Raw genomic sequence first — 72089 nt, forward strand, 5'->3', positions numbered from 1 at the left:
TACCGCAACTTTTAAAAAAAAAAAATCTGACAATGTCATGTATAGGAAAGATAAAGTTTCGGAAAGGAAGACACGCCAGGTCCTGAACCTTCATTTTCTACCTATAATTAGGGACGCTGTAGCCCATATCCTTAGCGAGTAGGAAAATTTTTTAAACTATTTTTTTTCTGTTTTTGTTGTTGTTGTTGTTGTTTGAGACAGGGTTTCTTTTTTTTTAATATTTATTTATTTATTATGTATACAATATTCTGCCTGTATGCCTGAAGGCCAGAAGAGGGTGCCAGACCTCTTTACAGATGGTTGTGAGCCACCATGTGGTTGCTGGGAATTGAACTCAGGACCTTTGGAAGAGCAGGCAATGCTCTTAACCACTGAGCCATCTCTCCAGCCCGAGACTATTTTTTTTTTAATTAAAACTTGGAAAAGTATTTTGCAAACCATAAAACACTGCACACTCAAAGTAGCTAAAGGACTACAGAAACTTAGACAGTTCGATTTCTACTATGAACATTTTATTTTGACAAAACTTACAGATTCTGAAACTCACAAGCTTTGACCTACTTAAAAAGCAAAAGACAAAACATCACATTACAATATCTCAGGTGTGAATGAACTAGTACCACATTACCTGCATTTTATATACTATACAAGCGTACCTGGAAGACACAAGAACAAACTCGTTTTTAAAGTACAGTCTCTGGTTAATAGATGCCTGTATTTCAATGTATTGCCACTATTGGGAGACACAACTTCATGATAATTATCAAATTCTACAAATCATTTTTTTCTACTTTTGATTTGGAAATTAAAAAGTAAGAGGAATGAAGTAGCTTAAAATGTTACTGTACAAAGTACATCATGACAAGGAATCCTAGGAGTTCCCTCTGTTTTGTGTTTTTAAAGTTTAAATTTATTTTGTGTTTGTGCATATAACAGTTACTTGAGTACGGGAATGTATATGCCATGACACACAACTGGAGGTTGGAGGACAATTTTCAGGACTGAGTTCTCTCCTTCCATTGTGGATTCTAGGGTCAAACTCAGGTCTTCAAGCTTGTAAGACAACCACTTTTATCTGCTGAGTTTTCAGGCCAGCCTAGGAATGACTCCAGGAAATTTAAATGCTTTATAGCTTTAAACTTTTAGTGTGAAAAGAAAGTTAACACATGTGGAGGGATTAATAATGACTGTTCAATAGAACCTTCGTGTAGTTCTGAAACATCTACTTGTATAGCTGCCTTAAATGGAAATTAAAAGTCCACGATGGGAATTGTAAGCTTATTCTGCACTAGATATAGTGAATGTTTATACATGAACACGTGACTGCTTTTTACACTGACTTTTCACTCATATATACAGAAAGTGCTTATCAATGTATAGAACTACTTCTTAAATCCTAAAACAAAGATAAAGGCACATAAGTGGATAACAACTTATGTGTGTGTGTAGTGTAGGCACAAGAGTGTTTGGGAGCACCCATGTGTGCTTATTCTGAGGCCAGAGTGGACTGTCAGGAGACTTCCTCTATGCCTTCCTTATTTTCTTGAGACGTTCTTTCCCTGAACCAGAAGTCACTGTTTCGGGTAAGCTGGCTGGCCCCTGGGCTCTCAGGATCTGCCTGTCTCACCTCCCCATGCTGGCTTACAGGCACCCTCAACCCTATACCTAGCCTTTTATATGGGTGCTGGGGATCCAAACACATGCCCTTATGCTTGCCGGACACGTGCTCATACCCACTGAGCATCCGTCTCCTTAGCCACAACTTACACATTTCATGTGAGCATCTTCAACTCATATTTAAGCAGCTTTAGCTGCTATCTTGAGAGAGAGGTGACAAACCTGTTAGGAATTTCTATGACTTTGAAAAGTTAGTTAATAACAAAATGTTGCAGCTCTGTACACTGAGTAGTCTCCTTCACTCTGTGGGCCTGGCTGCTCACTCCCTCTTCTATCCTGTAGACTGTAACAACTTAGGTCTCAGCAATCAGACCAGAAAGACTAAGAGAGAAGGACGGCCAAATCCGTCTCCAACAGAAATTTCTAATCCTGTTACAAGATTTAATACATTTGTGAGTTAAATTTTAAAGTAATTATAAAGCCATTTACTCTAACACAAATGAATGGAATGTAATTAAGGATCACAGTTATAAAAGTGTTTAATTTTAAGGAATAGCATTTTTTCATTTATATAAGGAAATGTAATAGCTAGCAGCATCGAAATACAGAAATGGTTCCATTTCTTTTTCCTTTTATAAAGTATACTAAACTTGCCCATTTCTAAATGGGCAAACTATTTAGCTTTTCAGTAATTACACCATACCTCTTTGAGTAGATAAAAAAAAAAATCAAGTGAAAGAATTTGAACATTTGTAAAATATTGCTACGAAGCATAGAGATTATGAATGTACTAATAAAATTAAATGTCTCTTATATGAGAACCGTATTAAGTTGATTTAATAACTACTTCACAGAAGCATAGGCTATTAATACTTACGCTGATTTCTGCTACTTTCTAAACAAGAAAAGCCTTGTTAAGTAATAAGTAAATCAGTCTAAGTATTGTAAGCTTCATCAAAAAGAAACCCTAGAGTACAAACCTCAGAACGGGTAGAATTTCAGAGAAGCAAAACAAGTTAGTGATAATTAAGACACATATTTAAAAAAAAGTACCATAGGCTGTTAAGTGTTCTTCTATTTATGTAAAAAAATGCGATTAATAATGTACCGTATACTGAATAGTGTTATATAGGGACAATCCTATATAGGCACAAACCAGATTACAGTAACTCAAAAGCAAATGCTGCTTATTTCTTCAGTTCAGTGATTAAAACTGAAATTGCTTGTTTCAAAAAAAAAAATGGGAACTGCTACTTACAAGTTTCCCATCTCGATTCACATAGTTCTCATTTGTATTTCACATTTCCACTCTGACCTGGGCCTTTGCTAGCACCGTAAGGAGCAAGTGCAAACAGCAGAAAACCAGGGCAGCCTGCAGGTTTGTTCACTTACAACCATGACCAGGTTCGCACACAGTTTGCCTTTTCTGACGTCCTACGAGTCACTCAGGAAAACATACTTGATAGTCCTTACTGTGCATGGTGTCTAGTAATGGTGACAGCAAGGGGCTCTTAGTCACCAATCAATCCCAGTTCTCACACGTTCCTGGTTACAAGGGTGGGGTGGGGGAAGAGGCACAAATCATTGCATCATGAATCATTCCAGACGTTCTCTTGCCCCAGAATGCTATCCGGGAAGGATTACTACAGATCCACCCCAAGTCTGCAAGTTACAATGCTAATTTATGCTGTCTTTTCGGGTTCCACTTTCTTATTCACTGCCAGTATTAGTCTACCTGGAAGAAAACTAAACCTTAGCATTTCTAGCAGGAATTATTTTGTTTTTTTTTTTTTTACCCAAATACATTGGACTTCGGTCTCAGTTTGAAGGAAGATGAGTGGCCCTTAAGGGACCTTTCCTCTTCCTCCTCTTCGCCCTCCTCCAGTGGTTGCTCGGTGTCCTTGAATGAGGGAGTGGTGTGAATGATCTGGGTTCGGAATCGGATTTTGTTGAGCCGTGGTTTTAACCGTCCGCTGGAGCTCCCCAAGGCTTTGCGACCTGAATCTTTCGCCTTGCTCCCGGCCTCGGCGACGTGGTGGTGGTGGTGGTGGTGGTGATGTTCGGTGCCATCTTCCACGCCCTGGGAGAGTTTGTAAGTGATGAGGTGTGACGGGAGCACCTTTGAAAGTCTCCAGCGCCCACTCCCGCGGCCGGTAGTACTGTCCCCATCATCTTCGTCCATGACGCCTACCAGGTTCTTGATCTCTTCTGCGATGCTCTCACTCAGGTACTGAGAGGCCTTTCTCCCGCTGTAGTCCCTGATGTCCACATCTGCGTCGTAGGCCCCCACGAGTAACTTCACCACCTCTACGTGCCCGTGCATGGCTGCCAAATGCAGGGCCGTGTAGCCTCCGCTCGACCTGGCATTAATGTTCACTGGCAGCTGGTGTTTGCTGGCAAAGTTGACCAACATGGCCAGGAGCTCCTGCCTGCCGTGCTTGGCGGCCCAGTGGAGACAGGTGAAACCGGTGATGAAGTCTCGCTTCGACAGCAGGCCAGGCTCACAAGTGAGCAGCCCTTCTAGGCTGTCCCACTTGCCCTCCGAAGCCGAGAGCATCCAGGCGTGCTCCAGAGGATCCAGCGTCACCGAGCCCCCACCGCTGCTCTCCTCTTCGGCGGATGACGAAGCCAAGGATGCGCTATCGGAGTCGCCCCCTCCTCTGCTGCGACCTCCTACGGAGTTACCGTCCCCGGGACACACGCTCCTCTTGAGTTGAGGGGAGCTGCCCATCAACAGGTCCCGAAAGTTCTGACGGGCCGACCTCGGTGTATTTGGCGCACTAAGGGAACTGCCCCCTTCAGCTTCCTCACCGCCGTGTGCAGGGAGTTTCAGGTTCTCTCCAGGCCCGGGGACTGACGCCCAGGACACGGCCTGGACCTCCTGTGGCAAGTCCTTAGACGGGGCCCCACTTTGAGCAGGGATCGGAAGCTCCTGGTCGCTGAGTTCGCCTCCCGGGCCGAGAGACAACTGTGGATCCGCCCCCACTTGGAGCTGGCTGCCCTCGCATGGCTCGGCTGGAAAGTCCGGGACTTCAGGCTCTTCAGTCACCTCGATACGCGGTGGATCACGGGGGAGTGAGGCCTCAAGCGGAGGGGACCCCCCTGCACAGAACCTCTTCTTGAGATGCACGTACTTGGTCCCATCCGCGGGATCGGTGCGCACGGTGGCCACCGCGTTGACCAGATCCTTGAAGTGTTCGCGGGCGCGGGTGCGCTGCTCCCGGGGGCCGCCCAGGGCGTCCCTGAAGTGTTGCACCAATTCTGAGTGTCGGGCCCGGCCCCCGCGCTCGGTGAGAAAGCGCACGATCGCCTCAGAGCTCGGCTCCATCCCGCAGCTCAGCTCCTCGGCCCCGGGACGGGTTCAGCCCGACAGCATAGCCGCGCGTCCGGAGAACCGGGAGAGAGAGCGACTGGGTGCACGCGAAGCCAGCTTTAGAGCCCGTCCCGCGAGCGCTGACACCGCCTTACTGGGGCTGTGTCCCAGTAGACACGCCCCACCACGCCCACTTCCGTTTGGGCCGCAATCTCTGCGCCAGTCTGCGGCCCCGGGCCACGCCCACTTCCGGGCTCCGCGCGGGCCGGCAATCACTGGTTCCGCCTGTGGCGGGGCGTCGAGGCGCCTAGCGTTTTCTCCAAGTGCCATATTTCTGGTCACCCTCTTCCCCCGCCCGGTGGCTTTTTCGCCTAAAACGTCCCGGGGGAGCACGCCCGGGAGAGCCTCGCCCGGAGCGCGGGAAAACTCCTGGCAGTCATGGGCGAGTCCCCACCCCCGCCGGCCTTGGCCCCGCCCCAGCCGCCTCTCGGTAGCGGCTGCCCCGCCCATTAACGGCTGCGGGTCGTCCCGCCCGCCCCGCGCCCCGCCGGTAACGCCCAGCGGGTCCTCTCTCCGCAGCCGCCCGGGACGCGCGTTTGGGTCCGGCCTGAGACCACCGTTTCGTGACGTCTCACCAGGGCTATGGCCGCTTTCGACGAGGTGCGGCAGCTGGTGAGCCCCGCGCCCTTGTGTTCCCCGGTCCCGGCGGCACTCCCCTGAGTCCCCGCCCCGCCCGATCGCCTCGGGACCAGCGGGATTGTGACTCCCGCGTGCCGTGGAGAGTGGGCTCCCTGCTGCCCCAGGGCGAGGGCTGAGGAGCTCTGGCGAGCGACTGTGGATGTGGGGGAAGTTAGATTCGCCAGGCTTCCTGATCCTGACCGAAAGGGGGGGGGTCTTAATTAAATCCGGGATGATGACTGATGGCTGTCACTTTGTAACGGTTTTTGTGAGCAGGCCTTGTCATCCGCCTAGTTTTGAGCAGTTGTGTACACGTCCCGGCTGGTAACTGGGAAGTCGGCTTTCCTGGCTTTTCCAAAACTTGGCAGTTTTACCGTTTTGCGTGGTGGTTCTGTTTTGCTTTCCCCTCTCCTTGTAATTAAAAGAACGTATGACCGATCCTGTATTTTGTGCGTTTCAAATAACTTTTGCATAACATGTTGATACTGGATACTAAGTCATAGTTATCCGGATAGCCATACTATTTTCATAATACCAATCTCTTGTAATCTTGCCTTTGTTCCCATCATTTTATAACTGTTCTTGGAGTTTTCTAGATGCTGCATGGGTAGAATGGCCTCTCTATGTTTACTTCCCTAACAGCTACATGCAGTAGATAATTTTTTGTTTTGCTACCTTAAAAACTCCAATTTTGCCTTTATTTAGTATTAATGAAAATAATCCTCTTAACCTTAAATACCTTGATATTGGTAGCATTTTCGCAGGATTCTTAATCTCAAGCAATATTACTCTATTAAAAATTTTCCAAATAACTTCCTGCTTACCTGAAACTAGTGGCTTTTATTGTGTTTCTATACTTCATTTTAGTTGTAGAGATTATTTCTGTAGCCTAAAATAAAAATAAATCAAAATAGTTAAATGCTATAATTTCCATGTGAACTTGAACTATGGCCATTTACATGAAAAAAAAAATCATATATTTTAGCTACAAAAACCTTAATGGCTCTCCAGTAAAACCATCCTGTCATGAAAAGTATTGTCACCGTGTAGTGACTTACCATCTAAGTCTTCAGCACCATGAAACCCTGATTTCTTCTTAGGTCTGCTCACTATCACAAGGTCTTATTCTGGAAACAAACATTGGACACACTAACTGCATTTTCATCCATCATCACATTTGCTATAATACTGTCTGCTGTGGGTGAATTATTTGATATCTGCATGCAAATGAAGTTCTACCATATTTTAAATCTGTTTATTGCTTCTTGTAGGGAGAGGTTTATATTATGGCTCATATACTTTTATAGAAAGCTGAAAACAGGGCTGGGCGGTGGTGGCGCACGCCTTTAATCCCAGCACTCGGGAGGCAGAGGCAGGCGGATCTCTGTGAGTTCGAGGCCAGCCTGGTCTACAAGAGCTAGTTCCAGGACAGGAACCAAAAGCTATGGAGAAACCCTGTCTCGAAAAATCAAAAAAAAAAAAAAAGAAAAAGAAAAAAAAAGAAAGCTGAAAACATTGTAATTATTATTTGCAGTTAATAGTGGTAGCATTTATGGGTAAAATTCTGCGAGGATACAACAGTCATAATTTTAGGGAGCAACAGTCATAATTTTAGCAGCTGGTTTTTTGTTTTTGTTTTTCGAGACAGGGTTTCTCTGTAGCTTTGGAGCCTGACCATCCTGGAACTAGCTTTTGTAGAACGGGCTGGCCTCGAACTCACAGGATCTGCCTGCTTCTGCCTCCCGAGTGCCGGGATTAAAGGCGTGTGCACCACTGCCTGCCTAGCAGCTGTTCTTTATGTTGCTTTTGATTTAGTTAAATGAATCTTGAAAGTCTAGATATGGTGGGTTCCCCAGCCCCTCCAGGGTCCTTTAGGCAGTCATGGGTCGTAAGGCTAAGGGGCTTAGCAAAGGTACAGTAGGAGAATTGAAGGCATCTCCTCTGACTTCTTTACTGTCTCCTCTTTACCATCAGGTCAGGTTTTTGCTCCAGCAGAACATATACTGAAACTGGAATGCAGATTTGGAGACTACTTCATATTTTTCTATTTTGAGGGGCAGAGGAACCAGTGGGATTCAATAGAAGGTCAAGGGAAGCTAAAGGGGGGGGGCTGTGAATAGTATAAAAGAATATTGTGAAATTGTCGTATTGAAAACCATTATTTTATATAAATGATATATGTTAATGATAATACAGAGAGCAGATTAAGTTTACCATGATACCTTCCTATAAAGCACTTGGAGTGGGATGGGGGTGTGGGGTGTGTGTGTGAAGGATGAGGCAGGAGAATCTTAAAGTCAACCTAGGCTACATAATGACTTCAAGACTGGCCTGGATTAGGTAGAGAGACATTATCTAAAGAAACAAAAAAAGCTGGGCAGTGGTGGTGCACGCCTTTAGTTCTAGAACTTGGAAAGAAGAGGCAGGTGGATCTCAGTGATTTCGAGGCCAGCCTGGTCTTCAAAGCAAGTTCCAGGATAGCCAGGACTGTTGCACAGAGAAACACCAAAACCAAAAACCAAAAAGAAAACAAAAACAAAACAGCAATAAAAAAGCAAAACAAGAATAAGAGTCCCAGTTCATTTTATCCTCCATGTTGGCCATATTTATGGAGACTGTGAGAAATCCTTTATATATATATATATATATATATATATATATATATATATATATATATAGAGAGAGAGAGAGAGAGAGAGAGAGAGAGAGTTCATACACGGTGAAATAAGTATAGTATCTATTCACAGATACCTAATATGTTGTGAGTTGTCTACACTTGTTTTTTTCAAGACAAATGACCATTATACACAGTAATACTTTGTTTGACTGCATGTGTATGGCTTAGCAAGAATTACTTGAACACTTGAAAATGCAGATAGATATCTTACTGAGGGAGACTGTTAGTAAGGTAGTACTGTATGTAGAGATGAGAACCATTACTCACATATGTCTTGCTTAGCTTAAGCTGTCAACTTGATGTAGTACAGAGTCATCTGTGGCGGTCGTCATGGATGGATTGCCCAGATCAGATCGTCTGTGGCTGTGTCTGTGAGGATTGTCTTGATAGTTGATGTGAGAATACCCAGCCCACTATTGGCAGTGCCTTCCCTGGCAGGAGGTTCTGAGCTGTGTAAGAAATCCAGGAGAAAGAAAAAAAAATGGATCTTTTTCTCTAAAGTACAGTTGCCAGTTTATGTCTTTTACTGGGGAATGAGAATACTCATATTTATAGTTATTAGTGAAAGGCATGTATTAGTACTGTTTTCCTAAATCTCTTTTGATTTGTTGGTCTCATATTTATTTTTCCCCTGTGACCTTTTAGGTATGTTCCCTTCAATATTCCTTCCATTATCTTCCTTTTATTTGGCTTATTGACCATAAATTCCACTAGTTTGTTTTAATCCTTTAAGATTTTAATTCTTCCTTCAAATTAGGATAGGTAGTTTTGCTGACTATAAAAGTCTAGATTGACAGTTTTTGGTCTTTCAGAACTCAGAATACAAATATAAGCCCTTCTTGACTTAAAAATTTGTATCAAATCATCAGCTTTTATTATGCCTGGTGTACTTGCTTGCTGTAATTAATTAAACATGCCAACCAAAAGAAACTTGGGGGAGGAATAGATTTATTTGGCTTACGCTCTCAAGTCACAGTGCATCACTGAAACAAGTGGGGTTGGGGACCATGTAGGACCACTGCTGGCTGGCTCACATTTAGACTTGCTCCTTGGCTCCTGCTCAGCCAGTTTTCTTATACAGCCCAGAACTACCTACCCAGGGGATGGCATGATCCACAGTGGACTGGGCCTCCAATTAACCAATCAAGGCAGCATCTCACAGACATGAGACTCCCTCAGATGACTAGACGACAGCTGGGGTTAACTAAGAAAACCACCCTTTCTCTGTTTGCCTTTAGAATTTTAACTATAATAAGACATGGCGAATTTTTTTAATTAATTTATTTATTAAAGATTTCTGTCTCTTCCCCACCACCACTTCCCATTTCCCTCCCCATCCCCCAATCAAGTCCCCCTCCCTCATCAGCCCAAAGAGCAATCAGGGTTCCCTGCCTTGTGGGAAGTCCAAGGACCACCCACCTCCATCCAGGTCTAGTAAGGTGAGCATCCAAACTGCCTAGGCTTCCACAAAGCCAGTACGTACAGTAGGATCAAAAACCCTTTGCCATTGATCTTGAGTTCTCATTAGTCCTCATTGTCCGCTATGTTCAGCGAGTCCGGTTTTATTCCAGGCTTTTTCAGACCCAGGCCAGAGAATTTTGTCTTTTCTATTTAGAGTTGTTAGACCTCTTTTATCTGGATGAGTACCACTTTCTCTAGAACGGGAAATTTTCTTGTAAATACCTTACTTGCCTATGGCAAGGAATTCTTCTGTATCCATAATTCATAGATTTGGACTTTTTATGGTGGCCCAAAGCTACTTTGTCTTCAAGCCCTGATACTTTATTTTCTGCATTATCTACACGGCTGATGAAGTTTGCCACTGGGCTCTTCATTTGGCTTATTGCATTTTTTTTCTTTTCAGCATCATTTCTTTTTTCTTTTTGTTTTTTTGAGGCAGGGTTTCTTTGTAGTTTGGAGCCTGTCCTGGAACTAGCTCTTATAGATCAGGCTGGCCTTGAACTCACAGAGATCTGCCTACTTCTGCCTCCTGAGTGCTGGGATCAAAGGTGTGTGCCACCACCACCTGGCTTCAGAGTCATTTCAATTTGGCTTTTCATCAGTTTTTTCATTATTGAGTCTGTTTTCATATCTTGAATTCACTTCTTTATTGTTTTTATTTTCTCTTGGGTGCATTCTTATCTTTGAGTTTTTGAACATTTTCTTCCTTCCTTCCTTCCTTCCTTCCACTTTTCTTGGCTTCCATTTTTGTAGTTCAGATTATCCTCTCCCCACTTTATTTCTTTTGCTCTAGGATTGGCACTCGGAGCTATGGTCACTGTCCCTGCCCTTCCCCTGAGAGTCAGCAATTATCAGTGATAGCAATCGCTATCCAGTGTCAACATACCCTTGGCTGGGCTCTGCTTCTGCTGTCACATGCTATGACTTTTCATGTCCGGGTGCTCTACTCTAGGTCATCTCTAACTTGCTTCCCACTTCCAGCCCTTCTCTGCATGTTTGAGACCCTGGGTGTTGGGTACCCTACTCTGGTCACACCCTGCCTGCTTCCCACTTCTTATACGTATTGTGGCCCTCACACACCTGATGTCCTTCCCTGAGTCAGCTACAGCCTCCTCCCTTCTTCTGAAACCTCGGCCACTGTATTTTTGTGGATCCCACATACCTGGGTGTCCTACTCTGCCCATTTCTCACCTGTGCTGTATGGCTGTGGGTCCTTGGATACCTGGGCCCCCTACTTACTCCAGTCCGTGTCCCATTTCTGCCACCTATGCTGACTGAAGTGTTTTGTTGTTGTTTGAAAATTTCCCAGAGAAGATGTAGGGGATGTAGGGGAGCTGTGTTTCGAAGCTTGCTCCCTTTACTAGGCTCCTGAGCATGAGCATGAGGAGTTCACCACTTACTCCCCACTGCTGTTGTAGCACTCAGTTGTTGGACTGCCTATTGATCTCTCTGGCTAGCAGGCATCTCTGCAGCCCTGCCTTCCCCAGTGCTTCCTGAGTAGCTCCCTGCAATTTTCATGCATTAGGCCTGTTGAAATTCTGAGTGGTTTCAGTGTCTGTTTAGATGATCCTCTTAGACTTTGCCTTTACAGTATTTGACCTCCTTTCCTTAGGTATTCTTTTAGATTTTATGCTATGTTAGCCTCTCTTCCTAATGGATAATGCCTTGATTTTCTCATTGCACAAAACTAAAAATCTCAGTTTCAGATACTTCACTCTGTATGCCTTCTACCTTGCTTGTTTACTCCCTAACTATCCCAGCTCCCTCAAATCTTTGCTCTAATTTATTATTTCTGCTTGCTTTCTGGTTCCCTTTTAGTCCCCTTTGAGTTCATTATTACCACCGTTTAGAATCATTCCCTTGCACATCTGCTCCTTCTGCTTCAAAATCCTTTCCTGGCACAATTCCACACTTAATACCAACCAGATTGTCTCTAGGATCCACTCTTGTGCCAGATGGAGGAAAAGCACATCAACACTCTCACTAAATGTTTTTGACCTTAAATTATTTTTTGGTCTCCTATGATAACTAATTTTCATTATCCCATGATAGGATTTATAATCACCACACATTTATGAGGGTGTTTGCAGAAAGATCTAAATGAACAAGAAACACATCCTGAGTGTGTAGGGCACCATCCCATGGGCTGGGGACCCATAGTGAGTATAAAGGAGAAAGCAAGCTAAGGGCCAGCATTCATCTCTTCCTGCTTCATGACTGCACATACTGCCTTAGCCACCCTGCCACCGTGATTTCCCCTCATGACTGACTACGCTGAAACTGTGAGCCTAAACAAACCCATCCTTAAGTTGCTTTTGCTAGGTATTTTATTACTGCAAGGAGAAAAGTAACAAATCCATCACCTTTCTATTTTACGGGATTACCTGTGACAAGTAATTGGATAGGACTTTCGGTTGCTTATCTCTTTCAGATTTTTGCATTGTGCCTTCTGGTACCACGAAAGTTAGTCCTCAGGGAGGAGGCTTTCATGTCAGATCTAGCTCAGGTCTCCTAGACCTGTGTATGAAGTGCATGCTGTCTTCAGCAATAGGAACTTACCATTCACCTTTGGGGAGCAACCTAGGACAATAGACAAAAGCCTGTAATTTTGGGGGGGGGGGTCTCTTGACAACTCTGACCTCTGACCAACCACTCAAACGAGTGCTTCATATGCCTGGTGCTGGGTTTTTATTAGATGACCTGTGACTCTTGAGTGAACTGTAACTCAGTGCTAACACATTACCCATGTGATACTTAATAGATCTTTGTTATTGACTGTGAAAAGTATTGGTGGTTGTCCACAAGAAACTCTTACTTACTTACTAATCCCAAAGTGCAAAAGTAATAATGCTGGTCCTGGAGAGATGTCAGTGGTTAATATGGTTTCTCTTTCAGAGGACCTAGGTTCGTTTCTGAGCACATCCATGGCTCACAAGCACCTGTAAATCCAGTTCCAGTGTGTCCTGTGCCCTCTTCTAATCCCAGTGGGTACCAGACAGACACATGGTGTATAGATGTACATGCAGACAGCACACCATTACACATAAAAATAAAATAAAACATAGTGACATGTTTGGATATGCCAAGGAGAGGCAGCTATAAAGGGCTTCCTTTAAGTGAAAAAGTAGACTTTTCTTAAATACTTAGAACGGGAAGAACATAAAATCATATGCTAGGATTGTAAAGATAAATATGGGAAGGAAAAAATTTATTTATGAAATTGTGAGAAAAGAATGAAATGTGGTAATTTTATTACAAACTACAAAAGTTATAGTCACAATGCATGCTTAATTAAGATAGAAAAGGTGTTTATGGTTGTGCAACACTTGCCTGTAGTTTTATTCACCTGCCTAGGCTCTTGGGATATTTTTCTCCCCTACCTCCCCTAAAATTGCATCAAACTGTGCCAATTCATACCCTATTTTCTTTCCTGCTTATCGTAACATCCACGCAGTGACCTTAGTTTGTGACTCATGGAAGCACTTGTCAAATTCCTGTAGCACTTTTCAGCTTCACCTCCTCTGTGGTCGTCATGGGGATTCCTGAGGCCTGAGTGACAGTTCTTCACAACTTTGTTGCCATACATCTATGTTTACAATTTTGTTTGTCACTTCTTCTCCCCTCTGTGCTTTATTTGCTGCTGGAGTGGGGAGGAGCTTTTTCTTCCACAGTTCTTTCTCTGACACTACAGCGCTCATCGTATTATATGCATATGTCCCAGCTGTACTAAAATCTATATTCCAAGAATACCGACTGACTTAGCTTTGATCCACATTGCCTGGTGTCTGTTACACTTTCTTTAAAATATATGGCTTTTTAAAAATTAATATTTAGTTCATTCTGGGAATAAGTGAAAAGTGTGTTATTGGTAGACTTTATTCTGTTTCCTTGGTATCACCTCCCCTCCTTGCCCCCAAAAGGTCCATTTTAAGATGTTTCTGTGAATAATTATTTCTTCTTCCTTACCCTTCTCTGGCTTCTCTTTTATTTTCTTTCCCTGGCCTTGGTAAAACCAGCAACTTCTCAATGCCTAGTTTTTCTATCATTTGGCCTGCATGGAACAGGGCCCAAATAAATCTGATTTAATTCCCACAACAACAAAATACAGTTTTAGTGTGTCTCTCCTTATTAATCCATCAAGCTTCTACATGCGGTTTCAGTGACTTATTCTTCATTTTCACTACATCATACTTTCATGATGCTTTGCTAGAACTTATAGTCAGAATTGAAAGGAACCCAAGAAAAATCAATATTTTCATATCCCGTTGAGTTTCCAAAACAAGTTTTGCCTTTTCACGTGCTAAGATTAACAAAATGCATCTGAATTTTCTCCAGTTTCTTTATGCATTACCTACAGAATTGAAATGTTCTGGAAATTACTTTGTCATACTGTGAGTTAGGGAGACCTGGCTTCCCTGATATTAGCCTATTATATCATCAAAGAATGACGGGGAAGGAGTGTTTTCAAACATCTGTAGTCTGTTTTATGGAGAAGAGACTCCTTAGGAGCTGGAGAGAGTGGATTAGAGAGGCAGATTTTTAACAGAGTCGGGAAGAGATTCCCAAGGACTAGAGAGACTAACCAAAGGGTGGTGGAGCTTACCCATAAGCTCCGGACTTGGGCCCTGGAGAGGTTAGACAGTATTATAAATCATATCCTTGCCCTCCAACAGGGAGGCAGAACTTTGTATCTGGAGAAAGTAAGCCGGTGAGAAATAAAAGATTTATTTATCGGTCTCGAGCTGCTCAAGTATGCCAGAGATTAAAAGTACCAGATTTGGGATAATATTTGAGTGCCGGGCTGAACAAATCTGAAATTGTCTCTCATTTTGTGTCAAATAAAATATTTGTCCCTTCGTTAGATTAGATAGTATGGATAAATCAGTAGGATACTCAGTGCTCAGTGTCACTTCCTGAGTACCACCCATCACATTCTCTGAACTGTACTAGAACAATGCCACTTAAGCCTTTTTAAAAAAATGCTAACAAGAAAGTGGTTTTCAGTTTTTAATCAGCAATGAATTGTGATTAGATTTTGTGACAAGTAGTTTAGCAGGTAGTTGAGTTAGTAGAAATTTCTTAGATATAGCAGAAGGTTCCTCTTTTGTAAGACATAGAGCCAAAGGTATTTGTTTATAGCGTAGTTCATTTGTAGTAATAGCAAAGGGTGCTATCTCAATAAAGAGAAGCATCCACTACAGTACAGAATAGAACATTATGTCATAGAATCAGATAATGTTACATGAAACAATCTCTTGAGGACACTCAGAAAACAACAGCAACAAACAGTGTTGTGTTGAAGAATTGGCGGCTATTGTTAGATACACAAAGGAGTCCAGCACAGACACATACTTAGATTAGAGGGATTAATGAGAGACTGGTGACCTTACAGGAAGATACCTGCGATGCTAAGAAGTCAGGAGTGGAAGCATCAGAGCTGCTTTTGTAATACTCCTTTATTGTTGTTATTATTATTTTTGACAATTTTACATAACAGTACTGTGAAGGCATAAGTCACAAACAATCCCACACCAGTTTGGAATTAGATTATTAGAGAGGTTATTTATTTTAAGGGGGAAAAAAACCTTACAGATCAGCGTCCCAGACAACAGCCCTCTGCGCAATCAGGAATGGAGCCTACTCGCCGGAAGTGGATTAGTACAGTGTGGCATATATAATAGATCTTCTGTACACACACACACACACACACACACACACACATTTTAATAGGTTGACTAAACAGCTTGTTTCCGTGTAACTATCTCTGCCTTCCCAGCTATGCTGGTACAGGAATATTCATAATATTTCTGTTTTCCCCTGTCATGCTATAGGGGATGTACCTAATTCTGAGCACTGCTTTGGCTTATTAGAGTATTTCCTAAAACAAGCTAGTTAATTTCTTTGTATTCCTATAATGACTTCTAAATAAAAATAGTGTTCTTGCCTTTCCTTGCAAGTGAGATCTTACAATTTATTATTTGTGTATGTGTATATTAATGCATTAAGGAAGAGGCCTGGTCAATCGTCCTCATCAACTTAGACCATGAAATCCAATATGGGCAAGTTCAACAGAACTGCCATATACGGAACTGTCCATGTATGCTTCAGCAAAAAAAAAAAAAAAATGCAGTAGTCTATATGTTGAATAAATATACTGTTATACAAGAAAGTCACAATATTTTTCCTTTTAAAATTTCAAGTCGTCATACAAAGAAATGGTTTCATCATGATAATTTCATGCATATGTGTCAATATACTCCATTCTTATTCATTGCCCTGCCCTACTGCACTCTCCCATCACCCTACCCCTTCCTGCTGATTCTTTCCCCTCTAATTCTGTCACATGTATTCCATTGCCCATCATTCCTGCACCTTACGTTAAGATTTCTTCCTCCTGCTGGGCGGTGGTGGCGCACGCCTTTAATCCCAGCACTTGGGAGGCAGAGGCAGGCGGATCTCTGTGAGTTCAAGGCCAGCCTGGTCTACAAGAGTTCCAGGACAGGCTCCAAAGCTACAGAGAAACCCTGTCTCGAAAAATCAAAAAAAAAAAAAAGATTTCTTCCTCCTGTCTCATGATGATCCTTTTCCTAAACACACACACACACACACACACACACACACACACACACACACACCCCTCCTTAGATTCATACAAGAAATGGTATTTTTCTGAGTTTAGCTTATTTACTGATTTCCTGTTCCATCCATTTTCCTGGAAATGTTTCCTATTTCTTTATGTCTGAATAAAATCCTACTTACATTGCATGGATTAATTGCATTAGTAACTTTGAGTTAATTAACGAGTCATCAGTATTGCATCATTGTCACATTAAATAAAGAAATAAGAGCATTTTCCTTTGGATTCATTTAATCCACATTGAGGCCCGATTTGAATTCTCCACTTTATGTTCCCAGTGTCTCCATCCTTCTAACAGAGAATCAGCTTTTTTGTGCTGGGTTTATTGAGCTGCATAGAAAGCATCACATGGGGTAGGAGTGGAATACTTTACAGAAATCTGTCTTACAAGGGATGACGTCACTGGCTTCAACCTACCCATTTAACAAACAGTATTATGACATCCATCAGTATCTGTATCTGAATGTTGTGTTGAGCATTTATGGTGGCTATTCACTTGGAAGATTGCTTTCATCTTCTATATTTGCTGATTTCATAAAATGATACACATGCATTGTTCTGGGTTGGGGTGTGGAAGGGCACATAATTTAAGATTACAGCTATGCTTAGTTTAGGTTGTAAAAGTTAATTACACGGGGAATCCAAGGGAAGTAAGGTTGATTGCTGCGCTGTTCTCTTAAAAGCAGATTAAAGGAACAGGCTGAGTACTCGTTTGGAAAGCAGTTTTAAGGCTTAAATGACCTCAAGATATATTATTAACTCAGCAAAAGTTCCAGTCTTAGAATGTAGGAAATATTTTCATCATAATGCATTGTTACAATATATGTCTGTGTGTATTTAACACATTGTCCATCTATCAATGGATGCCTGGCCTGCTTCATTTTTCTGCCTATTACAGGAATAGGTGAAGGAATAGGCATGGGCATGCATTATCTCAGTGGTTTGTTGACTAGAGTCCTTTGGGTATATAATGCAAGAGTGGTGTAGTTGGGTCACATAGTTGTGTTTTTTTAGTATTTTGGAGGAAATTCCATGTTAATGTACATAATGTTGTGTCCCAGCAGCAATATGAGGGTTCCTCATTCCCCAAGTCATTACTGGAATTTTTAGTTTTTTGATGACAGCCTTTCTGACTGGGTTGAGACAGAATCTGAAAGCAGTTTAGTTTGAATTTCTGGAAGTATTTATTGCCCGTTATCTATATTCTTTTTGAGAATCATCTGTTCAGTTCCCAAGCCTGTTTATTGATTTAAAAGCCTTTATATATTTTTTGATTTTATTTTGTATTTTTTTTATATTTCATTTTTGCAGTTCTTTATGTTAAAAGTAAGTTTGGAGATCACAAAGACTACTACTCCAATCGAAGTGTCTCTGTTTACTCTTGGTCATTATTGCCTCAGCAGAATAAATCGAGGGAAACAGAAAGTGCACTTGACTTTTTATTCTAATGTGGATAGTGGTAACTGTTGGTGACCCCCCTCCCCATTAGCGTCCAGCCTCAGTCTCTCATGATGGCTAGTCTTAAAGGAATGGACACACAGAAAATGACGGGGAAAGAAGTCAGCCACTTTAATCCCACAAAATAGCAGAGCCTTAGTATAAAAAGGGTTTACTGTATTTGGGTGTGTGCGCTAAAACATTTGCTTTAAAGTCTTACAAGGTGGGAAGATTAAAAAAAATTTAATTCCTTGTCATAAACATAGTTTTATAGCATTTGATAAGTTAAAAACTCATATTTAATGTTTTTTACATTTATATATATTCTAGATAGTAATAATTAATAATATACTTATTAATACCTATTATTCTAACAACTTATAGAAAGAAGGGTGTATTTGACTTATGGTTCCAGAGTAAAAAGGGTCCATCACTGCCAGGAGGCCAGCATTATGGCTGAACAGGAAGCTGAGAGCTCAAATACAAGCACAAAGAGAACTAAACAGGAATTAGGTGGTACTCAGAGCCCACCTCCAGTGACATACACTTCCTCTGGCAAGGCTGCACCATCTAAACCAACCCCAAAGCTCCACCTGCCAGGAATCAAGTACTCAAGTATACACCTGAGCCTATGGGGACTTTTCTCATTCAAGCCATCCCAGATACCATGACTGATTTGTAGAGGGCAGACTCTCCCCTCCCCCTGTCTATTTTCTCTGGTAGCTGTTTCCTTTGCTTTGCCCAAGTTTTTAAATTTCCCATCTGTCAATTCTTTTTTTTTCCGATTAATTATGCAAGCAGACGTCACTCACACAGCACACAGACACAGACAGCACAGAGACATTCATACACAGACACATTACATCACAACACACACAGTACAGACTTACCTGGGACTCGAACCGGCGACCTCGGGCTCTGCGGGCAGCGCTCCAGTCCTCTCAGCCAGCTCTCCGACCGTTCCATCTGTCAGTTTTGCGTTATTTTCTATGCTGGTTGGACCCTTCTCAGAAAGTCATTGCCTATGCCTATTGCTTGAAGTAATCGCCTCATTTTCCTTTCACAGTGTCAAAGTTTCAGGCTTTTCTTTAAGGTCTTTGGCCATTTTGAGTAGGGTTTTGTGCAAGTCTACATGGAACTATATCCATTTTTTCCTAGTATCATTTGTAGAAGAGGCTATCTGTCTTTTATTAAAAGGAAAATGTGTTTCTGATACTTATATAAAATTAGGTGACTGTTTGCCGTTAATCCAAGCACTGGGGAGACAGAGTGGACCTCTGTGAGTTTGAGGCCAGTGTGGTCTACAGAGCGAGTTCCTGGACAAGACCCCAAAGCTAGAGAGAAACCCTGTCTTGAACAACAAAACAAACAAAAAATTAGGTGACTGTAACTGTGTTCTCTCACGTCTAGGTTCTCTGTACTGTTCTGTTGGTCTGCCTGTCTGTGTTTGTTCAGTATTGTATGGTTTCTTTTACTATTTTTACGTAGTGTAATTTGAGACAAGCACTGTGATACTTGTAACTTAGAATCACTTTGACTGTTTGGGGTCTTTTATGCTTCAAATAAATTTTATGATTTTTGTTCTAATTTTGTGAAGAATATCATTGGATTTTTGATGGAACTGCAGTGAATCTGTAGATTGCTTTAGGGAATGTAACTATTTTTTGGTATTGATTTTGCCAATTCATAAGTGAGTAGAGTGAAGGCTGCTAGGCTCTGAAATGAAAAGGAATTAGTTATTATTCATTGATACTGATGTTTCTGTTTAAGACTTGTGTTTGTGTGTGTGTGTGTGTATGTGTGTGTGTGGGAGAGAGAGAGAGAGAGAGAGAGAGAGAGAGAGAGAGAGAGAGAGAGAGAGAGGAGAAAGAGAGCGCGCTCTAGAGAGATCTGTCCCTCAGTTCTGTCCTTCTACCATGTGGGTTCTGGTATCAGGCTCTGGTCTTTAGGCTTGCTGCTTCCCTCCACCTTTTTGTTATGTTAGGACTCAGTTTTATGGAAGAGTTTCTCAGTTTGAGACCATCAACATGCTTGTAAGAACATTTTCTCTGCTGTGTTGAATATTATTGTGCTCGGCATTCAGTGTTTTTGAGTCCAAGACTGAGGTGGTATGGAAGTCACAATGGTGCTTTTGTTTAACTTTTCGTAGCCTTTTCTTTTCTTGCCTGATTCCAGAGATTTTATTCTTTGTGTGTGTGTGGGGGGGGGAGGGGGGTGGTTGTTAGTTTTTTTCTTATGGTCCATAGTTTTTGCCTAAGCTTATTTGCATCCATTGGTGAGCCTTTGCCAGGTTCCCCACACCTCTCTTGTTCCCGTGTTGCTGCTCTCCTATATTTGGACTAGCTGTTCCGTGCTCTCATGGAGAATTTCTGATTCAAAGTGTGCTATACTCTCATGCTATACTTCCTTGACAAGCTATACAGCCAGGGCTGCTCCAGTCTTCTCTGAGTTCCCTTAATATTTTAGGATCTTATCTCAGGTAAAACTAAATCCTTGCTTTGACCTGAATTTCAGGATGAGTCAGCATGAAGACAAGTTGGAGTTTATTTAAAATAGAAAAAAAGTTGCTCAGGAAAGACTAAAGCACCCCGGGCGCATTTTCAGAAGTTTGAGAGCAAACACAATCAAAGGAAACAAAGTGAATACCTTAAACAAATGATAAGAAAGCAGACAAAAAAGGCATTCAACAAATAGGATCAGAGTAAACTATCAACTAAAGTTCAGGAAACCTGGATTCCCCTGAATTAACTCATCAGTATATATCACTAGATGGCTCAGTATAGGAGGCCATTGCTGGTACCTGGTCTGGATGGGGGTGGGGTTAATCTAATACTGTCTTTTATTCCCACAACTGATGACATAAATTCTTCATTTTTGTCAGTGAATATGCATAGTTTACTTGGATGTTTTCTTGGAATTGGAGGTCATATGTTTTCATGTCAGAATTTGTGCTAGACTTCTGTCACATAAAAGAAATGAGAAATGAGTGTTTTGGGAGGCTCAGCACTGGTGTCCGTTTTCTCCATTTTACCCAACCACTTTTCAGTGAGAAGTAGAAGTCGTGAAATCTTCAGTTGCTTTGTTAAATTATATTTTCTTTCAAGTGTGCCTATATTGTACATTAATTAAATAAAATACTAAATATAAAAAATAATAAAATCAAAGTTACTTGTTTGATTTTTCTTCAGAAAAAAGACCATCCCCGTTCCTTGACTATGTGTGGCCATGTTGGCTTTGAAAGTTTACCTGATCAGCTGGTTGATAGATCCATTCAGCAAGGCTTCTGTTTCAACATTCTCTGTGTGGGTGAGTGCCAGTAACTCCTCCAGTTTTTCAGAATTCATACGCTTAGGCTCGCTTCCTTCTTTATATAAGCAGGATGATTCTTGTGTCTAAGATTAATGGCTCTGTGGATTTTATGAGTCGTTTAAATTCTACTAGTTTTGTTTTGCTTAGCTTCAACCTTTTTTTTTTTTTAAAAAAAAAATTTTTAGTGCTCTCTTCAGAGGTCAGAGAAGGGTAGCATGTGTAGTCATTGTTCCCCTAGCGATTTAGACCAGCTTCAGCCATGCTGCCCACTAGAGTTTAGATGTGTGATTGTTCTCAGTGACTCTCTGTTTCTTTCAGGGGAGACTGGAATTGGAAAGTCCACACTGATTAACACACTGTTCAATACTAATTTTGAAGAGCTTGAATCCTCACACTTTTGTTCGTGCGTTAGACTTAGAGCTCAGACGTACGAACTCCAGGAAAGTAATGTTCGCTTGAAACTGACCGTTGTGAATACAGTGGGGTTTGGCGACCAGATCAATAAAGAAGAGAGGTATGTGGGGTTTTCTGTTTGTCTGATTCCTTTCTTGTATAAGACAAGCTTTATTTCAGGGTGAAACCTGCATTTAGTCCTTTCTCATCTCCTTTAATGTAGATAGTTTCTAAAAAGTAACTGATTTTGAGCCACCAATTTTATCTTGTTTTCTGCCTTTAGATGCTTTAAGTTTTCAGTTACAGCAAGCTTCCTTATGCCTAGGACTTGAATTTAGTGTGTGAGGAAAACCCCAAACAGTATACAATATTAAATGTTTATTTTTACTTAAGTTTTCTCATTTTTCCTCAAATACTTGCAAGGTCAACACAAATTACCAAGCATAAAGCCAACTGGATTACCACATGGCTGTTTTCCTCCAAATATTTCCTCTTTCCTGAATTAAATAATAGAGGAATGCAAGAAGAACAGGCTGCCTGTGTCAAATAAGCTGAACATTCTGCTAACAAACAAAAAAAAAAAAAGCCAAATGCTCTGAAACAACATGAAAGATATCTAAATAAACGGCGTCCTAACACCCAGCTCTGAACAAACAGTGGACGGTTGACCAAACCGAGCGAAGTCTGAGCCCTAGAAAGAACACATGTTGGAGGAGGCAGTCCCAGGTAGTTGGCACAAGGGGCTGTGACAACTGATCTGCGTGACTCCTCCAGCAAATATGGATCGTGCTTTGGCCATATCGAGTACCTAAAACCACTGTTGCAAAAACAGTTCTCACCTCTGAGTGAATGGTAGATAGTTTCTTTTGGAGCCAAAGGCGAATGACTTTGGTCCCGAAATGCAGATTCAGTTTGTCCAAGATAACATATTTCCATGTGGCCAATCATTTGAAGTTTTTCAAAAGGAACAGATGAAAGTCACAAATCAAAATACTTTTCAGATGCTCTGGTGGGAATATCAGTTAAGTTGGTTTCAGTCAATGAGTGAAGTCAGTTGACGGCCTCTGCTGCTCTGATGTCATTCTTGGCCTTCATCCCTTGACTTGACTGTCTTGAGGATGGTAGGGCAGACAGACAGACAGGCAAGTAGTAAATAGCTCTTTAGGGAGTCTAAAAATAATTGGATTCTGGAACTTTAACATTTCAGCTAATCAGTCATGCAGCCTGTAGAATGTGGCTTTTTCTGGGGATGTCAGTTTATATCTGCTTAACTTTCTAGTTTTCCTTTTTTTCTTCAGTTTTGGCCTTGATTTCTTAACACCTGTTGAGCCATTTGGTATTTTTTAAGGATATGAGTTAAGTCACTGTCTTCTCATTGAAATGGTGTTTTTTATTTATTGGAATTAGAAACAGGATAAATTACTATAGAAGAAATTCTGTTTATTTGTCCAACAGTATCTATGGTTTCATTTTTTGAAAAATCTTAAGACAGTCATCTGCATGAATATTTCTGGTTATTTGGACTGTGTAATAAGTCATTACTGACCTATTTTAAGTAATTAACAAATGCTTCTTTGAAATTTTTATGTGAAATATGTACTTAAAGATTTTTACTGTTCAGGTTTTTTGAAAGGGAATATTACTGAGTCATATTTAGACCAGTATTCTAAGGAACCTTTCTTAGTGTTGTTAGTAATCATTCTGATGATGAACTTAGTTCTTATAATGTTGAAGGTATTATGCTAATTCTTATAGAAAACAGAATTATGAAGATACTGGCTTTCTCCCCAACTGTTTGCTGTCTATAGTGGGGGAATACACTATTCTGTGTTTTAGGTTCTGGTCTCTAAGGACTAGAATTACCAGACAATTATAAAATAATTCAGTTCTATCTACGTTCTATAAGGTTACTTTCACAGCTCTTCTGTACAATTACAAGGATGTCCATGGAGTGTCCAGAGCCCAGGCAGCAAGGAGTGCTAGGAAAGAAACTGTTTTTGAACTATTAAAATATCTTCATGATAGATAGGTGTTTCTATGGTAGCTTTTATTTTGTAAATCTTCATAATGCTTGACTTGCTATTCTTTTATTTATGGTCTTGGATTATTCAGTGCAGTTAGTTAACAGCAGAAAGGTAGAAGGGTTGGGGAGATAGCCTACCCAGTGAAGTCCTGAAGTATGATGACCTGAGTTTATTTCTAGATCCCATATTAATTTTTTTTTTGATTTTTCGAGACAGGGTTTCTCCGTAGCTTTTGGTTCCTGTCCTGGAACTAGCTCTTGTAGACCAGGCTGGCCTCGAACTCCCAGAGATCCGCCTGCCTCTGCCTCCCAAGTGCTGGGATTAAAGGCGTGCGCCACCACCGCCCGGCCCCATATTAATTTTTAAAAAGTGGACACAGTGACACATGTTTGTAATCTCAGGGCTGGGGAGTTGGAGACTGAGGAGCTTTGGGGCCTGCAGGTCAGCCAGTATTGCACAATCTGCAAGCCCCACACCAATGAGATGCCCTTTTGAATAAACAAGGCATTTGACTCCTGAGGTTGTCCTCTGGTTCCATACATAGGGACCTGCACACATGAACACATACAAACACGTTGCATAAACAGTGCTTTATCATATCAACATGAAGTAGAAAGTTGACAAAGTCATCATAAGCTGAGATTAAGTATACTGTTTTTTGAGTACACTGATTTGATTTGTATTTCAAAGGATGAATAATAGACTGAAACAGCTAAAGGGAATGTGAGAGTTATCTGGGCTAGAAATAGAGCCCAAGATATAATTGACCTGCTTCTAATTCACTGAAAATAAAACCATGCCAGCATTACCAGTTAGATATTTTCAGCTGATACTGGCCTTTCCTCTTTTGTGGGCTAAGCTTTTCATGACTTATAGATGTACTGAAAACAGGAAGTCAATCACCTTGACTTGCATATTTTAATTGATATCCTTTACTCTTCTCAACCAATTAAACAACATGCCATGCATTATTTTAATTATATGTTAAGCTCTTAACTGCTTGGGGCAGTTGTAAGTCTTAAAAGAACTGAACCTAGTATGTGAACAGATGTAGAAATGAATCTTTATGAACTTAATACGATTTCTAACTAGATCAATGGTTCTCAATCTGTGGATCCTGACCACTTTGCACTCATATCAGATATCATGCATATCAAATATCTACATTATGATTCATAACAGTAGTAAAATTACACTTATAAAGTAGCAATGAAATACATTTATAGTTGAGGGTCATCACAACACTAGGGAACTGTATTAAAGGGTTTCAGCATCAGGAAGGTTGAGAACCACTGAGCTAGATTATCCTAATGTTTTGACAGAATTACCTTCATGTGTGTATATTGTACATATCGTGTGTTAGTACTGTAGTTAACTCTTTGGTTGGTTTAGATATTAACTGATTTTACTGGAAGATACAGACCTCAGACTTGGTAATTGTACAGGTTCCTTATTAAGATAGCATGGGTATGTGCATTAAATATTTAAATGCTTATTTTTTTCAGCTACCAACCAATAATTGATTACATAGATGATCAATTTGAGGCCTATCTCCAAGAAGAACTGAAGATCAAGCGCGCTCTTTTTAACTACCATGACTCGCGTATCCACGTGTGCCTCTACTTCATTGCTCCAACAGGCCATTCTCTAAGGACACTTGACCTCCTAACCATGAAGAGCCTGGACAGCAAGGTGGATTAGGGAAGCAACCAACTTCTCGAATTTTAGTATACTTGAAATATTAAAGTATTTTTATTATAATAAGCACATGCTTTGCAGCTTTTATTCTGTATGTCTTTGAAACATTTTTTTTTTCCTGGGGAAATTCAATCTGGAAAATAAGATACAAAGACTAAACAAGTTCTCTTTTTAGTGATTGCATTTGTTACAATTGTTCTCTAAATTTTCATATAGAGTTTCTTTGACATAATTTTATTTCAGACATAGTGAAAGGAATAACTTCTTTGACAAAGATTATAAAGCATAATATTTCATCTTGGTGAAATACGTTTTTGTTTGGAACAAAACAAGAAAATTTGTTCCTGAATTTTTGAAGCAAGTAACTATTTATAAATTTAGGAGGTTATAAAAACAGTTCCATAATTAACCTGCGGAAGACTTTTATGTTTATTTAAAAGTTGAAAAAGACTAGTTTCTTCCCTAATCCAAAGGAAATCTGTTCATATACAAATCTGTGCTTTTAAAGGAATAAAATAAAAAGTGAAATTCTGTGTTATACAAAAGATCACTATGATACAGTATTATAAAGGTCATAGAATTTGCTATTAGTGGGGAGGTGATTTTAAATATTGGTTGTATCCCTTATTAGCTGTTTCATCTGTGGCAAATACCTTTAGTGCTCTGAGCCTCAGTTTCCTCACTCCCTAATATACAAAGCAGGTGAAGCCCTGCCTTGAAGTATAGATGTGAAAATTAATCTGTAAAAATAAAGAGCTTAGCTATAAGACATTCCCAGTAAAAGATAGCTATTATTATTACCTTGTGAGAACTAAATGAGATAATGGATATAGCCCCTGTTAAATTATGCATTTAGTATATATAATATTTAGGCATGTAAACGTGTTATTTTACCTTTCTTCTAAGCTGCCAGAATATATTTGTATGGCACAGAGAGAGAATTGTTTTATTATAGTCTGTAAGCACATACTACCTAATCTTCAGGTTTGATGATTTTAAATAATTTTTTTTTTTTTTTGGTCTTTCTGAGATAGGGTTTCTCTGTGAAGCCCTGGAACTCACTCTGTAGACCAGGCTGGCCTTGAACTCACAGAGATCTGCCCACCTCTGCCTCCCAAGTGGTGGGATTAAAGGCATGCACCACTACCACCTGGCACATTCTTTTTTTTTTTTTAATTTCAAAGTGTAAGTTTTCTTATAAAATTAAGTACCCTCTTTTTTTTCTGTATTTTATATAAGAAGGTTGTAGCCATGGCCTGCTGAACTACTTAATATAACATTCTATTGTGAGATAGGCAGTAGAAGCTAGGATGTGGTGGTATACCTGCAATCCCAGCTGCTTGGGAAGGCTGATGCAGGAGAATTGCTTTAGACAGGAGTTTGAAGCCAGCCTGACAATAGAGTGAGATCTTGTCTCAAAACTAAATCAAAACCAACCTAATATTAGTATTTTATTTAAAAAGGTAAAAATAATAATGTCACATTTCACTGATATGTACTTTCCTAGCATGTTTGAGGCTCTGCCCTTAACACTCAATACATTTATAAAATTAAATAAATAAATAGCTTGGCCACTTACCAGCTTGTTGCAGCACTGAGTGACCTAGCCAGGCTTTCGTGTTTTCACTGACGTGAGGATAGTGAGCTCACATTAAGACTCCTATGGAGATATATGAGATATCTTGCAAAATAGTTACCTTTGTACATAGGAAACAACTGTGTTACTCATTCTATTAACTTTTTATTAATAGCCAAAAAGTCTTATTTAGAATGTTCTTGTACTGGCCAAGCAGCCACCTCAGCTCTGTTAGGAGCAGTTTGTGTTAGTAAGCTCTGTTAGTGAATTTTCAGAAGCGACTCTGAGCGCTTTTTCAGCAGTCCAGCCCCTGACCTCCTGAGAGTCACGCATCCTACACACCACCTGTCATTTTGCAAGGAAGTGGTTTCTGGTGACAGTAGAAGTTCGTCAGCAGTGGCCATTCATGGGAAGACTGGCACCCTCTTCTGTTTTATTCAAGTGTTGGGGACAAATTCTGAAGCTGGTAGGCATCTGATGACTAGGCCTTGACAGAGGTAAAAAAAAGAAGAGGCAAAAAGAGAAGCATCACCTGTTCTCTTAGTGTTCTTGGGGGATCAATTACCTAATTACCGTAATGCTTAGATTATAAAGAAATAAAAGTGAATTAAGCAGGTGTTTTTTGCTTATAGTTTATTATGTTCTACTTCCCTTGTGTGGAGTGGAAAAAGACTTGGAGTGGAGAGAAAATAATGAGATTCCAAACCTAAATACAAATGCAAATTTAATTTTACAAGAGCCCTTTTAAAAATGTTTATAACCTACCATCGATGGGAATGGGTGTATAAGAATATTACATATGCGCATATATGAGAGTGGCAACTAGTAACTGTTGTGGTTAGGGAAATCTACACACAGGCAGGTCGTAAAATGTGTCAGTTTCCTGTGCTCCTTATGGCAACTCCTTGAGCTGTTGTAGCAGGAAGGTAGAATAAGTGAATAAATGTGCTGTTTCAATTTGCCAACTCCTTTATCCTTTGCCAACTCCTGGTCAGAGAAAGTTAGTGTCAGAGACTGGTTTTATACAGAAAAGCTATGACTGCGGGATTAAAAACAAATTTTCCATGATGAGATTGTGGATTTTTTTTTTCTTAATAGGTGAACATTATACCATTAATTGCCAAGGCAGATACAATTTCTAAAAGTGAATTACAGAAGTTTAAGATGAAGCTCATGAATGAACTGGTCATCAATGGTGTTCAGATATATCAGTTCCCAACAGATGACGAGACTACTGCCAAGATCAATGGTGCAATGAATGTGAGCCCCCCATTGAGTATACATTTGTTCTGTTTGTAAAAGGAAAGCTGAGTTCTGAGTAACACTGTTCCCACAATAGCCCTACCCACCTGAGGCTTCGCTTTCTGAGGCTTTAGTTTTTATTGTGAAAATGGAAAATTGCAGAAATTGCTAGTTTTCAGTTGTGTGCCAATCTGTATAGCATGATAAAATCTTACCATAGGCATTGTACCAACTAATGTCATTAAAACAATGGTGATTCTAATACAATAGTATTTTTAAAGAGACACAGTCATGTATTGTGCTTTAAGTGTTTATTGTCCCACTTGGCCATAAGTTATTAATCTCTATGGTACCTAATTTATAAATGTCCATAGGCATCAGAATAGAAGAAAGCATACTATCTGTGGGCTGTGCACAGGGTGTACTTTCAGACATCTGCTGGGTTCTTGGAATGTGCCACCCATAAACAAAGGGAGACCCGTGGGATCTGTTTTACCTTGTGTTCCCCAAAAAGACTTCAGTCAAAAAGCCCAGTAGAATAAATGTTTGCTGTTGTTGAAAAACAGATACTGAGTGCTTTATGCATGTTTTCCTTTTTCTTACTTCCACCTGAATAAAGTAATTCATTGTAAGACTTGGGTTTACCTTTGTTGAACCATATTTAATTACCTCGGAATGGTTCCTTTCTGTCCTGTTTTAAAAACACGAAAGGACCATGCAGCTTCCCTTGGCTGCTTTAAAATCTGAGTTTTTAAGAACTCCTGAAGCTGATGTTCTCCCTTCTAGTGTCTCCTGTACAAATGAAATGCTTGTTAAATTTAATGTACCCAAGATGACTCATTATTTTTCTTGCTGTTTCTCATTTCTTAAATGCTTTGTTGTATTTTGAAGGATTGTAAGTTTGAGGCTGATGCTTTTTGTGACAGTAACATCTGGAGACTTAACTTGTCTGTAAAATGTGGTTAGTAGTCTTCATCCAGACTGACTGAGGATTAGTGGATGCACTCCTAACTAAATGCCTAACAATAGCGTTCTCTAACTGCCATTCTTTTTCTCCCCTTTCCTTTTCTATTTATCATACGCTACTGTATTGGATACTTTTCTGTGACACAAGTTCTGACAAAGCCACTTAAATTTCTTTTAGCTTGTAGTTTGACATTGCAATCTGTCACGGTATAGGGGTCCTGGCAGTGGGGATGGACGGCAGCTGTTCACAGTACACCTGCTGTCAGGAAACAAAATAAACACTGCCGCTTAGTCTGGTCTCCTTGTATTACGTATGGATCCCCAGCCCATGGTGGTGCTGCCCATGTTCGGGATGGGTCTCCATGCTCAGCTAAACCTTTCTGAGACACACACAGGTGGTCCCAAATATAGTTACATTGACAGTGAAGATTAACCGTTACAGTCATGATAACTAGAAACCCTAAACTAAATCTCTAAAATCCTGATAATGTAAATGAGGTGATCGTGATTCCCGGGTGTAAATTGCCTTTATATTTAATTTTATTCATAAGCTCATTAGTAATTTATCAGACAGTTAAAACTTCATTCAGTTGTTAAATATTAAGCTTTATTTCTTTGTGCATGAATCTTCCCCCTATTTCAGGCCTCAGCATTAGACAGACTCCTACACTCCTAGTCCCCGGCTGAGCTGCGCATGTTACTGGAAGGCCCTATGCTAGACCTTCCTACTCTTAGATCTATAACCCCCATGTTCCCAGCCCAGCTTGGATTGCATCTCTCTTCTCAGTAATCTCTTGTTCCTCTTGCTTCCTGTAGCTCTTGTCCACTAGCATCATTTTATATTAATAGTACATGTGATATACTAAGTGTAGATACGATATTATTTTGCATATTATATAATGTACATAGTTTCTAAAATACCTTTTTTGGGGGGAAAATGTTGATGGCAGTGTCACATGTATCAAAATTTTCCTTCTGCTTCTCCTTTTCTTCTTTTTAAAATTCCAAATAACATTGTGCTTTGCATGTGGAAATGTGCATTAAATAATTTTCTTTGTAGTGTCCAAAATTAACTTGTAGGATAATTAGTACATATCCCAAGTAAAATCGCTGTTTAATTGTTCTCTACTATTTCCATCACTGATATTTTAGTCACTGATATTGTGGCGTAAGATAATGAGATTGATGTTTGGTTCCTTCCCAGGGACATTTGCCATTTGCTGTTGTGGGAAGTATGGATGAGATACAAGTTGGAAATAAGATGGTCAAAGCTCGCCAGTATCCTTGGGGTATTGTTCAAGGTAAATGGATAAACGGTGACAGAAAATGTATGTGTTGCTCTGGTATGCTCTGTGCAACTCCATCCCTAGTGCTTGATTAGAACTGAAATCTAAAGCAGTGCCTAAACATGATATTACTGTGTAGACGGGGCAGAGTATACCATCTTGAAAATATTTATATGTTTTCTCATCACGGTATTGCTAAACTATTTTCAAAAGGAACTAGTAAACCAGCTTTAAAGGGTAATCCACTTAATCTGGCATTATAGTAAGCAAGTAAGATCATCGACTTTTTACTTGTTTTTTGTTTTATTTTGTTTTGAAGTTTTGAGATTCTGCTTTGCTTTGTAGCCCAGGCTGGCCTGGAATTCAGTTCTTCTTGCTTAACTTCCCTGAGTTTGAGCAGCCTGTACCACTCCATATATCCTTAATCATAATGGCAGTTAATAATATGCCTTAATATAATGGCAGAAATATATTACTTGTACGGTCACTAGCTTCAGAGAATTTTTTTTATATTTTAATTGAATTTGGGGGAGTGTTGATTTTGATTTTATGAAATGGTCTTGCTGTGTAGCCTAGCAGGTTTGGAAATTATGATACTCTTGTACTTATGAACCTCTGGAGTACTGGGATTATAGGAATGTACCACAATTTCCAGGTGGTAATAATTTTTTTTTTATTGAGAAAAGGAGAAAAAAAAAACAAGTTTCCACCTTCTCCCAGCCTCCCATTTCCCTCCCCCTCCTCCCACCCTTCTCCCCTTCCTCCCACCCTTCTCCTCCTCCTCCCACCCTTCTCCCCCTCCCCCCACTCCTCTCCCCCTCCCTCTCCAGTCCAAAGAGCAATCAGGGATCCCTGCCCTGTGGTAAGTCCTAGGTCCTCCCCCCTCCGTCCATATCTAGGAAGGTGAACATCCAAACTGGCTAGGCTCCCACAAAGCCAGCACATTACGTAGGATCAAAACCCCATGCCATTGTCCTTGGCTTCCCATCAGCCCTCATTGTTCGCCATGTTCAGAGAGTCCAGTTTTATCCCATGCTTTTTCAGTCACAGTCCAGCTGGCCTTGGTGAGCTCCCAATAGATCAGTCCCACTGTCTCAGTGGGTGGGTGCACCTCTCGTGGTCCCGACTTCTTTGGTCATGTTCTCCCTCCTTCTGCTCCTCATTGGGACCTTGGGAGCTCAGTCCAGTGCTCCAGTGTGGGTCTCTGTCTCTATCTCCATCCATCACCAGATGAAGGTTCTATGATGATATGCAAGATATTCGTCAGTATTGCTATAGGATAGGGTCATTTCAGGTTCCCTATCCTCAGCTGCCCAAGGAACTAACTGGGGACCTCGGCTTGGGCACCTGGGAGCCACTCTAGGTTCAAGTCTCTTGCCAACCCTAAGGTGGCTCCCTTAACTAAGAATTGTGCTTCTGTGCTCCCCTATCCAACCTTCCTTTATCCCAATCCTCCTTTTTCCCCAAGTTCCTCCCATCCTCCCCTTCTCCCTTTTCTCTCCCCATCTCCCCTTACCCCCATCCCACCCCACCCCCAAGATCCCAATTTTTTCCCCGGCAATTTTGTCTACTTCCCATAGCCAAGAGGACAACTATATGTTTTTCCTTTGGTTCACCTTCTTACTTAGCTTCTTTAGGATCACCAATTGTAGACTCCGTGGCCCTTATTTATGGCTAGAAACCAATTATGAGTGAGTACATCCCATATTCATCTTTTTGGGTCTGGGTTACCTCACTCAGGATAGTGTTTTCTATTTCCATCCATTTGCATGCAAAATTCGAGAAGTCATTGTTTTTTACTGCAGTGTAGTACTCTAATGTGTATATATTCCACACTTTCTTCATCCATTCTTCCATTAAAGGGCATCTAGGTTGTTTCCAGGTTCTGGCTATTACAAATAATACTGCTATGAACATTGTTGAACAAATGCTCTTGTCATATGATAGGGCATCTCTTGGGTATATTCCCAGGAGTGGTATTGCTGGGTCCAGGGGTAGGTTGATCCCGAATTTCCTGAGAAACCGAAACACAGATTTCCAAAGTGGTTGCACAAGATTGCATTCCCACCAGCAATGGATGAGGGTACCCCTTCCTCCACAGCCTCTCCAGCAAAGGCTATCATTGGAGTTTTTTATTTTAGCCGTTCTGACAGGTGTAAGATGATATCTCAAAGTTGTTTTGATTTGCATTTCCCTGATCACTAAGGAGGTTGAGCATGACCTTAAGTGTCTTTTGGCCATTTGAACTTCCTCTGCTGAGAATTCTCTGTTCAGTTCAGTGCCCCATTTTTTAATTGGGTTACAGGTGGTAATAATTTTAAATCAATGTAAAACACCAAGAAAAATTTTAAACTAATTAAAACATAAAATAAACCGGTATGGTAAACTTCTAGTCCTACTTAGCTCCTTGGGAGGTGAAAACCAGAAGATTTCAAGTTTGATGTCAATCTGTGAACACAATGAAGCCTGTCTCAAATAAATAAATTTAAAAAGTTTTATTTTAAAATTTAAAGTCTTGGTCACTGTAATATATCTATTTATAGTACTTTGGCTATTGTAAACATAGAATGACCATACCAGTGTATTTACTAGTTTTGAATAATATTTAATACAAATTCATAAGTGTAATATTTTAGAAAAAGAATTTGATCATTGTAGCTCGTAACAGAATTTACTGCTTTGGAGTGAGATAAAGTTTCTTGCTGTTTTCAAAGTGCTGTGTAAAATGTCCTGAGCGTAGAGATGGTGAACCAGCAAAATGTTAGTGAAGCAGCTGGAGCGTACAGCAATGAGAACTATTTCTTTGCTAATTCCTTTGTATCCACTTGCTACTATATTTGAAGTAGACCTCTCAGTGTGTTAATATTACCTGTAATTCAGTGTATATAATGTAAGAGTTTCTTTCTTCCTTAGTTTCTTGTATATAATGATAGTGGCCATTAATTAGAATTGGCCATTTCTCCGTTATTTCATTTGTGTTTCATCTCCTTGCTCATTTGACAAGCACTAATTATGTGTTTTCTGTCTTGTTTTTCTCTGACTAGTGGAAAATGAGAACCACTGTGACTTTGTAAAGCTGCGGGAGATGCTCATTTGTACAAACATGGAGGATCTGCGGGAGCAGACCCATGCACGGCACTACGAGCTGTACAGACGCTGCAAGCTGGAGGAAATGGGCTTTGCAGACGTGGGCCCGGAGAACAAGCCCCTCAGGTGAGGAGGCTTTGGGAGGAAGGCGGGACAGAGGCAGTGAGAAAGGGCTGCCCTCTCTTAAGTACCCAGAGTGACGGGAGTGGAGTTTTGGAAATCTAACTATGAAATTGATTGATTTGACTTCTCCAATCAGCTGATTATCCTTGCTTCTGAAGATCATGTCTAACTAAATGAGCAAAGAAAAAAACAGTGACTTGGGAAGCTGTGTCACGAAGCTTACAAGTTCAAGGTCTGCCTGGACTGTAGAACCAGTTCAGGGCCAACTTGGGCAATAAAGTAACATCTTGTCTCAAACTGAAAAGTGCAAAAAGGTGGGGGTGGGTGGGGCCTTTTGTTCAATGTCAATAGTTCTAGTCTGTGTGAGGCCCTGAATAAGAAAGGGAAAAGTAGATATGTAATTAGGATGTGTGACCTCAGTATCCAGGTAACAGAATTAGGATGTGTGACCTCAGTATCCAGGTAACATAATCTCCTCACTTGTTTGCTTTTGTTGTTTTTTCATTTCTTTCTTTTTTGTGCCTAGAAACAGATGAAAATATAATTATTATTGTATAAGTAATATTAAATTACTCAAATCTTCATTACTTGTTCTTTTTATGAAGTAACATTTGGAGTAACTGAAGCTTAGCCAAAAATGCAGTATCTTTTCCTTGAAGGGAGTTTGGGTTCGAATTGTTTTTTTTATAGTTACAAGAATTTTAGACGGAGAGATCTTGTTCAGTGACTAGACCATTTAATGTTTCATGGTAAATTTTCTTTTGTATTTTGATTTCTTTGGTAAGTTTATTATGGGGCTCTATGATAACCCTGAATTTTAAAAATGAAAATACATATATAGAATCCTAATTCCTCCTGTACTTAATCAAATATGATTGAATAAAACACTGTAGAACAGTTCTGCATGGGTAAAGAAACAGCCCTTAGGATAAGCACTGTTCTGATTTCTCTGAGAGTGAGGGTTCCTTTTCCACTCCACTGTTGGCATTTATTAATTCCCTTAGCTGTTGACACCTGTCACAGGGTAGATACAATAGGAAGGAGTAAGAGAATATCTTATATCGTTGTTTAGATTTCAGTTGGCCTTGTGGAAGACTTAATCATAGATGAAGTTAAAATTTAAATTTCATTAGTGTTTTAGTTACTCTAACATAAAAAATTAAGAATTGTATGTGTTAACCCCTCCCACTGAATTAATGCTGTACGGCAGTAGTTCTGATAAGCTGATGATTTTTCTGATCATATTATATCTTTACTGAAGATTAACCATTTCAAGTTGGTTTCCCTAGTGTTTCCCCAAGGAGGTTTCGCTTCTCATTTCTTCCAAGTTTCAGGGATAATTCAGAGGTCTGTGTGTACTGAGGAGGCAAAGGTCCCAAGTGAAAGCAAACAGGACAGCTATGAAGTATCTCCAAGAAGAGAGAGATCCGGGTTGCCTGGTGGAATCCTCATCAGTCACCTGTAGATGACTAAGAAATGCAGGGTCAGAATTTCCAGGGATGGAACCTAGGAATCTACATTTTAAAATGTTCCTTCAGCCAGTAATTGTTGTTTGTCTGCCATCTGTCTGCTCAGCATGCTAGCTCCTGGGTATGTATGCACATGGGTCAGACAGTACCCTTGCCCTTGTAGTACGTGGGGGCAGGAAGTGTGAAGAAGGCATTAAATGGCCTTGTGTGAACAAGAGATAATGGGGTGGGGCAGCTAGAAGTGGACGTGAATAGACTAAGCTAAGAGACCAGACACAGAAAAATAGAGGCTTGGACAAGAATGGTAACATATTTATTAGGATAGATATTTTAAGGAGTTATTGAAAGATTTGTTTGAATATGGGATGCCAAGAAAAGGTGAATTAAAATTTACTTCAGCCACCTAAGAAACAGGGCAAATGGTGGTCACTGAGATAAGCAAGAGGGGAAGGGGAAAAAATTTAGTGGTGGGCCATGGTCAGGAAATTGGAAACGATAAATCTAAGCAGCTCATTAAGCATTCAGGATGAGTCTGGAGTTAACAAGATTGGAGACAAGGGATGCCAAAATCAAATTCTCAGTTGTACAGTAGATTTTAACTGTGACACATGCACTAAAGGAAAGGTAGACAGACTATGAGATGGGGGATGTGTTAGGTTAAACTGGAAAATTAGGAGAGATACTCTTGGGGCAGTAGTGTATTTTGAACTATAATAAATGGGAAAAACCAGAGCAAAGCCCAGAAGGAGGAGGAGGCAACCCTGGAGATTGCTAGCAGAGGATAAAAGAGGGAGAAGCAGACCCCAGTGTGAGGCCAGTTTCTGTCCTTCCCAGGCTGCTCCATTTAGGAGGGAGGAATTTCTCTAAACCAATTCTGTTTCTTAGGCCAGGCCGAGGCAAACTACAGCTTGTAGTACTTTCCATTTTGTGAGACTTGGTAAGGTTTGTGTAAGAAGTTCATTGTAGCCTAATACATGGAAAACCTTCATTGTTTGTAGTTTCGTGAAGTTAACTTTCTATTTTCTGAGGACTCTTTCATATTTAGTTCATCTTAATTTGGTTGGTAGAATCTGTGTTATATCAACCTAACAATTAAAGGAGACGTTACATGGACCTGCTAGGGTGCCCTTTATTTCTTTATTGCCAGATCTTCAGTTTGTTTTTCCATCTTCCTCTTCCTTTGAATGGTTATACTGAGTCATAGTTGATATCCCAATCTACTATTCTTGTCATGAGGTTTAAGCATAGAGTATACACTTATAGTTTTAATATACTGGTATGTATTTGTTTATATACATAAGTACTTCTTTTTCTTTTTAAAACAATCTTGTTTTACATACCAATCCCAGTTCCCTTTCCCTCCTATCCTCCCACTCCTCCCTCTTTTCCCCACCCTAGCCCCATCCACTCCTCAGAGAGTGGGCATCAATAGTCTGTCACATTACTTGAAGCAGGACCTAGGCCCTCGCCTCGTATCTAGGCTGAACAAGGTATCCTTCAGGGATAAGGAATGGGCTCCAAAGAGCCAGTTCACACACTAGGGATAAATACTTTTTCCACTGCTAGTAACACCACAAACTGTCACCCACATTCAGAGTGCCTAGTTTGGTCCTACACAGGTTCCCCAGCTGTCAGTCCAGAGTCAGTGACCTTGCTCAGGTCACTGTAGGTATCCCCATCATGGTCTCAACTCCTTTGCTCATATTCTCACTCCTCTCTATGACAACATCTAGGAGGTCAACCCAGTGCTTAGCTGTGGATCTCTGCATCTGCTTCCATCAGTTACTTGATGAAAGTTCTATGATGACAGTTAGCATAGTCATCAATCTGATTATAGGGGAAGGGAAGTTTAGGCCCCCTCTCCACTATTGCTTAGATTCTTAGCTGGGGTCATCCTTGTGGATTCCTGGGAATTTCCCTAGTTCCTGGTTTTTCGCTAACGGCATAATGGCTCCCTCTTTTAAAGTACCTCTTTTCTTGCTTTCCCTTTCTGTCCTTCACCCAGTTCGACCTTCCTGATCCCTCAGGTTCTCTTCCCCACTCCCCTTCTTCCCTCTCTACTTCCCTACTACTCCCCACTACCCCCGCACTTCCAATTTACAAGGAGATCTTGTCTACTTCCCCTTCCCAGAGGGAATCTGTGTATGTCTCTCTTAGGGTTCTCCTTGTCTCCTGTCTTTTCTGGGGTTGTGGACTGTAGGCTGGTTATCTTTGCTTTATGTCTAATATCCATTTATGAATACATACATACCGTGTTTGTCTTTCTGTGTCTGGGTTACCTCACTCAGGATGTTTTTTTTCTTGTTCTATCCATTTGCCTGCAAATTTCAAGGTGTCATTGCTTTTACCGCTGAGTAATACTCCATTGTGTAAATGTACCATGTTTTCTTTATCCACTCTTTGGTTGAGGGGTATCTAGGTTGTTTCCAGGTTTTGGCTTTTATGAGTAATGCTGCTATGAACATAGTTGAGTACATGACCTTGTGGTGTGAGTGTGAATCTTTGGATATATGCTCAAGAGTGGTATTGCTGGGCCTTGAAGTAGACTGATTCCCAATTTACTGAGAAATCACCATGCTGACTTCCATATCAAAATGTAAAATAATCCAATTAAAAATGGGGTACAGATCTAAACTGAGAATTTTCAACAGAGGAATCTCAAAAGGCACTTAAGGAACTGCTTAACATCCTTAGCCATCAGGGAAATGCAAATAAAACACTCTGCATTACCATCTTACACCTGTCAGAATGGCTGAGATCAAAAACACTAATGAAAGCTATGCTTGAGAGGACTGGAGGAAGGGGAACACTCCTCCATTGCTGTTGGGAGTTCAAACTTGTACAGCCACTTTGGAAACAGTATGATGGTTTCTCAGAAAACTGGGAATCAACCTACCTCAGGACCCAGCAATAGCGCTTTTTTTTTTTTTTCGAGCTCACTATGTAGCCTAGCTGGCCTGGAACTCATTGTATAGAGTTCCATGCTAACCTTGAACTCACAAAGATCTCCCTACCTCTGCCCACTGAGTACTGGGATTTCAGGTGTCCTCACCACACCAGACTTTAACATTTTTGTATTATTTAACTTATATGAAAGATACTTTGACAAAAATTCAAGTACCCAAGTTTAATAATTTTAGATGGTCACATCTAGTCTGTTTTCACAAATGATTATCACTGAAGTGTGTTAGGACCTCTAGTTCTTGTTTTGTGATGACTCAAACGCAGGCAAGTACTGTACCCAGTTTGTGGAGATAGGCCTCCCCACGCAGTACAGACTGACCTGGAGCTTGCTGTATAGCCCAGGCTGCTCTTACATGCACACCGTCTTCCTTCTGTCTCCCAGGCACTTGGAATGCAGATATGTGCCCCATCTAGCTAGGACCCATAGTTTTGAAAGGAAGATTTATATAGTACTATAGAGTTTCTTAACTTTTTAAGTTCATACTGAAATTTTACCTTTGGAACTCTGAAGAAATTAGTAACTTAGTGCATTTAATAGACTTAGAAGTTCATCGTGTTTATTTGAACTGTACAGTAACATGAACATCTCTGTGGAAAGGCTTGTAGACTTGATGACATAAGAACTAAAAATTGGTTCTTTTCCCTATTTGCTTCAAGTTTGTCAGATGCACGATAATGTAAAATTTTCATGCTCATGGCAACAGCTAATTTCATCTTAGGGACATCGTATAGCAGGGACTCTTCATGGTTGTTAACAGTGGTCTGTTCGTTTCGTTGTATTAACTCTACACACCATCCTTCAGATCTACTAAGAGTCTCTTAGGCACCTGAGAATGATGCTACAGATCTCTAAAACTGGAATGACCCTGTAATCTACCCAGAAAAGTCAGACGTGGTGCGGTGTGGTGGACGTGTGCAGGAGCAGCACATCTCTGTCCTGTTGCTGAGATCTCAGCTGAGGCCGTTAGATCTAGTGTGGTTGGCTGTGCGCTCTAACAAAGTCTGACTGGTTCACTTCCAGGTCGGGTTTGCAGCTGTGGTAGCTAGATTTGCTAAGCTGTTGTCTCCTCTCCTAGAAGTCAGAATGCCAGTGCTTGCTCTTGAGTTTTGCTGTGAAGATGAGGAGCTGCTGTTTGGAGCATCTCTTGCTGGTGGCATATAGTCATTAAAGTTCAGGCCTTTCTCTTCACCAGTTTCTTTATTTTCTTCCTGGGTGTGTGTGTGTGTGTGTGTGTGTGTGTGTGTGTGTAGATAAAGTAATGAAGCATTATTAAATGTCACTTAATAAAAAGTCAAGACATTATTATTAATATGTTATAAAAGACTTTATCAGTTCTTCTTGCAAAATGGAGTGAAGTTTCTGAAATTTGTCAAAATGACTCATTCATTTAGGAGCTTCTTTACAGTGAGACACAAACAAAACCAAAAAGCCTAGTCTGTGTAAGTGCCTTCTTGGTGTCTGAGGCAGTCCTTAGGGTGTTTTGTTCTTAATGGAAATGTTCTTACAAGTGTTTCAGATGTGATGCGCTTAGACGACCTGCTGTGCATATCTTCACCTCCAGCCTTGATAGCTATCATGCAACATTTCCTCCTGTTTTTCCTTCAACTTACTGAATATTAATAAAAACTCTTAATTCAAAAATATTATGAATTTTAAAATCCAGGTATATTCAGTGTCTTAAATGCAACAGAAATTTCTGACTGGCATAACAGGAAAGTGATTTTGTATTCTCTGCTAAAGCTCAAATAGGAGGGCTTGTCATTTTTGATATATTGTAAGGTTTATTGTTGCACCTTTGGAATTTTACAAGTAAGCAAAGAGAGCTATCCCTAGAATTTCAGGACAGTCTCTGCTTGGTTAGAATTGTCTCTACCAGCCTGTCTCTAAAGAAATAGTTAAGAAGAAACTAGTGTCTAGATAGCTTTGCTGGATAGACAGGTAACAAAGCTCACCAAAGATCCTGTATCTGTTTTCAGTATTTGTGATTCATTAAAAAAAAGGGAAGACAGGATGTAAATGCTCTGGAGGTGCTTTGGAAGGACCAGTCCATTGAGAAGAATGGAAAGCCTTAACAGAGGAAGTTGCATTTGTGCCTGACTTCCGGAGACTGAGGAAATGGCAGAGCAGAATGCACTTGGGAAGAGGGCAGTGACATCAGAAACAGGAGAAAACTTGGACAGCCATGGCTGTTACACAGGGAAACCCTGTCTCGAAAAACCACAGCAAAACAAAAAACAAACAAACAAATAGCTGGGCAGTGGTGGTGATACCTTTAATCCCAGCACTTGGGAGGCAGAGACAGGCGGATCTCTGTGAGTTTGAGGCCAGCCTGTTCTACAAGAGCTTGTTCCAGGACAGCCAGCGCTATTACATAGAGAAACCCTGTCTCGAAAAACAACAGTAACGAAACAAAAACAAGCAAACAGAAACAGGCAAAAACTCAGCATATAGGTTTGTTTTAAGGGCAGTGAGTTAGTTGTTTTGACCAGAACCTAAGATTTGTTTATTGAGGAATCAATCTGGAAAAGAAGTAGGACAGATTGCAGTTCTTTTGCCTGTTGTTTAAATGAGGTGTGATCTTATTCTACAGATGGTGCAACTCTAACTCAGGGAGAAAAGCTAAGGAGTTTTGTGGTTTAGATGGAGATTTTAGGGAGGGACCAGAAGAACACAGAGAGAAGAGGAGCTAGTAGCCCAGAGGTCATTAAGAAAATATTGCAATGGTAAAGGAAGAAGATGTCAGGAATTGCATTTGTTATTGTATGGTATCTGCAGAAAAGGAAAGAGGACTGGATTTCGGTGATGTCAGCTTCACAGATAGAGCTAACTAACCTGCCTGGGTTCTCAGAGATAAGCAAAGTGACTTTTAACAAAGATTGAAAATGGAACATGTCTGGGATAAAAGGAGAATACCTGTGAAGGACATGTTTTAAAAACAAATCAGTCTTAGTCTCTGCTTTTTTACCTGTAGCACTGGAAACCCTTCATCTGATGCTGTAGGTGGTGGCATGTTTGGGGATCCTCAGAAATGATGGTGCATGGTAAAATCAGGTCTAAATGAGGCATATAAATAAAGTCTTGCAACACTGTTATATCATCTTTTTAACATAAGAATAACACAATAACTTTTTTAGTCTTCAAGAGACTTATGAAGCCAAGAGACACGAATTCTATGGTGAACGTCAGAGGAAGGAAGAAGAGATGAAGCAGATGTTTGTGCAGCGAGTGAAGGAGAAAGAAGCCATCTTGAAAGAAGCTGAAAGAGAGGTGAATGTGGTCCAGTGTGATTTGTAGTTATTGTTTAGATGGTCTGTAAAACTGGAGGGTTCATCTTGTAATCATCCTTGGAAAACTATGGCACATACAATAGTCTTTAAATAGAGACGTCAAAGAAATAACAACCTGAAATCCAATTAACTTTTAGTCTTTGGAACAAACATTTTTCCATTAGGAATAGTTTAACAAAGACTTGTAACTACTAGGTTATTAAGAAATTTTGTAATACTATAACCAGAAACACTTTAACTGTGGCTTTTAAAGTGGTTTTGTTGTTAAAATTCCTTCCCTAGGGAAGACAAAGCAGTGTCTTCCCCTTGTCCCAAGGTCCCAGCAACAAATTGTGGCACAGTTTTGCCAAAGTTCACTCTGGGGAACCAGTAGATTTATTGGGCTTCCTTACAGGGTTACTTAAGGAGGTGGGGTAGACACTTTATTGATGGGAATATCTCTAACCAGTTGTGAATGAACTGTCAGAAACACAGACACAATGATGTGTTTCCACAGTGTCAACATGTATTGAATAACAAGTTCATAAATAGGAATGTTTCATTGACTTGTACAATGCCAAATAACCCAGTTTCCCTTAATAGTTGGCTACTAGCAATCACAGGTCCTTTTATTACACTCTTGAATACTCTTAGATCATACATTACATTGCATACAATACTATGTGTATGTGTGTGTGTGTGTGTGTGTGTGTGTGTGTGTGTGTTAGAGTATCAGTCGGCTAGAGAAGGGCTGTAAAAAGATACTACAGGTTCAAAGAGGCATTCCTGGGAGGGAGTATCACTGCATATGGTTAGATAAGACATTAAAGAACAAAGATGTCTCTCGAGGGAGGCAGGACCTAGGTGTCACAGGACTCTTATGGAGAAGCCCCTGGCCTGCTCTGTATATTTACCAAAGACATGATGTAATGGGTGAATGCCTGGAAATCCTTTGCACTGCATCAAGCAGTGAGGACTGTCAAGTGGTAGGGATCTTTTCAGTCCCTTGACATACCCACTGTGTCAGATGACAAGTTAGTAGGGTCACCACATCTCAGTGTTAGTTGTCCTTTGGAGTTCAAGTGAGAATGTTGAACTCTTTGTTTCTCTGGCGTGTTTGGTATGTATTTAGTTATGTTTCCTTTTTGTTTCATAATAGGGCCCATGTGTTCTCAGTCTACTTTGATAATTCAAAGGTTGTTTTAGTAACTTTTTGTTGCTGTGATAAAATGATATGACCAAGGTAATTGTAGAAGGGAAGAGTTTATATCGTTTATGGTTTTAGAGTGGGCCTTCATAATGGCAGGGGAGCATGGTAGCAGGTGGCCGGAGCAGGAAGCTAAGAGATCACATCCTCAATGCAAGCACGAAACAATGAACTGGAAGTGGAGTGAGGCTATAAACTGTCAAAGCCCTCACCCAGCGACACACTTCCTCTAGCAATGCTGTATTTCCTAAAGGTTCCAGAGAGCACCACCAGCTGGGGACCAAACGTTTTAATATACCTATGGGGGGCACTTCTTATTCAGACCACAAAGGTCATGACTTTGTATTTGTATGAATAAGTTATCAGTCTGTGCCTTATTGATACTAGCTGATATTTAGGTTCAGGGGCACCTTCAGAGGGGCTCTTGATTCTTGTGCTCCCAGACACGGAGGTGAGCAGGGGCAGTTGCAGGTGAACTGTATATATCGAGGAATCTTGGTTGGGACTGGTAGAATTGTTTTATTGTTTGTGGTTATGTTTTCCGTTGTGTGTTTATGACTGTGTAGGTGGCCAAAATTTAACCTTTTTTAGTGATAACACCAGCCAAGACTCTGGGGGTTTCTCTTGGGAACTTAAGGTAAAGCCCTTGGCTTTTGTAGTTTTGCCTCAACATGCTGAATGATATCTCTGTCCGTAAGAATAGGTCAGGGTCATGCTAATTGTGTGACTTCCCTTAGAAGGGAATGTTTTCCTCTCCAGTGATTCTCTCTTAGCAGTAACGGGTTAGAGTCCAGTCACTGGGTTCTTCTTGTCCTCTCTGATGAAGAGAGTCAGTTTTTATAAATGTTATCAAGAGCCAGTCAGTATCCTAAGAGGACCCCTTTGATTCAAGTAGAACTTTTATATCAGTGTTGATTTTTACCTCAGGGATTGTTATAACCTTTAATCATACATACTCCATCTTTAAGTTTCATCTTTCAGAAACCTTTTTCTTGCCCAAACCTTTCACTTACATCCTTTTTGTTTTGTGGCTTTGGAGCCTGTCCTGGAACTAGCTCTTGTAGACCAGGTTGGCTTCGAACTCACAGAGATCCTCCTGTCTCTGTCTCCCCAATGCTGGGATTAAAGGCATGCGCCACCACCGTCCAGCTTATTGGTTCCTTTTTATGTCACTTACTGTCATAAAGAAAGAACAGAATGAAAAGCTTTAACAAATTACTTTCATGGAATAATGTGATCTAAGGTTACCTATCATAAAAACTGTAGTTTTTGTCTGTTGTAAGTCCTGGGAGACGCAGTTGCCATTGGGTTTTCTTTCACTCATCTTTCCCTTGACTCCACAAGAATTGGAGAATTTCAAAATGTTAATGTTCAAACGAGCTGGCCAAGAAAGCAGAGCTCCCAGTGACCTTGGATCATGACCTATCTTGTACGAACAGGAAAGAAAGTACACAGAGAGCAAAACATCTTTCTGTTTTAACCTTGTAATTACAATGTGAGATAAATTTATTTTCCTCAAGAATTTAGGGCAGATAGGAAATGGTTACTTTTTACTGGCGAAGAAAGAAGGAGTTCAGTGGTGTGGGCTAGACAGGACCCAGCATGGTCGTCTTCCTTCTAACACACATAAACTCGACCAGATGAGCCACCGTTGTCTGCTGCACTGCGTGCAGGAGTAAGTATGGTCAGGAGACAGAGCCAGTGCTCTCTCCTGCTCATATCGCTTGCTCTTTTTACCCAGAAGTAAAGGAAAGCTACCAGAGAGGAAATGCTTGATTTTTGAAGAGCCATCCTCTGACATTTTCAAACTTAAGCTTGTCTAATGGCCTCTGTGTTAGAATAGGGCCAGGTTGCACTTCTGTTTATTCTCCGTGGAATTTTGAATCGATGTCAAGTATGTAAGTGTTCAAACAAACTGTCTGCAGAAGTGGGATCCAGTTTATTGCTTTTGTAGAAGTTGAGGTTGTCCCTAGGGAGAAGAAGGCCTGGTCATAGAGAATTTCTCTTTTACCTTTTCATCTCCAGAGTGGATCTAGCTGTAGTATGCTGTTTGAATTTAAGAGACCATCCAGAGGCTAGATTTATCTGCCCCCTAACATTTAAGAGTGTCTAGGTCAAACTTACCCTAATTTTTTGAATGTATCCATGGGGTGTCTAATGGAAAGAAGGCAGTCTTGATTCCCATTTGTAAGGGGAGGGAAACGAATCAGTGAGGTAACAAAATAGTTTTGTTGTTGTTCTTGGTAATTTGCTCCTGTTCATTTGTGTTCCTTGCTCTTATTACGCATGAATTTGAGGATCTTTGTTAAATAGGCATTATGGATAAAATGTAAAGCAAGGATATGAAAATTTGGCTCAATCACATAAAGGAACTCTCTTAAAATTTAAAGTCCCCGTAACAGCTGAAGGCTTTTTCTGGCAGCGTGGACGGCTGGATTAGGGGCTGGGAGGGTACTTACTGTATTGCTAGGATAGAAACTGCTCCTGTGTGTGCTGCCGCATTGTGTCAGTTACGGGAACTGTACTTTTGTTTCACAGCTTCAGGCCAAATTTGAGCACCTTAAAAGAATCCACCAGGAAGAGAGAATGAAACTTGAAGAAAAGAGAAGGATTTTGGAGGAAGAATCAATTGCTTTCTCTAAGAAGAAAGCTACTTGTGATCTATTCCAGAGCCAGACATTTATGGCGGCAAGTAGCAGCATTAAGAAGGACAAAGACCGAAAGAAGTAAGAGTCCCGCCACCCTGTCCCTGTGGCCCTGCCCCTCCCCTTTGGCTCCTAGCCCTGTTTGCTCTTCTTTCCCTGTGTTTTCTTCCTCCCTGTCTGCCTCCTGCTGCCAACACTAGAACAGGCCTGCCCTTGTTCTTCACTGTCCTCTCAGCAGGTGGACTATGCCTGCCCTTAGCAGGTCTTCAGTCTTAGCAGAACTGAGGAGTGAGCAGAGTAAAGCACCTCACAGTGAGAGTCAGGTCAGGGAGTGGCTAGTGCTCTGTCACAGCCCTGCCATAGTTCTCCTACACAGCTGCTACCATGAGTTAGTCTTTGTTTTATGTCTCTCTGGAAACTACATTTTGATGGAGAATCACAGAATTAAATGTCTTATTAATAAAACCTTAATTATTAGGCTCATTTTAAAAGACTTCATTCTACTGATCACTGATTTTAGTGAGGATTTTTTGTTTTAATAACGGAATCAGCTATCAGCTGGAACTCCTGTGCTTTGAAGTCAGAGCTGGTGAAACCAAACAGACGTAAAGATGCAGAGAAAGTAGAGAAGGCCGCAGTTCACGGGGGTGGCGTGAGTGGCGACTGGAGGACGATCTCAAGCCTATAGGGTTAGGATATGTGTTAAAGTTACCAGTTTTTGAAAATGAGTTTATTTTCCTTTTTATGATTTCATTCAGTACTCCGTGTCCCTTGCTTTATTCCTCCTACTTTAAATATTCTTTGTCCGCTTTACTGTTTTTACTGTCAAGAAACCCATCATGATTCTGTTGGGAATGTTCCATTGTGGGTCTCCTGCTCCACTGGTCCCTGTCATAGGAGGACAGTGCTCTCCTGAGTTCCTCACAGAACGGGACTCTTGCTTCTGTGAACTCAGTGCCTATATTTTGTGTAATTATGTGTTGAAGAAAGAATGTATAAAGGATGTATTTTGATTGAAATAATGGATTTAAGATATAAATTACAAATACAGTTTATTACTAGTTTACCATGCTTTGAATTAAAAAGAGCTCTTTTTACTTTATTATCCCTTCATTGTAATCTAGAATAACAAAATAGAACCCCCCAGTTTTCCCACATATATCCCCCCAATAAAGTTGTCATTCCATTCTCCTTGAGAGTCATGCTGTTGTCTACAAAATCAGACAAACCAGCAGATTCTTTTCTTTTTCTTCCCTTGTATCCTAATAGGGATTGAGCCCGCAGCTTCCCTTAACAGGCAGCACTCTTACGGCTGAGTTATAGCACAAGCTTTCTGTTTCTTTTCTGAGACAGGAAATCATATAATCTAGGGTGGTTTTACTCCCTACATAGATGAGAATGATGCTGACCTTGTGGTCGTCATTCCTCTACTTCCAAGTGCCTGGGTTACAGTGTGTGCCACCACATCTGATTTTGGGTTTACACAGTGGTAAAGAATCTAACGCAGAGCTTTACCCATCCTTTGCCAGCTGAGCTACATCCATGCCCTGTCCAGCGAGATCTGTATGAGCTTAGGCCTCACCCTCAAGGCACTGTGACTTGCTAGCTTCTTTTTCTTTTTCAAAGTCCCATAAATAAATATCTTGTGTGTTGACTATTTGCTCTTCTTCTAAAAGCTTTGTGAAATTAATGCTTTTGATAATTTTTACTTATGTTGTTTTTTGAATTGTTGCATTCAAAACATTTTTTTCTTTTCAGCTTCAATTTTATGTAGTACAAGAGTTCCAGAGCACAGATGGTCGTCACAACCAAAGTTATTGTATGCTTTGAGTTTATGCTAGTTTGCTTTATCATTAACTCAGTTATGTAGCAAAGCGCTAAAGTTACTCACATTTACAGAAAACTATTTTCACATAGAAGGCTGCTCTGCCAGCCAAAGTGTGCAGTTCTCCCACCCTTGCTGTCGTTAGGAATCTGTAAGTTGCTAGTTTGCTGTGGATCTTGGTCTACTTTCCTCCTGCCGAATTCTCACTTTGCTGCGTGGTATTCTAAATGGCAAAGGTCATTGCCAATAAAACTACAGAACTCCTTCATATTATGAATATCTGATTGTATTTTCATTATAGCATGGACTTATTTTTGTTGTGTACTAAACAGAAAACACTGGAGGCATATACTTTGGAGTGTATTACAAAGTTAAAGCTAATACCAATAGTAGAAAAATTTAAAATATTTGAAACAGTGACCCAATTATCAGTATTCTGAAGTTTCATGTCAAACTATGTAACCTTTTATACATCAGTGTGCCTTGTTGTATATTGCTTGATAAAACAAAAACAATTTAAAAGTTCAAAAATACATTTGAAGCTGGGTTATCATATTATTTTCCTTAAGCGATCATAAATATTTTTTAAATGTTGCCTTTGAGGGAATAAGAAAGCTGAAAATTGTATTAGAGTATCTGAATCTTAAATATATTAAAACTTGATACTTCATATTTCAGGATACATTTGCATCAGTGCCTTAGTAGTCTTAGGACAATGTTTTACTTTTCTAATGGTTATACGTATATATGTTTTCATTCTTTTGTACTTGAATATTCTGTATTCTGAATAAAATTGATATTCTTGACAAATCTGCAGATTTCCTAAAATGTGTTTAAATTGCTTAAATTTTTCTTTTTAATTGACACATAATTTATACTTTGATGCAGTAGAATGTGGCGTTGCACTACTTTCCTACAATATGTGTGATCAAATCAAGGTAATTGGCTTACTCATCAACTAAATAGCCATTTTGTGTAGAAAATATTTAAGGTCCTCCTGTAAATATCCATTTATTTATATTTATCCAACCGGCATACTTATTTTACTGTGTTGTAGACTGTTAGAAAGTTCATCTTACCCAGCTTCACCCCTGTACCTATACTTTGTATCTCCACATTCCCCATATCCTTCCCGGTCCCTACTAATCACTGTTCTTTTCTTACTCTTCCAAGACTAAATTCTTTAGCTTCATGTGTGACAAAGAACATGCTGTATTTGTCTTCTGTACTTGACTTAAAATGCCGCCTTGTTCCTCCTTGGTAATACAGGTGATAAGATTTCACTCGTATGACGGGATAGCATCCCATTGTGTGTATCTGTGCTGCAGTGTTCTTTCTGTACATCCATGGAGAGTCTCCTGGTTACTTACGTATCAACGTGTTCTGAATAATGCTGCAGTAAACCTGGGACCACACGTGTGTCTGTGATGTACTGATTTCATTTCTACTGGCTATATTCCTAGTAGTGGAACTACCAGGTCATAATATAGTTTGATGTCTATTATTTTTAAGAAGCTGTTTTCCTAATGATCATACTCATTTATATTTTCACCAATAGTGTATGAAAGTTGCTCTTTCTGTACATCTTCACCAACATTTATTATTCATGTATTTGCTGATTATCTTTGTAAACTACCTATGTCCTCATTAACATTTTTAATGATGATCACCATTCTAACGAGTGAGCTCACACTGTGACTGTGAAACAATCTTTATGTACTTACTGGCCACTTGTAGTGCATTGAGATCTGCATATTCATTTTGTTTGTCCATTTTATAATTGGATTTTTAAAACTGTAGTGTGTTTTTGGCCTCTGATTAGTCCATAGTTTAGTCCATCCCTGAATCAACAGTTTACAGTATGTTCTGTTATTCTCTAGTTCTCTTACATCTGTTTCATTTGCTCTGTTGAAGCTTTTTAGTTTGGCATCAATCTATTTGTTCATTTTTGCTTTTGCTACCTGTGTTTTTGGTGTTTTATCCAAACAGTCTTGTCCAGACAGATGCTCTATATTGATTCCTATATAATTTCTTTAATGGTTTTAGGTTAAGTCTTTTTTCCATTTTTGAGTTGATCTTTTTTATTGGTACAAAAAGCAAACTGACACATTGCCCATAAGTCAGGTGTCATCCACTCAAGTAGTCAGCCCAACCCTCACTTTTCACAGTTTTTACAGGTTGAAAACACCTTTATTCTTGTCCATTTGAATCTGCCTACGTGGCCTGGGGCCGGCAGGAATTCTCTATAGCAGCCTTGTGTGCAGAAGCGGAACTGATAAAGTTAAAGCGGCTGTTTTTTAAGTGTCTGTTTTCTCAAGATAAGGAGAAGGAGGATTTAGCTGAGCAAGCAAGAGTACAAAGGCAGAACCCACAGTAAAATTTAATCCATTCTAATCCTCCTCATATATATATATACACATATATATGTATATATATGTGTATATATATATATATATATTATATAGTGAGTGATAGGCGCCTAGTCCCCCCCCCCCCCCAATTTGGATGCCCAGTTTTCCCAACACTTATCTAAAAAATTGCTTATTAGTGTGAGAGGTGGCAGGCATGTGCTACAGGAACTGTGTGGAGGTCAGAGACAGATTATGGAAGTCATTCTTCTTCCATCGTGTTGGTCCCAGGCATCTAACTCAGTTGTTTGGTTGTTAGGTGTGGTGGCAAGCACCTTAGACCCCTGTGCCGCCTCTCTTTTCTAGTAGCTATCCTTTCTGCTTTTGTTTAAAATTAAAAAATCAGGTGTCTGTACTGACCTGAGTTATTTCTGGTCTCTTTATTCTGTGTCATTGGTCTGTTTTGGTTTGTTTTGTTCGTTTGGAGTCTGGTATTTGTGATGAATCTAGATTTGTTGTTTCTGCTCAAGGTGACTTTGACTATGTAGGGTCTTTTGTGGTTCTATTTAATTTTTTCTAGGTTTTCTTGTGCCAATATCAGATCTTTGGAAAGATATACATTGAATTGTAGATTGTAGTGGAAGATTTTTAGCATACCTTTTATAGATGAGAGATCAGGAAGAACAGAAATTAGTAAGGTTGGGGGAGATTAAAATACAAAACCTTCAATTTGTGACTTTCCATGAGGAGACCTGAACAACTTTCAGTAGATAGAGGAGTGAGTACCAGAAAGGCAGAGGCATTAAAAGCCCACCCCAGCATGGGTGAGGAGTAAAAGCTGCATTATATGCTTATATGCTTGGCTGGAAGGCAAGCCTCAGTATCTTTAAAGTAATTAAGTGACACAGATTATGTTCTCTGGTCATAATTCAATGAGACATCAATAAAAAGATAGAGACTCTTGTATGCTTGCATTAAGATTTTTTTTTATGCTGGGACCTCACCTGCATCAAACTTTATAAACCCCACTCTAAATCATGTAATAAATTACTCTTCCCTGGCAGCCCCATGGTAACTTCCTTTTTGTGACCATAAATAAATAAATAAATAAATAAAATTAAAAAAGGAAGGATTTCCTTAGCTATGATAAAAGATAATATAGATATAAATATAGTAGCTATAATTCTAGCTCGATACCTGCTTTGTTATATGTAAGTTTACTATGTTAAAGTTAAAGCCTTCCTTTTTATTTAAACAGAAAAGGGGAAATGGTGTGGGAAGTCCTCTTATATATGTGTTGCTTTTATTGGTTAATGAATAAAACTGCTTTGGGCCTATAGCAGGGCAGAACAGATGTAGGTGGGGAAAACTAAACTGAACGCTGGGAAAAAGAAGGTGGAGTCAGGGAGACACCAGTTAGCTCCATCAGAGATAGTAAACCACAGTCATGTGATGATACACAGATTAATGGAGATGGGTTAGTTTAGAATATAAGGGCTATCTAAAAATATGCTTAAGCTATTGGCCAAACAGTATTACAAATAATATAGTTTATATGTGGTTATTTTGAGTCTGGGCAGCCAGGAACGAACAAGCGGGCTTCTACATCTTGCCTTTCCAGCCTCCAGAGGTGGCTCCTGCATTCCTTGACTTTCCTTCTCTCCCTCTATCCTGAAAGTCAGCTAAGCAGGTTATGCCATGGTATGAATCTGACTTTGCTCTCTTCCTTCCCTCTCAAAGACTCTCTGTTATGTTGGGATACCTGGTCAGTGTCCTTTATCCACCCCAATTCTCCTTGATCTTGTAACTTCTATTCACAAGTTCTATTTCTCCAGTATATTTTTGTTGCATTTTTAAATTAATCTGAGAATTTCATGCAATGCATCCAATGTATTTTTTATCATAGTTACTCTAACTCCTCCCTACAAATTCTAATTTGTGATGCTAATATACTTATATGCTGACAAGGGTGGGGCCATCCACTTGAGCATGGACAGCCTACCAGGAGCCACACTCTTACAGAAAACAGACCCTCCCTCACTTAGAAGCCATCAACCATCAATTAGCATCTCAGCTAGGAGTGGGGGCTCTTTTTGTTTATTTTTGTTTTGAGATTAATATAATTATAATTACATTTCTCCCTTCCCTTTCCTCCCGGCCAGTCCTCCCTATTACTGCCTCCAAATTATTCATGACTTCTCTCTCTCTCTCTCTCTCTCTCTCTCTCTCTCTCTCTCTGTCGGTTTTTTGAGACAGGGTTTCTCTGTAGCTTTGGAGCCTGTCCTGGAACTAGCTCTTGTAGACCAGACTGGCCTCGAACTCACAGAGATCTGCCTGCCTTTGCCTCTCAAGAGCTTGGGATGAAAGGCGTGTGCACCACCACCGCCTGGCTTGTGACTTCTCTTTACTAATTGTTATTGCATCAACATATGTATATGTGTATAGTACATATTCATGAATATTATCTGCTCAGTCCACATGATGTTGCTTGTATGTGTTTTCAGAGCTGTTTGGTGATACACAACCAGTTGATGTGCTCTTCCTGGGAAAACCACCTCTTCTACTCCCAGTTCTCCTCAGTTGCCTGGAGTTAGTTCTTTGTGTAAGGTTAAGACCTGGGCTTTTCCCAATCTACTTTGGCATGTCTATTGGTGTCCTCCTTGTTCAGCTCACATCTGGGCAGTCATATTGGTGGGACATTGTGGGTGTCACTTCTGATATTTCTAGGAGACAGTCTCACAGAAAGCTCCCTGTTCCCCTGGCTGTTACAATTTTTGTGAGCCCTCTTCCACAGTGTTCCCAGAGCTTCAGGTGCAAGAGTGTTTTCTAATAGTATCTATTGGGACTGGGACTCCACAGCTGTGCATTTTGATTTGTTGTGGTTTTCTGTAGTCTCCATTTGTTACAAAGAGAAGTTTCCTTGATGAGGGTGAAGACTTCACTTACCTGTGGAGATAAGGGCAGATGTTAATGCATTGCTGTTTAGGATTATGCTACTTTAGTAAGTTAGAGGTTGTAGATTCTTCTCCAGTAACCATGACCTCACTAGGACTGAGTAGTTAGCTAAGATTCCAGGACCAGGCATGATTTCTATGCCATGTGTGCCGTCATGCTCCCCACTATGATGACAGTGGACCAAGTCTCTAAACTGTAAGCAAGCCTCCAATTAAATGTTTTCCTTTATAAGAGTTGTTGTCATTGTGTCTCTTCACAGCAACAGAGCAGTGACTAAGGCAGTCAGCCAATATGCTAAGGTAGGTGGGGGGTTAATAAGGCTGCACCCCTGGGTGAAGACCTTTAGGCACTCAGTGTCACCGAGAGAGGAAGATTAAATGTTCTCCAGGGACAAGCCCTCTCTAATAGGTTACCCAGTCATGAGTGGCAGCCCTAAACACATGTATTTATCTATAATTTAATGGTGTTGAAAACCAGGAGCTAACACTGAGATGTTGCAAAGTAAAAATTTAATAACGGCAAGACCATATTTTCAGTGTCTCACAGTAGGAGAACGGAAACGGCCCAGGTTAAAGGAAGAGTCTTCTGTACCAAGTGAGCAAATGATTAAAAGTTGAATTTTGCAATTAATTTTATGATCACAGGAAGTACATTTATGGATTTATGGTCAGACAGTTAATATACCATGAAATATATGGTCACTCAATTCTCAGAATAATGTAAACAATTGATGATGTGTAATTCACAAGATTATTGAAGAGGAACCAGTAAAAAAAAAAAAGAGTTGATCTCTATCTAGAAACATGATCAAAATCTAACATTGTTTAACTAAAAAGATATTGGAGTCAACTGTCCCTTAACAATAATAAAGAATTCACGAGCTTGGGGGTAGGGAGTGTACAGGAGTTGTAGGGGGAAGGATAAGGGGAGGAAATGATACTAATACAGTTCTCATGTATGACTTTTTCAAAAACAAAATCTTTTAAAAAAAACTGTCAAAAAGCTCATTAGCAATCAAGCAGGTTCTATCTCAGAGATGCAGGGACGGTTCAATGTATGTAAATCAGTAAGTGTGATAAACTCAAAGAAAGATTCATCATGATCATATCATTCAGTGTAGAAAAGGCCTTTGAGATTCACTCATGAGAAAAGTCCTGGAGAATCTAGGATATAGGAGACATATCTCTGCATTGTAAAGGTTGCGTACAAAAACCCCACAGCCCTCATCATGATAAACAGAGAAAAACTTAAACATTTGAGTTAGAATAAGGTTAAAGAAACAATTGTTAGATACTAATTTATTTAGTGGTTTACTTAAAGCACAGCTTGTACTGCCTATTTTCCAAGCATGCTTCACTGGCTCCCTAGAACACAGTGACCTGGAAAAAGAGCTGAAACAATGGGCCGTTGCCCTTAGCAACCTGCTGACCGCCACATATGCTTCTGTAAAAGCTGCTTGCTTGCCTGCCGCACCTTATGCAATAAAATGAGAATACAAATTAGACCCAAGCAGCAAAGCCTGTTGGGAGCATCCTAGATATGGCCCACCAGTGACATGTCCTGTCTCATTGGTGTTGGAGTACTTATTCCAGAAAGGTTCCGGCAACACATTTCCATAAAGTAGAACAAGACTAGCATGTCCATTTTTCTCTCACTACGGTTCATTTGTGCTTGAAATCTTAGCTGGAGCAGGCAAAAGAAAGAGATAAGGGAATACAAAGTAAAGGAAAGAAGTCAAAGTGTCCTTATTTGCTCTTGATTTGATCCTACACATTAAAGGCCCTAAAAGTTCCACCAGAAAGCTCATATAGCTGACAAACATTTTCAGCAACATGACAGGATACAAAATTAGCACACGTACCAGGCATTTTCTTTTAGGCCATGAAGTAGCTCCCAAATCATGACATGGAGACTTCTTGTTAGTTACGAATGTTTGGCCTTATCTTATGCTTGTCCCACTAGCTCTTAGAATTTTCCTTTATCGATGTTTTGCCTCGGGGCTTTTTACCTTTCTTTCTGTATATCTTACTTTTACTGCCTTCTCTGTCTGTCTGTCTGTCTGTCTGTCTGGTAGCTGCCTGGCATCTGGCCCTGGGTATGTCCTTCTCTTTCTCCCTCATTCTCTCTTTCTCTCCAGCCTAGATTTTGCCTCCTACTTATTCTCTCTGCTCTCCAGCTCCTTCTATCCCTCTCCTGCCTAGCTATTGGCCATTCAGTTTTTTATTAGACCAATCAGGTGCCTTAGGCAGGCAAGATAAAACAAATGTAACACATGTTTACATAGTTAAAGTGATATTCTGCAGCATAAACAATGTAACACATCTTTACATAGTTAAATATTCTACAACACACACAAAATTCTGTAGCCTTCATATGTACATGAGAGATACACTGGGAAGGAAGCCAGGGAAACAATCCCATTCACAAAAGCCTGAAATATATAAAATGCCCTGAAATAAACCTAACTAGGAAGTGAAACGCTTGTACAGTGAACTCTTTAAAACTCCAAAGAGAAAACACTAGAAGATGGAAAGCTGGGATCCATGGTGGGCCAAATTTAAGATTGCCAAAGTGATCATGCTACCTAAAGCAACTTAGCGATTCATTGCTATCCTAATCAACACTGCAACTCCACTTTCACAGACTTAGAAGACAAGGCCCAAATATGTATATGGAAGCAAGATCATAGCAAATGCAATTTGAGCAATGAGAATAGTACTGGAGGTATTACCGTACCTGACATAATCATAGTATAAAACAGCACGGTACTGTAGATCCGTGGGGTGGAATAAAGGACTCAGAAAACCCATCTCGAATAGCTGCTTGATTTTTGAAGGAAGCCAAAAGTGCACACAGGATAAGAGGCAGCCTGTTGAGCAAATGGTAATGGAAACACTGGTAGCCACAGGTAGAACAAAATTCGATCCTTCCAACTGCACACATATCAACTCAAAATTGCTCAAGGACCACAGCAAAAATCCTGAAACTCTGAAACTGCCAGAAGAAAGCGGAGTTGGATAGAGGATAAAGACATAGGTACGGTCTTTCTAAGCAGGGAACACAGCGAACAATTGACAAGTAGGACTTCATGAAGTTAAAAAGCTGCTGTGCAGCAAAGGAAACGGTCTTTCTAATGAAAAGGCCACCAGCAGAATGGGACAGAAGATTAAATAGCTAGAATATACAAAGAACTCAAAAACCTAAACATCAACATTACAACAACTCCATCAGAAATGGAATCTGGAACTGATTAGAGTGCCCAGAGAAATATTAATGCTAATAAACACTTTTAAAAGTGTTCAACATCCTTAACCATTAGATAAATGCAAATTTAAATTTCTTTGCAATTCCAACTCATCCCGTTCAGAATGGCTATTCTCAAAAAAATGTAAGTAAACTGGGTGATGGTGGCACATGCCTTTAATTCCAGCATGTGGGAGGCAGAGGCAGGTGGATCTCTGAGTTCAAGGCCAGCCTTCTATACAGAGTGAGTTCTAGGACAGCTAAGGCTACTACACAGAGAAACTCTATTTCAAAAACAAAAGCAGTACAGGCTAGGTGTGATGGTTCACAACTTTTAGCCCAGCTCTTGGGAGGCAAAGGCAAGAAGACCTGTGCATTCAAGGTCAGCGTGGTCTACATAGTTCCAGGACAGACAGGACTACAAAGACCCTTTCTCACAACACCCCACCCCCTAAATTGTAATGATAACATTTGACCGTGTTATGGGGAAATAGGGTCATTTATGAAAGTCAATGTGAAAGCTAGAAATAGAGCTATCATATGCCCCAGGTATATCATCTTTGGCATATAATCAAAGGACTCTGTATCCTACTAGTGAGGTACTTGCTCATCCATGCTGCTCTATTCACAATAGTTAGCAAATAGACTCAGCCTAAAATCCGGCAACAGATGAGTGTATAATGAAAATGTAGGAGAGCTACAAAGGAAGTTTATTCAAATGTGAAGAAAGATGAAATTATGAAATTTGCAGGTATCGCAGTCACCATTCTACTGCTGTGAAGAGTCACCATGACCAAAGCAATTCATAGAACAAAGTGTTTAATTGGCGGTTTGATTATGGTTTCAGAGGTTGGGTCCATTATCATCATGGTGGGAAGCATGGTAGCGTGCAGGCAGGTGCGGGAGCAGTAGCTCAGAGCTACATCCTGACCAGAGAAAGAGATTTGGCTTGGCGTGGGCTTTTGAAACTCAAAACTCACCTTAGTGACACACTTCCTAATCCTTCTAATCCTTTCAAAGAGTTCCACTCCCTGGTGACCAAGCACTGGAAAAACTACTGACTCTGGCCACCCAAACTGAGAGATAACTGTCTCTTGTTTTTCTCATGTGCATCTTAGCTTTGATTCTTTAGTTGTATAGGAAACTGGGAAGGGGCCGCTGGGGAGCTTGTGTTAAGGGAAGGGAACTAGTAGTACATTAGTGATACACAAGTACAGAGAAGGAACGATGTGGGCAGAAAGGTCCAGACAAGGATGAGATAGGGGAATAGGAGAGATGTCAGGGCAGGGAGGGAGGCTTAACCAAAATGAAGAACCTATGAACAAGAAAAATACATGGAAATCCACTACTTTTATAAACCAATTAAAAATATCATTTTAAAAAATAAGAAGGGAGATAGCCTATGTGGCTGAATAATTCTGCTTCCAGAAGCTACTGTTTAGCAAACAAAATATCTCAGTGCTGGGTCTTGGGCACCCTCTAATGACTAAACTCATAACATGTCAGGGAGGTCCTAGAGGCCCCCAGAATAATAGGCTACTGACATGCCTTGTGACTGCTCACCAGAACTAGGTGATAATAAAGTCCTATTGTGTGGAGCACCACATTCCTTGGTTACAATTTACAGAGAAAGCAAACGGGAAGCACAAATTATTACTTCCTTTCTTGGCAGCTGGCACAGCAACCTCTGGCAGCATGAAGTATGGCCTCAGGGAGGAAGCTTTCGGTTCAGATCCAGCACAAACCCTCAGAGTCTAGAGCCTGAGCTCAGAGTCTAGAGTCTGAGCTTGTGCTTAGCAACAGGGAGTTGCTTCAACCTCGGGGAAGTAAGCATGGCCAACAACAAAGGCCCATGTTTGTTAGGATTTTCTTGGACTCTCCCATCAACAACTCAAAAGGATGTTTCTCATGCCTGCTCCTAGGGTTTTTGTTAGACAGTCTGATGCAAATGTCAGGTTTCTCATGTCTTCTGGGGAGGCAGCAAGCCTTTTGTGTGGGGGCCAGAAGAGGTTGCAGCAGTTGGCACTCACATATCCAAACTCTCTTCCCAATGGTCCTCATTTGTGTTGTTTCCTAGTGTGGTCTTCTTAGTCCAAAGCAGAAACTCCATACATACAGTTGGGAGGCATAAACATAATACCATCGTAGGAACAGCTCCCCGAGCACATAGGAATTCTGGAGAGTTGAGTAAGATCAGAATCTGGCTAGGGTTTAAATTTAAAAAAATCTCCCAAGTATGAGAACACCAGAGGAGACAGAAGCTGGGCTTGTTGCTTAGGGATCTGAGAACACGTTCAGTTTAAGTCTCTCTCTACCCCTGCCTCCAGGTAAAGAGAACTCTGATGCCAGGTTGAAGATTGAAGACAGGAAACCTACAGCCTGTAAGACCCTTGCTTCCAGTTGGGCCTCTGGATTGCTCCTCTGCAAGTACTGAGGCATCTTAGTTGCACACCCTAAGGCTGCCATGCTGCTTTGGGACCTCAGTTCACTGTGTTGGGTACTGAGGACACTAAGATAAGGGGGAGGGTACCCCAGGATGTGGCTGTGGTGAGAGCTTGGTCTGCTAGTTGTAGCTGTTTTTACTCTTTACTGTTTTGGGGGCCTGCCGCCCAGCTCCCAAATAAATACATGGAGGTTTATTCTTACTTAGGAATGCCTGGCTTTAGCTTGGTTTGTTTCTTGCCAGCTTTTCTTAACTTAAATTATCCTGTCTACCGTTTGCCTCTGGCTTTTATCTTTCTCTTTTCTATATACCTTTCTTTTCTTCTTTCTCCATGGCTTGCTGTGTAGCTGGGTGGCTGGCCCCCGATGTCCTCATCTCTTTTGCTTTTTCTTTTTCTTGCTCCCTGATCCTCCTACCCCCAGGTTTCTCCTCCTATTTATTCTCTCCACCGGCCAGCCCTGCCTATCTTTTTTCCTGCCTTGCTAATGGCCGTTCAGCACTTCGTTAGATCAATCAAGTGTTTTAGCCAGGCAGAGTAACACAGCTTCCCAGAATTAAACAAAAGGAACATAAAAGAATGTAACACATCTTTGCATCATTAAACAAATGTTCCACAGCATAAACGAATGTAACACATCTTAGAATAATATTTTACAACAGCTAATGACACCAATACTCCTGGAATTGGTCATGTCATTTGCTGCCCTGGGCTTTCCCTGGGATACAGAGGGCACAGGCCACAGCCTCCAGGAGCCTCCCCTCTTTTCTCTCTCATGATGCTTTAAGTATGTAGTCTCTGCTTTGGATTCAGAAAAACATGTTACAAAACATAATCTGGAAGGGAATGTTGTAGTATTTGACTACCAGAAGAGAGAAAGATATGTTTATAAATGTGCATATGTTTAACCATAGATGTGATATGTGTTACAGGTAGGATACATGTCCGTGAGGGTGTGTACATGCATTCTATATGTGCCACAGGTAGGATGTGTATGTTTGCCAAGCCCAGTGTGATGGGTCAGGAATAATTGAGCCTGGATGCGGATGACTTTATCTGCTCTGCATGGGCTTTTCTGTGGAATGTAACTCCAGGGACCCAGGGTAAATGGCCAGGAAGCAGGCTAAGGAAGGCAGGTGAGACAGTGCCGGGAGGATGCTGTAGAACTAGGGCAAAGCGAGCCGTGTACCGAGAGTACTGCCCAAGCGAAAGTGCCATGTGAGCTACGGCCGACTTCTCCCTGCGTGACCAGCAGCCTCAGCGTTTACATGTGCCAGAGTGCCAGGAGACCACTGGCAAACCCTTTATGTCAAGGTAGGCCCAAAGGATGCAAGGTGGGGTAGCCAAAAGTTACCTCGCTGAAGCCATCATCATTGAGGGAGCATGTGGGGGAAGGGACTGGGTCCTGTGAGGAGATGTGGGTGCCTCCAGGGTAGGGGCTTTAATTTATGGATGCTCCTGCAGCAAGGGCCTGCCTGCCAAGCTCCCATTCCTTATAGCCCAGGTTCTGATGTAAATTTCGTAAGGTCCCTGAGTCAACTCAGCCAAGCTTCTCCAGAGTGTCTAGTGTGGAGGTGGAGACAGCAGGAGATAAAGCTGGACCTTGGGGGAAGAGATAAAGGAAGTACCCTGAAGTGCCTGGGTACTTCTGGCTAGCCTCTGAAAAACAGGGATAATATTGGTAACCAAGGAGCCTGGGACTGGCGGGATTGACCTGATCAACTGCTGGAAGCTGTATTTTGGCTTCAGGGAGAGGTTCATGGGAGGATTTCAACACTAAGAAGAGTTCAGAGGCAAGAGTGCTGAAGCCCACACAGTGTAGTGGGGGCTACATCAGCTGGAGGAGGAGGAGGGGGTGGGTCATAGGCCAGGTCCAAGGGAAGACTTTCTAAAACAGCAGATGGTTGCCACTGAGCTGGGACAGGGAAGGCAATGAGGGCCACCCCTCACAGCCAGTTGTGATGTCAGATGGGTGTCCCACAGTTACCCAAAAAAAAAAAAAAAAAAAACCAACAAAACTCTACTGGAAGTTTATCGCTGTGCTGAATGTGGTCCCTCTCTGTTCAAGACACCAGCTGGCACCAAGTACAGTTTCTGCCCCCAGAAGAGAGGCCATGTCCTCCCACCCCCTCCCCAGCCTGACCCCCAGCGGTGGAACAGCAGGGGCAAGGTCAAAGATCAGTGGCTCCTATATTCTTCCTCTTGGTCAGGACTGAGTTTGGCAGCAGTCAGACCAACATAAGTATAATCTGGCCCCAGGTCTGTGGCCACATTGCCTGGAATAAGGCCTGGAGACTCGGACCTCCTTGTCTGGTCTTTGCTATGAGGCCTTTCCAGCCAGGAAGGCAGCGCTGAGACACCTGCCTCGCTGCTGGTGGTATGGTAGACCAATCATCTCAGCCTGGAGACAGCCCCAAGAATGGAAGGGCTGGCACGGGGGCCACTGCTCCTCCTGCAGGGCGGAGACTGGGGAAAGTGCTTGAGTTTGCACAGGTGCAGCAGGGGGAGGCGCTGCAGGGAGTGCGTTCTCCCAGCTTACCGAGCTCTTGTCTTTTGAGGATGGCCATTATCTTAGCCCCCAAGAGCTACAATCTTGCTTGCTATGAAGGATCTTAGAACTCTCAACTGCTGTCCAGGTCCTCTCACCACTTTCAGCAAGGACACAGTTGCCGCGTCCCAGCAATGGGAAGCTCTTCGGTGGCTTCCCATTTATACCATCTATTCCCTATACTGCCATCAGAGGGCGCTCCAATACCCCAGATGTTGATAAACTCCACCATGGAGCCTATTCATTTATTATTTTAAAAATTTCCTTTTATGCTCCCCACTCCAAAAATTCAAGGTCTCTTATTTTTTAATTATTTTTAGACACGCATACATTTATAACTACAACCTACTGCATTTATTTAGTGTTGCTGTCTTGTGTTTAGGGCTGGCCTCTGGGGGTTGGATAACCTATTGGGGTTTGTCCTTGGAGAAGACGGATCCTCTCTCTTGGCAACATTAATTGCAGTAGCTCTTCATCTAGAGCAGTGGTCTCAAGCTCCCTAATGCTTTGACCCTTACTACAGCTCCTCATGTTGTGCTGACCCCCAACCACTTCGTTGCTACTTCATAACTGTAATTTTGGTACTGCTATGAATCATAATGTAAGTCTCGGATATGCAAGCTATCTGATAGCAACCCCTGGGTTGACAACCGCCGTACTAGGGGCAATTGCTGTTGCTATAGTCCAGGGGCTGTTTAGACAACTCTGTTGCTGATTTCCTGGGTGCTGCTTTCCTGTGATAGACAGAAGACATCTCTCAGCAGATGTCCTGGTCCCGTCTCTTCCGATCTTCCTGCTCCCTTTGCTTCAGCTCTCCCTGAGCCTCTAGGTGTAGTGACTGTGTTGTGGATGTATAACCTCTAGGTGTAGTGGTTGTGTTGTGGATGTATAACCTCTAGGTGTAGTGACTGTCTCTTCCGATCTTCCTGCTCCCTTTGCTTCGGCTCTCCCTGAGCCTCTAGGTGTAGTGACTGTGTTGTGGATGTATAACCTCTAGGTGTAGTGACTGTGTTGTGGATGTATAACCTCTAGGTGTAGTGACTGTGTTGTGGGTATAACCTCTAGGTATAGTGACTGTGTTGTGGGTGTATAACCTCTAGGTGTAGTGGTTGTGTTGTGGATGTATAACCTTTAGGTGTAGTGGTTGCGTTGTGGATGTATAACCTCTAGGTGTAGTGGTTGTGTTGTGGATATATAACCTCTAGGTGTAGTGGTTGAGTTGTGGGTGTATAACTTCTAGGTGTAGTGATTGCATTGTGGATGTATAACCTCTAGGTGTAGTGACTGTGTTGTGGATGTATAACCTCTAGGTATAGTGACTGTGTTGTGGGTGTATAACCTCTAGGTGTAGTGGTTGTGTTGTGGATGTATAGCCTCTAGGTGTAGTGACTGTGTTGTGGATGTATAACCTCTAGGTGTAGTGGTTGCATTGTAGATGTATAACCTCTAGGTGTAGTGGTTGTGTTGTGGGTTTATAACCTCTAGGTGTAGTGGTTGTGTTGTGGATGTATAACCTCTAGGTGTAGTGGTTGAGTTGTGGGTGTATAACCTCTAGGTGTAGTGGTTGTGTTGTGGATGTATAACCTCTAGGTGTAGTGGTTGTGTTGTGGATGTATAACCTCTAGGTGTAGTGGTTGTGTTGTGGATGTATAACCTCTAGGTGTAGTGGTTGTGTTGTGGATGTATAACCTCTAGGTGTAGTGACTGTGTTGTGGATGTATAACCTCTAGGTGTAGTGGTTGTGTTGTGGATGTATAACCTCTAGGTGTAATGGTTGAGTTGTGGATGTATAACCTCTAGGTATAGTGACTGTGTTGTGGGTGTATAACCTCTTGGGTAGTGGTTGTGTTGTGGATGTATAACCTCTAGGTGTAGTGGTTGTGTTGTGGATATATAACCTCTAGGTGTAGTGGTTGTGTTGTGGATGTATAACCTCTAGGTGTAGTGACTGTCTCTTCTGATCTTCCTGCTCCGTTTGCTTCAGCTCTCCCTGAGCCTCTAGGTGTAGTGGTTGTGTTGTGGATGTTTAACCTCTAGGTGTTGTGGGTGTATCACCTGGGGTTACTCACCCCATAGTCAGTTGATTTCCGCATTTTGATCTCTTGTGACTTCCCGTGGTGGTCTCTATCTTGGTGAGGGGGGCATCTGTAAGTTTAAGGAACCCTGTTTAGGTTGCAGGTAGATATTCTAGTGGCCTAATGGCAGCAGCCGTTTCCTATCTCGGGTTCATGAGTTCTGCAGCTACGGGTAATACACTGGGTTTGCAGTACCTGGCATGCACCGTCTCCTGCTGAGTGGGTCATACATCCAATGAGATGGCTGTTGGCTAGCCTCAACTATGAGTGCCACTATTTTACCCTTGGGTATTTCTCACCAAGTGGGGTATTTTTATGGTTTGTAGGATTTATATCCTTTGGGATAGCTTGAGTCTTATTTTTTTAAATAATTTTTCTTTATTCTTGAGAATTTTTATTTAAGCATATTTTATCAAACTTTGGGTCACAACCTGTGCCCCATGTCAGGTTCAGCCACCTGTCTTCAATAGCCAATAAAAAGAGCCAGATTGTAAGTGGGAAGCAGGAAAAGGAGAGCAACTCAGTGTGGGCACATTGGAAAGATAGACAAAAGGATTCAGCAACCCCCTTATGTCTGTCTTTCTAGTCCTGAGCTGAGATCAAAATTTAACTAGAGGGCCAAGGATATGTACACCTGAGCGATCCCAGTTGAGGGCCAGTCCTTGTCACCACTGACCCATCCTCGTCTGGGCTTCAACCTCATCCTGTCAGGAGCTCTGACAAGCTCTTAGAGCAGAGCGTCTCCAGGAGACAAGTTCCTCCTCTAGCTGGGGCCTCTTCTTCTGCCAGCAGGAGCTTCCTGCGGAAATTCCATTTGTTTAGATCTATTTATTGCTTTAATAGTCCGATAATCAGATGGAGACACACACGTCTTTACCTTCGTCTGCCAGTGAAGTATGGCTGCATTCACCGCATTAGCCTCCTCCAACTCGCTCCAGGTCCCTAACACCTTTCCTTCCCAACTTCATGTCTCCCATTGTTTTCTTGAGAGCCCAGTGAATTCAATAGAGTTGTCTGCGTGTGCAGGAGGCTGGGGTCACATGTGGTGCATGGGCAGCCCACGAGGGGGAGTGTTCTCAAAACTAAACAGCCTCTCTTCCTGAGCAACTATCGATGCTGCCAATAGGTCCTTATCAAGGGGTGGGGCGTGGAAAGCACGACCCACAGTGGCTGAGCCTTCATATATCAGTTAACAAACAAGGTACTTCCCAACAGATGTTCCCACAGGCCACCCGATCCATGCAAGCCCTCATTCCGACTCCCTTTTTATTTTCTAAGATTTTTTAGATTATAATTTAATGGCATTGCTTTTCCATTCCCTTTCCTATCTCCAAATCCATACAGCAATATGCTCCTCCTTGATTGCTTTCAAATTCATGATCCCCTTTCATTTAATTCTTGGTACATATGTATTGCTAAATATATAAACATAGTCTGCTCATCTGTGTAATGTCACTTGTATGTATGTGCCTGCAGAGCTGAGCAATGGTATTGGATATCTACAAGGTGTGCCCTTCCTGGGCAAGACTCACTTCACTCTCAGCCAAGTTCTCCTCGGTTGTGTCGAGATTACAGCTAATATAAGCCAACAAAGTATAGAAGCATATCAAAAGAATAAGGATAGATTCGAATTTTTCCTTTTCTATTTATGTTCCCTTTATTCCTTTCTCTTAATTGCTCTTCAAGAACTATAGTAAGTAAGTGGAGGGAGCCAGGTACAACTGTGCTGCTCATAATTTTAGAGAAAATGCTTTCTCAGTCCCGTTCTGCTTAGTATTATGTTGACCAGAGAGAGGTCTGTTATGGAAACCCCTCTATTAGGGTATTTTATTTTTATTCTTAGCTTCTTTAGGGCCTTTATCATTATAAATAGGATGCTGAATTTTGTCAAAGATCTTTTTAGTTCATATTAAATTGGTCATGTGATTTCTGTCTTTGAGTCAACCTATGTGGCATATTTATTAATTTCACCTATTGAGTCATTCTTGCATACTCAGAATGAAAGCTACTTGGTTGTATTATATGATTTATGAGCATGCTGGTGAGCTTGATGAACAAGTACTTAGAAATTTGCATCAATGTTCATTAGTGAAATTAGTCTTTCATTTTCTCTTTTTGTTGTATCTTTATCTGGCTTTGGTATCCAGATAATACTGGCTTTGTAGAATGCATTTGGATCTTTAGGTAATTCCAATTACACCCATTGGTTCACCAAGCCAGAGAGATGAAGTAATTTCTTTGTTCTATCATGGTCATCTCTATCTAATAATAAATAGAAATAAACTCTTCAGGAAAAGTCACACGCAAGCAGGGCGTAACAGACCCAAAGGTGAGTTTGGGGGGAGCAATTGCATTGCCCCTGCGTAAGTAATATGTGATTGAAGTTAATGCATTTGAGGGTGGAGCGTCTGTGGGGCGTTATTGATGTGACCTAGGTCTGGGATGGCTAATCTTGGCTGTCAGCAAGTTGATCTGGCATCAACTAAAACACAGATGACTAGGGTACCTGTGAAGGACTTTCTTCACCGAACCGTTCCAAGTCGGAAGAGTCCCCTTAAATCTCTGCCGCACCTTTTGGTGGGAGCACACGCGCAAGAACACTGGAGAAGGCAGTTTTGCTCCTTGCCTGTGTGCCCTCACTCTTGCTGATAAACCCATCATACTGCTGCTGAGGCAGTCCTTCCTCCACTGATGTTAGGACCTACCTCTTCAGGATCCCGTGTAGACTGAAGACCTGCAGCTCTCTGGAATCCCCTGGGAGTCCAGCACCAGGTTGGGACTGCTGAGACATCCAGTCTCACGGACTGAACTATTACTGGATTCTCGGCCTTCCTGTTGGACCTCAGCCTGTGAGACGCTCTAATAAATGTCTTTATGTATATATTCCCCTGTCAGTTCTCTTCCTTTCCAGAGCTCTGGCTAATCCAACAGTCTTTTTGGTGGAGTAGGATGCTGTAGAAGCAGAGGCATTGCTCTTGTTGTAGGTGATGAGATATACAACTGATTCTATGCTAGCTCAAGGTGCAGTGTCCGTGGTAGTGGTGGTATCTCCAGGATGACTTTCTACTGCGTAGAATGGCACACTTCCTGATGAATGGGGTCTACCATGCTAGTTAGCTAGAGCTGCCTCTCACATGGTTGAGGAGCAGAGAGTATATTGTAGAAAGCAGCCTATGTGGAGGAAGTAGCACTGTAAGGGGCATGAACGGAACCATTGGCACCGCTAAGGGTGATGAGCCATGCACCTCAGGTGGAGTTGGCTTCCCAGGAAGAATGCCCCTGTGTAGACAGGAAATTATAACAAGGAGAAAGGAAACAGATGATTTCTTCTGCCTAAGTCTCTGAACTAACGGGAAATCAGTCTGTCGTGTCCTTTCTTACAGTTGGAGGTAAATCAGAGAGTATGATTAGATCTCCACTAGAGAGCCCCTCCTGGAATCTCAACCTGTTTAAAGAGCAACGAGGAGAGAGAAAATAGGGCAGACTGGGAATGAGAGAGCCCAAGAGAGGTTAGGTTTAGTGTCCAGGATATGGGGTCGGATAGTACTTTGTTCGCCTGAGAGGAAAGAAGGAAGTTAATTCGCCAGGGGCCTCAGGACTGATCGTCATTGTCTTTGTGAGATGAAGAGGCTTTGGCAGACTGAGTTAGACTCACATGCATATCAGGTTTATAGAGTGCTAAGGCAGTTAAGAGGGGAAGGAGAAAGGAAAAAGTAGACAAAGGAGCCTGTCCAGTTACTCAACAGTAAACACGGCAAGATTGGTGCTGAGTTGGAGGTCCTCGGGGAAAAGAAGAAGAAGCCAAATGTTGTGCTAAGAAGGTTCTGGACTGTGTCATAGCTAGAGCCCAGGAATGCTTGAAAGATGATGCCCAAAGACGGTTCACCAAAGGGATGAAGAAGTACAGTTGATCACCGTTGTGCTTACAGCTCTGAAGGAGAGAGATCTCATGGGGTGAGAATTGCCCTAGCCATTAAAAGATTTATTTGAGTGTGTGTGTCTATGCCATAGTCATGTTTCTATATGGGGGACCCTTTGAGGAGGCTGGGAAATGTCCTGAACTACAGTTACTGAAGACTCTGAAACTGCCTGCCATGGATGCCGAGTTGCTGGATAGGGAAGCCCCCCCCCCCCCCCCCCCCGCTTCGCCCCTACCCCCGGTAGAGACTATTTCCACTGCTCAGAACTAGGTGATAAGACCTTATTGCTGAAGACACTGCATTCCCTAAGTAAGGAGATTGATTGAGGCCTCCTCTAGGCTCAAAGGGTACCCGCATATAGACACATGGCTATAGCATAGACACAGGGCTATGGCATACACACACACACACACACACACACACACACACACACACACCCCACTTTGGTACTGAGCTGCACACACCTTCACCGCTGGTTAGCTTTTGTGTGCTGAAGGTGCCATGCAGGTTGCTGAGAGAGAATTGTTGCCAGTCATCCTAGTAGGCTGTGGACATGCCATGTCAATACTATCAACGTGAAAGGCCTCTACGGATGTAATAGTAGCATAGTTCCTATGGGTACAGTCAATTATTTTCCAGTTGTACTCAGCACCCACTCCACAGGAAAGAACCTGGGTTCAGTCCTGAAGACCACAATTTAAACAAATAAGCAAAATAAAAATATAAAATAAACCCAAACCACCTGCGACTAGGGAGATTAGTGTCTCTGGTGACACTTTTGCTTGTCTAAATGCATATGCTATGCCCATTAAAATGCTTTCTAAATATTTACATTTACACTCATAAATGATTACTGCTCTATCAGCCTTGATCAGGGAAGCGTCTGTCCCAGTGAGTGATGGCTTCTCTGGTGACACACATCCCTGGTCACACTGTTGAAAGTCAGTGACTATTGCTGTGGACTGCCAGCCCAGAAATCACCCCTCAATGAAAGAAAATCACCGTGCATCTATAACACTCTATCTGGGGCTCGGAAAAAGGCAGAGGAAAGAATGCAGGAACTGGAGGGAGGAAAGGGGTTCTGTCCTTTGAACAGGAAATGCCATTTCCATCTTAAAAGCAGGAGCTACGAGTGCCTGTGTGCAGCCCTCACGTGCTGGGGAGCGCGGATGTTTCTGTGTGGAATGGGGAAGGGAGAATTTTACAGGACGAATGGGTGCTCAGGGCATAGGAAGCCCTTTCCCCTTTTAGAATCTAAGTGGTCAACAGTGGCCTGGAGGGAGAGCCTTCTTTGACAGTGCAGCTGGGGTGCCTGATTTCTCCTCCATGCCCTTTTAAATAACTCCAGTTAGACTCCATGGCTCGCTAAGATAGACATGGGCAGGATCTTTCCCTTGGCCCTCATTGGCCTCTGTCTAGGGTGGACAGAAGTAGAAGTTCCTAGGGTTCCCCAGGAACCGCTGCAGTCAGTCTGTCTGGATATCATGAACTCTTCTGTTTCCTCTGGAGTTTTCAGATTTTTCACAGTATAGGTTTCAAAGTGTTTCTCTCAACGTGTCTCTGGATTTCATTGACATCTATTGTAATGTCTCCTTTTCAACTCCAGGTTTATTAATTTACGGCTGCTCTCTTTGTTGCTTGATAAGTTTGGCTAAGAGCTTTTCATTTTGAAAGAGCCAACTATTTGTTTCATTGATTATTCTGTTCTTTTAGTCTTTTTTCAGTAATATGTCATGAGATCCTTTTTTCTTTCTATTGATTTTCATTTAGCCTCTTTACATGTTTCTAAAACTTTGAGCTGCATCATTAAGTTATTCATTTGAAATCTCTGAGTTTTTAATGTTTTTAATGCTTATAGTTTTAACTTTGCCTCTGAGACTGCCTTTGCAATCAAGTTGTGTGGACTGGCTGGTTTTGTGTGTTCACTTGTCACAAGCCGGGGTCATCAGAGAAGAAGAAGCCTCATCTGAGACACGTCTCCATGAAATCCAGCTCTAAGGCATTTTCTCATTTAGTGATCAGTCGGGGAGGGCCCAGCTCTTGGTGGGTGGTGCTATCCTGGGCTGATGGTCCTGGGTTCTGTAAGAAAGCAGGCTGAGCAAACCAAGTGAAGCAAGCCAGTAAGCAGCACCCCTCCATGGCCTCTGCAGCAGCTCCTGCCTCTAGGCTCCAGTCCTGTTTGAGTTCCTCTTTTGAATTCCCCCAATGATGGACTATGATGTGGAAGTGGATGCCAAATCAACCTTGTCTTCCTCAACTTGTTTTTTGGTCATGGTGTTTTGTCACAGCAATAGAAACCCTAACTAAGACAGAGATTGATACTAGCATGGTGGGACATTTCTGAGATAGACCTGACCATGGTTTGGGGAGGACTATGGAAGGACTGTGGAACTTTGGGCTGGTGTTAAGAGCTCTGTGGGATGCTCTGTGAGAGCTTGGAAGATAAGAATGTTGAGACCAGTGCAGAGGATGGGGGCCTGGCTTGTGAAGTTTCAGAGCCATTTGTTATTTTGAGTTAAGATCCTGTGGTTCTGGTCAGCTGGGGCGGAAGAATCAGCTGTGATGAACAAGATACCAGAACTGTTGAAGTGAAAGCTTTAAGTTCCTGGGACACTTGACATCGGTCAGCTGGAGCTGAGAAATTAGCGGCGATGAAGCAGAGACCAGCAGCACTGAGGTGAAACCTGGGGTGTGTTTTCTGAGAGCCCAGAGAAGCTGTGTTCCCGAGGCTGCCACAGTAGTGCTTCATGTTGGCAGCAGGACTTGGCAACGCGTAAGAGCCACCCAGGTGGTACTGGTTTTGAAGGCACGAAGGGGTCATGGAGCACAGCTGAGACTTGGCATTGTGAGAGGCCAGGAGAGACCATTGGCGAAGATGCGGCCTCAGTGGCAGTTGAGGGCCCAGGATTGAAGGGGTCATGCAGAGAAGTTGAGGCTTGGCACCATAAAGAGAGCCTATGGGAGGCTACTAGTGAAAGTCCGTATCAGCTGCAGCAAGGGACGCCAGCATTTTGGAGATGCCAGTACCATGGCAAGGCCGCCACCAATGGTAGCAGTTGTGGGGTGGAGCCAGCTGGAGCCTAGAAGACACATTGTGTGTCCTGCAGAAGCAGAGCTGGAAAAGTGACCCAAATCATTTGGAGGAGTCCAGAAAACTGTGAGTGAATTCCAGATAATTGACATTGAGTTATTTATACTGTTGGAGTTGGTTTTGCTTAGTTCAGATTGTGATGATGCCCTGTTCTTCTCTCTTGAAGAAGGCACTTAAGTTTTGAATTTTAGTGGAGCCCACGGATGAAAGACTTGAGCTTTTAAAAGAGATTAGATATTTTAAAGAGACTGAAATTTTAATGTGCTTGAATTTGTAAAGACTGAGGCTTTTAAAGTTATTTATGATTTTAATGTGAGGCCTTTGCTGACTAAGGAAGGGTTGTTGCTTAATAGTGATGCTTGTGTGTCAAGTTGACAAGGGGTCGGTTGTACTGGCTGGTTTTGTGTGTCAGCTTTACACAAGGTAGGGTCATCAGAGAGGAAGAAGCCTCAGTTGATGAAATACCTCCATGAGATCCATTTTCTCAATTAGTGATCAATGGGGGGAGGGCCCAGCCCATGGTGGGAGTTGTCATCCCTAGGCTACTGGTCCTGGGTTCTCTAAGAAGATGGGCTGAGCAAGTCAGGGGAAGAAAGCCAGTAAGCAGCTCCTCTCCATGGCTTCTGTAGCGCACCACACCCGTCTGCGCTCTCTGCGCTACCATACAGTTCTTGAATCGGGCAAGGGGCTGGAGATTTAAAACACAAAGACTCACAGACAGAGATACAGGTCATCCTTGATGACAGAATGCCCCTTTATTGTGTCTAGGGACAGCATAGATAGGGATCCTTAACTGATAGCCACACTCCAGCCAAACCCACCAGAAACCACTCCCCTGTCATCAGGAACTCCTGAGGGTCTCTGCTCAGAGCAGCTGTAGGCATTATAAGTTGTTTACCAGAAATTCAGGATCTGGGGCGGGGGGTTTCACGTATCCCAACAGGCTTCTGCATCAGCTCCTGCCTCCAGGTTCCAGCCCCCTTGAGTTCCTGCCCTGACTTCTTCCACATAACCCTTTCTTCCCCACCTTGCTCTTTGGTCACGGTGTTCCATCACAGCAAGAGAAACCCTAACAAGGACAGTTGTGCTTTTATTTATTTGATTCTAGATCATTTTATATAGTGTCCCTGGATTTCTTTAATGATCACTGATCATTCAGAGGGCACTTTTCAATCCCCATACATTTGCGTAGTTTCTATAATTCCTGTCTTTATTGCACTGTGATCTGATTAGGTTCCAGAAGCTTACTATTCATTTAGGCTGCATTTGTCAGGACTTGCTTTGCAGTAACTACAAAGGGAACGAGCCGACAGTGGACAGAGGTGACTGATACAAACTTAAGCAGATATTAAGACTGATGTCAGATATGGCAGGACAGGCTCACATTAGATACTTCTTTTGCGATGTCTATCAAGAAAGCATGGCCCGAGCCTAACGTGAGGAACACAGTGGACTCATGCTACAAAATGAAAGCCTTCGCTATTTAAAGCTGTGGAGGATAACAAAGACGGAGAAGAGATAGCAATTAAATACCGTAGCCATTAGATTCTGGGTTGGAAAGGAGCCAAAGAACTTGTGTGTGTGTGTGGGGAGGGCAGCTGGCAAACTTTCACGGCGTCCTGATGCTGGCGTTTTCTTTGGATAGTGCAGGTGTGGTTATTCAGGAGCATGGCCCTATTTTTCGGAGAGGACAGGAGTATTTAGGAGTGGCAGCACCTCAAGCGATTGAGAGAAGGACTGGCCGCAATAGAGGGAAACAACCTGGCAAATGTGAGGCAGTGGCAGCTGCAGCGTTTGGTGCAGGGATGCAGGGCACACGGCTGTCACACGCACAACTTTCTCTAGGCTCCAGGTTAGTCTTTAAAGGGTGTGTGTGCACAAGTGAGCGTGTTTGCATTTTTAGTCTCTGCTGAGTTTTACACCAGCAACTGCTGCTGCCATTTAAAAACATCACGTCTGCCTATAGACTGCCTGCCTTCTGATAAGAACATGTTTTGCTAAGAGGAGCACTTTGATGCTAAAAGTGAAAAAAAAGGCTCTTTTGTCCTGGTGAATTTTATGTCAACTCTGAGAAAGCAAAGCTATCTGGGAGGAGGAGTCTCAATTGACAAATACCTCCATCACTTTGCCTGTAGGGTATTTTCTTGATTAAGGATTGCCATGGGAAGACCAGCTCACTAGTAGTGGTGCCGCCCCTGGGCAAGTGGCCCCTGGCTGCGTAAGAAAGGAAGCTGAGCATGGCATGGGGGCAAGGCAGTGAGCAGTGTTCCTCCATGGCTTCTGCATCAGCTCTTACTACAGGTTCCTGCCCTGTCTTTACTTCATCAACTACTGTAAACTCTAAGGTAAAATAAACTCTTCCCCCACAAAAGACTTGTTTTGTGGCTTAAACTTTAGAGAAATTTGAGAGGAGGGCTCCATTGGTTGCTGAGAAGGTCATGTGTTCATAGATGTTGGTGGAATATTCTGTCAAGCTCACTTGTACTGTGAATTTTAACTCTGAAGATTCTCTGATTTATTGACTGGATGGTCTATCTACTGATAAACATATGGTATTGAACTCATGT

General features: G+C 41.6%; 2 protein-coding genes across 3 annotated transcripts; one reads left to right on the top strand and one right to left on the bottom strand.

The window, feature by feature from the left end:
- Nucleotides 1–496: 496 nt before the first annotated feature.
- Nucleotides 497–5095, bottom strand: Sowahc (sosondowah ankyrin repeat domain family member C). The gene has a single exon (XM_041656360.1). The coding sequence runs from the start codon at nucleotides 4943–4945 to the stop codon at nucleotides 3410–3412; it is 1536 nt and encodes a 511-aa protein (XP_041512294.1). The 5' UTR covers nucleotides 4946–5095; the 3' UTR covers nucleotides 497–3409.
- Nucleotides 5096–5436: 341 nt separating this feature from the next.
- Nucleotides 5437–47717, top strand: Septin10 (septin 10). 2 transcript variants are annotated; one of them, XM_041656066.1, is made up of 10 exons: nucleotides 5437–5590; nucleotides 21009–21126; nucleotides 21448–21643; nucleotides 25052–25238; nucleotides 27919–28080; nucleotides 30233–30329; nucleotides 33359–33527; nucleotides 41093–41225; nucleotides 44970–45157; nucleotides 46835–47717. In XM_041656066.1, exons 1-10 carry the CDS (start codon nucleotides 5573–5575, stop codon nucleotides 46848–46850), a joined length of 1284 nt encoding a protein of 427 aa, XP_041512000.1. In that variant the 5' UTR covers nucleotides 5437–5572; the 3' UTR covers nucleotides 46851–47717. The 2 variants fall into 2 exon arrangements, with proteins under 2 accessions (XP_041512000.1, XP_041511999.1); XM_041656065.1 differs by having other exon boundaries at nucleotides 5467–5602.
- The last annotated feature ends 24372 nt before the right edge of the window (nucleotides 47718–72089 follow it).

Source organism: Microtus oregoni, unplaced genomic scaffold, assembly GCF_018167655.1.
Source record: "Microtus oregoni isolate MIOR12 unplaced genomic scaffold, Mior012 000007F_ref0000211, whole genome shotgun sequence".
Lineage (NCBI taxonomy): Eukaryota > Metazoa > Chordata > Mammalia > Rodentia > Cricetidae > Microtus > Microtus oregoni.

Excerpts from the sequence above, each read along its gene's own strand:
- Sowahc (XM_041656360.1), bottom strand. The coding sequence starts at position 4,945 with ATGGAGCCGAGCTCTGAGGCGATCGTGCGCTTTCTCACCGAGCGCGGG.
- Septin10 (XM_041656065.1), top strand. The coding sequence starts at position 5,573 with ATGGCCGCTTTCGACGAGGTGCGGCAGCTG. Across the intron at positions 21,644-25,051 it reads CAGATCAATAAAGAAGAGAG|CTACCAACCAATAATTGATT; the intron begins GTATGTGGGGTT and ends TATTTTTTTCAG. Across the intron at positions 25,239-27,918 it reads TGAAGAGCCTGGACAGCAAG|GTGAACATTATACCATTAAT; the intron begins GTGGATTAGGGA and ends TTTTCTTAATAG.